The sequence below is a fragment of the Podarcis gaigeae genome (genome assembly GCF_964106915.1).
Source record: "Podarcis gaigeae genome assembly, chromosome: 16".
NCBI classification, from domain to species: Eukaryota; Metazoa; Chordata; class Lepidosauria; order Squamata; family Lacertidae; genus Podarcis; species Podarcis gaigeae.
In genome coordinates, this window is record NC_139693.1 from 6,626,354 (window position 1) to 6,698,442 (window position 72,089).

Genomic DNA, 72,089 nt, shown 5'->3' on the forward strand with positions numbered 1-72,089 from the left:
TTTATTGGGGGAAGGACTAACCGTAGGGTGTGATTTTCTAGGCAGGTTCTGTGATGGATACTGCAGGATGGGGCTTATGGTAGGATCCAGCAGGGACATTTGAGGTTATATATTGCGGTCAAGGCCAATAAGAATCCAAGAGGTTTACTTTGTTTAATTTAGAGGGCAAGGAGCTCTAGATTTTAGCATATTGAATAGTGACTGGCCTTTATAAAGAAAAGTATCACTGTAGTCTTTGGTGGAGTCACTGTAATGGTATCTCATGGGTTGGAACCACAGCTCATATATCCCAAGAGTTATACTTGCAGTATGATGGGCTGAATTTTGTGCTCCTCCCTTTCAGTTGAGACCAGAAGAGCCTTCTTCCCTGTTGAACCTGTGACGCCCACTGAACACAGTCTAAAAATTCCAGCAGGCAAATTTACCGACAAATAAAATTTACAGTTTTTAAATATTTTTTACCTTTGTGGTATTGCAGTTTTCGGACACGGCTTAAAGACCACAGTAGTGAAACAATATATAAATGATTTTAATAAAGAATAATTAAGTATTTCCATGCGACAAACCATTTCTGCAGCCACGTACTTTTTTTAATGAATAAAAAAAGGCACGATGATGGAATATCCACGGAGGTTCCAGCAGTGTAAGGGGAAGGACCACAAAATGTGGCTGCTATGCAGGTTATATTAGGCTTTTGGTTAGTGTTGGTACCCACAGAGAGCCAGGGGATTGCATGAATATTTGTGGTAAGATGCAACCTTAAATGTATAGAGCCGATTAGGCCTTAGTCCTGTCTATTAGTTTGAATGGGTCTGCTCCGCATAGGACTGGCATGAATGACAATCCATGGTAGGCCTGGCTAAAGAAAGAAGGTATTCAGCTGGTGCCAAAAACAATACAGCAAAGGTTAATATCATCAAGGGGCAGGGAGTTCCAGAGTCAATAACCCATGTTTATCTAAGTCTATTCTGTTCCTCTCCCCGATGTTTTGGAGGCAGGGGCGAGTGAAGGTGTCGTGACACCCGGGGCAGCCTCGCTACGTAGGGTGCATATGCAGCGTCACTACATACAATTCATGCCCCATATTTAGTGATGTTGCACATGCGCTGTACATAGCGGTTTGCCAGCGGCGGTGCTCCAGCATTGTACAGACAGTGCCGGGATCGTCTGCTCGCAGCTGCAGCGGTGAACGGAGGATCCTCCATTCGCCGCTGTAGCAGCGATGGAGGGGTCCCAGCACCATCCATATGGCGCTGGAGCAGCAGCGGCAGCAAACCACTAAATACAGTGCATGTGCAGTGTCACTTTGTACAGCACATGCATTTGATGCTGCACAAGCGCAGTACTTAGCGGTTTGCCAGCAGTGGCGCTCCAGTGCCGTACGGACCATGCCAGGATCCTCTGCTAGCGGCTGCATCTGCGAACGGAGGATCTTCCATTCATGGCTGAAGTGGCGACGGAAGGATCCAGACACTGTCCATATGGCACTGGAGTGTGCCGATGGCAAACCGCTAAGTACAGTGCATGTGCGGTGTCTCTACATACAGCGCATGCTTGCCATGCCGCAAATGTGCTGTACATAGTGGTTTGCCACTGGCGCTGGGGTCCTCTGCTCATGGCTGCAGCCATGAACGGAGGATCGTCCACATGTGGCTGCGGTGGTGCGATGGCTGCTCGCACTCCCACAAGCCCCTGTGGGGTGCCTTCTTGTCACCCCTGCAGACATGGCACCCGGGGCGCACCACCACCCCACCCCCCATTGCGATGCCACTGTCTGGAGGAGAGGACTATCAACTTTGACCAGCCGCAATGGATGTGCTCTTTCTCCATGGCTGGAGATGGTGGGTCTTCTGAATACCAGTTGCTGGAAACCACAGGGGAGAATAGAGCTATCGTGCTTGGATCCTGCTTGTGGGCTTCCCATAGGGCAGAGGTTTTTCAACCTTTTTGAGTCCATGGCTCCCTTGACCAACTACATTCTTTCTGCAGCACCCCAGTGGGGCTCAGGAGCCCAGTTATGTCAACCCTTGCCTGCAGAACTGGCAGCCTCTTGCCCTTTTTTGCACACCCTCCCTTGCGGAGGCCTCCTCTCCTCTCCTCTCTCCTTGGGAGTCCTCTGGGCAACCACTGCTGCCGGCCCTGTTCTCTGAGCTGCATTCAGCCACCCCAGAGAGAGGTGCCTCCGAGAGGCACTATTTGCCTATGGAGTTTATAGCCAGGGCTGCTGCAACAAAGAGCTGTGCAAGCCTTTGGGAGGCAGAGGGAAAGAGGGACAGAGGCCAGTGTTGCCCACAGCACCCCTGACCATCTTCCAAGGCACCCCAGGGTGCCATGGCACACTGGTTGAAAACCACTGCCATAGGGGCATCTGACTAGCCACTGGGAGAATGGGATGTGGGACTAGATAGGTCATAAACTGATTCAGGAGGCTAGTCTTATTTTCTTTCTTTAATTTAAATTTTAAATTTATTTAGCATAATTGTTACAAAATATAAGCAAAATATTGCAAATACATACATACATACATATTTCAAATAAGCACATATATATGAAAAAAGAAGAAAAGAAAAGAGAAGAAGAAAAAATAGAGAGAAAAGAAGAAAAGTTGGAAGAATTTCTTCCAAGTTTATTCTACAAATATCTCAATATGAAGAGAATTTTTAAAAATCATTGGTTGACTTCCATCGCTTATACTGCACCTCCTATATACATTTTAAGCAAGATTGTATCTGTTATTCTGTATTTTTCCCATACAATCTCACACAAATATTCTAATCAATAAGTTTTCTAAATCTTTCATAAATCTATTCTAAACAGAACCAATACCTTACATTTAATCCTTTTCTTCTTATGTTCTTTTGATGTGTTTCTTTAGATCCATTCAGCAAAGATGTCCTGTGGAAAGAGCCAGTGCTATAGTAAATGCCCTACTTCCACCGTCACCATTCAGCCGCCACCGTTCATGATATCCATCCCGGGCCCAGCTCTCCACTGCTCCGACCAGCCCTTCTGCATCGATCAATGCAACCCTTGCACTCCCGCTCTGTGCTGCGAGGGAATGACCCGCACGGGATGTGCTTCCATCTCTACTGGTGCAACTCCCGCTTTCACCTCCCCCAGCCTCTGCTCTCCGCTGTCGCTTCCCAGAAGCGACTGCAGTCCTTGCCGCAAGTTCTAAGCACCACCACCCCTAGGCGCCATGACACGTGGAATGAACATTCAAAGAAGAACATGGAAAAAGAAATCGGGAAATGGCTTTCAAAACTGAGATATTTAGAATTGTTCAACTTGTATGCATGATGTTGTATGTTATCCAATCTTAGTCTTGCTCATAGCATCCTAGAATTGTAGCTGGAAGGGCTACTCGTGTCTCATAGTCCAAGCTCCTGCAATGCAAGAATTTTCACCCAACATTGGGCTCGAAACTACAGAATTAAGATTCTAATGCTCTACCAGCTGAGCTATCCAAACCCACAGAACAGGCCAAATGAAATTAATTTACATTATGTACTTATCACTATTAGGTTCAATGGGTCCACTCAGTTTAGAAAGATGATGATGATGATGATGATGATGATGATGATGATGATAATAATAATAATAATAATAATAATAATAATAATGTATTAATTGTCCTTTAAATCAGCAGGAATACATTTTTTAAAAAAGATTATATTCCTACCTAGTGGACACTCTTGGTAAATACCCCACCTCTCTTCAACTGTTTCTTGAAAGTGTGCATAAAACTTTGTTGGGTAAAATCCATAAATTCTAAAACTCCATGCACAATATGTGCAACCCATATGTTGCAAAGCCAAACATCTACCGTCAGGAGAAACTAAGATTCTACCCCCTTGGTATGTTATTTCCAAAACCAAAAAAACCCGTATGTAACCAGTTACTTGAATATGTTTGATCACCATCATCACACACCTCTGAGGATATTGCAGTATGTTGTCCCATCTTTTGGTGGCAGTCTGCCCCCCTCCCCCTTCCATTATTAGTAATGCTTGCATTTTAGTAACCTCCATGTCTGGATTTGCATTTAAATGCTACCTGAAACTTCAGACTGTAGAGGGTTTCTTTCTTCTGCTTCTGAATAATAACAATAAAATCTTCCTATTTCATCAACCTCCGCAGTTTCCTGGTACTGTCTTTTCATCTCTTCTGTTTTCATCCCAGATGGAGTTCCACTGGGAAAATGAGTAAACATACACATGGCTTCTTTTACATACACATCTGCTCCTTTATATTCTCTACACGTACGATTGTGTCGCTGCTCACCCTAGTAATAGGGTTGTCAAATTTGCAGATGACACAACCGTGATTGGGCTCATCCCTGAAAGGGAGGGTGAAACAGATTATAGAGATGAGGTGGAGCGGCTGACAGAGTGGTGCAGAGCTTACAACTTGCTCATAAATACAAAGAAGACAAAGGAGCTTGTGGTGGACTTCAGGAGACAGAAGAGCAATGTCCAGCCACTTTTGATTGATGGGGTCTGTGTGGAGAGGGTAACAACGTTCAGATTCTTGGGCACTCAATTACAAGAGGATCTGTCCTGGAGTGTCAACACAAGGGGGCTTGTGAAGAAGGCGCAGCAGAGACTGCACTTTTTGAGAATCCTAAGGAAAAACCATCTTCCGCAGAAACTGCTGCTTGCCTTCTATCACTGTGCCATTGAGAGCGTGCTCACTTATGGCTTATGTGTGTGGTACAGAAGCTGTACTACCCAGGACAGGATGGGGTTGTGCAGAGTTGTTAAGGCAGCAGAGAGCATTGTTGGCTGCCCACTCTCCACCTTAGAGCAGATTTATGCCACAAGGTGCCATAGGAAGGCACTGGACATAGTAAAAGATCCATCGCATCCTGGTCACTGTCTCTTCGAGCTCCTGCCGTCGGGATGGAGATACAGGACGATGAAGACAAGAACGAGCCATCTTAAGAACAGCTTCTTCTCCAGAGCGATCTCGGCCCTGAATGGGAAGCCTGGACTTTGAAAGTCATCTAATCTTCCTTGCTGTATTATACTGTATTGTTTTAATTAGTGTTTTTATGGAGCAGTCAAGTAATTTCGTTGTCCCCGAGAGGGGGCAATGACAATAAAGATATTATATTATATATATTATATTTTGGATGTGAGCTGTGCTTCCAAGCCATGGGGGACAGCTTCAACAGCCTTGGACAATTATTTACACACACACACACACACACACACACACACACACACACTGCCCATCTATTAATATATTTATTATAATATTTATTATAAGATGGGCAGGGTATAAATATATTTTCTTATAGTAATATTTATACCCTGACATACATTGTGGAGGAAAAAACTGAAACACTAGCAGAGATTCCCCAAAAATAGACCAGAGGCAATTGCATTTCATCCAACAGAGCTTTTACTTGCTGAAGGTGGAATGAGCATAATGATCACATACCCATTACATTCAGGATTAGCACAGTCCGTAAGAAATCCAGTTGCAGCACTTACAATAAAACTGACAAGAACTTTTTTTAAAATTGATTTTAATTGGTTTTGCTACATCAAACATTAAAACAAACAAAAGAAACATACATAACAAAACAAAAGAAACATACGTAACACATACACACAAAAAAGAAATACATAAAAAAGAGAAATAATAATAACAAAAACAAAAGAAAAAACATCTCCTAACATAAGATACCAACAAATTAACTTACATTTACTAAATAACACACGACACTGATTGACTTCCCTTCATCTCGTTTTCAGAATATATTATATGATTTTTTATCTGCAGTTTCTTTTCCTCAAAAAACTCTTTACATCACAAGTGTTACGTCACACCTACTGTGATTTTTAGATTTTTTTACCTCTGTTTCCATGTATGTCATAAATTTATTCCATTCTTTGTTAAACTTTATATCTTTTTGATTTCTTATTTTCTGTGTCATTTTTGCTAATTCTAAATAATCAAATAGTTTGGATTGCCACTCGTTTATAGTTGGGATTTTTGATGTCTTCCAATTCTGCGCTATTGGAGAGGAAATCAAAAGGGAAGATCAAACACTCTTTCAGTACGCAACAGTGGCTGCCAGAATGCCAGGACATGAACTTATAATAAAACTTAAACCTTAAAACTACAGTGGTACCTAGGGTTAAGAACTTAATTTGTTCTGGAGGTCTGTTCTTAACCTGAAGACCACTTTAGTTAATGGGGCCTCTGTGCCGCTGCTGCACGATTTCTGTTCTCATCCTGAAGCAAAGTTCTTAACCCGAGGTAATATTTCTGGGTTAGCAGAGTCTGTAACCTGAAGCGTATATAACCTGAGGTACCACTGGAACAGAACACTAGAACAAAGAAAGAGAAAGTGAGCTAGAAAGTAAGACCTAGGCTCCTCTGGCCTGACTATTACAGTCAGCTTAACCTTGACAGAAAGAGATAACAGAACCAGTCTAAACCAGCTGTACTCAGCTTCCCAACAAAAATAACCAAAACATCATGCCCTCCGGGATTCCTTCTTTCCCAAAGAAAGAAACCTTCTGAATTAATCAGAATAGGAAAAATATCTGCACGTTCAGATCAATACTTTATGCACTAAGAAAACCCTGCCCATCTTATAATATACCATACTGGCCTGAATATAAGCTGCACCCACAAATAAGCCACACCTTTAAAATTCAAGGGGGGGGGGAGAGAGGGAGAGAGAGAGAGAGAAAGAAAACACACGAATATGAACCGCGTCTTTTAGCTACCCATAAAGGATTTGTGGGTGACAGGCTGTAAATCGCTGTTGTTGGTAAAATTTTAAATCTGATCCAATTTAAGTCTTTGATCTTGCAAGCATAGGGTTGGGGGGGGGGAGTTTTTCTGGGGGTTCTGCCTTGGAAGTCCCAATTTACTGGGCTGTACAGCGCAAAGCGTGTTCTCACTAAAAGGAGAGCACGGGTTGCGGATGGGGCTATACAAGGCACCCCATGATTGCTAGGCAAGTTAAAGCCAGGGCTTGTTTAGATGGGAGGATCTGGTTATCTGGGGAAAGTTGATGTTGCAAACTTAGGGGTGGGGTCAGTGGCTATTTAAGCAAGGTCCACAGCTTTCTCTTTCTCTTTTGCTGTGGACATCGGATCTCCCGCCCGCCCTCCCTTGTTGGGCTTCGCTTGACCTTGCTATGCCTGTCATGGGGTCGTTCGCCTTGGTGCGGGGGCCCAGTAGGAATTTACCTCTTGGCTGATTAGTGTGTGCCAATTGGGTTTTGCCTACTGCGTAGCAAATCGTCACAACTTGTAAGGTTGGCGGTTAGGCATTGGTTAAAATTGGTTGGTGGAGGGGTATGGATAGGCTGGGCCTGCCCCTCCAATGCTGCACGGGTATTCCGTTAAAGGAATTCTGGAACTTACCATCCCCTTCGTCCAAACCCTTGGTGCAGGGTGCGGGCCGTGTAAGTTCCAAGGAGCATGCGGGGATTAGCTGAGGGTCTGTTTCGCAGCTCCAGTTGACCCTGATCTTGCTCTTCCGCACTGACTACGGAGTCAGGGCTGTCCCCAAGGCGGGGAGGACAGATAGTCTAACCAATGCCTAAGCAACCACTCACAATTTGTATTGATAATAAAGTTGTGGCCAAAATTATGCCAAAAACCTTAAACAAAAATAATGTGTGAAGTTTGAGTTATTGGGTTTGGGGTGTCTTGGGGACCTCAGCACGCAAAGGGTTGTGGATTACAGCTCCCATCAGTATGGCCACTAGCTTGAGATGATCAGAGTTTTAGGCCAAAGTATCTGAAGAGCATTATGTTGGCTACCGCTGCCTTAAGTCCATTCAGTCAGTCTACTCTGATTATAACTCAGTTGGATACCACCCAATAAAAAGAGAGCAACATAATTAACTGAAACACCTTGTTAAACGTTATGGTTTATTGGGGAAAACCTTGGCAGGTTATTTCTCATTGTTATTTATAAAACAGCACCCACCCACTACTAGCTTCCATCAGTGCTTATATTCCATTCAGTGATGCACAACTGTCCCTAGATTTTGTGTGGCCATCAGGACCATTCTAAGGTACCTCCAACAGCATCTGTGCTGATTGTCAACATTCTGTGGCTTAATCTTCCGCCTGAAGATCTGGGCAATAAATCTGAAACAAAGAAGAGAGCATCTCAACAGGAGGGGGGGAAACAGTTCTTTTAGAGTCTATTTCTTCATTTCTACCTCCAATTCTGCTAACCAGAAAAGATTTAACAATTGGCTCCCACCATTCCTCCTCAGTGCAGCCAAAATTGACAGATCTGCTCATTCCCGCCCTTCAGCCAGCTCTGCTTCAGAACTGCTAGGTGTAGTGAGGTTTAAATGGCAGGCTAAATAATCTCAGTAAAATAATCTTTTCTATCCATATTTGAGATAGACGCTTCTTTTATGATTGTTGTTTCATTAATGTTTGAGAAATTGCAGAAGTTCCTGAAATAACCACTGAAGTCTCCAGAATTAGCCCCGTTAAACAAGGTGGATTGTCAATTCATACCTCTGACTGGTTGTCATCTTGCAGCTGTCTGTCTTGCTGCTGCACAATATAGGAAGAACGTAAAGGGTTCTATGTGAGCTAATTGTTATAAACCGGTTTGGTGAGTTGCTTTGGTGGAAAAATGAACAGTGAAACTGTGTCTGGCTAAAGGAATGAAATAAAAAGATTCTTTTGAGGCAGAGGGGTGCTGCTTTATTGTTTATGCAAGCAAAGAGGAAACAAAAGACATCTCCCAAAAGCATAGAAAACTTTCTACTTGCTATAACATTGCCATCTTGGATTTTGATACTTCCTAAACTGATGTTTTTTGTTTTGTTTCACTGATTTTACCTTACACTCTCTTTGTATCCTCTTTGATATGAGGAGGGGATTGTTCTATACTTTTAAAATTGAGCCAACGTGTTTCTCTGGAGCAGTGATGTTTGTATCTGGTATTAGTAGCAGTATTATTTAGAAATTGCCTTTAAAGAGCTTTCGGTAGCATGGAACATATTTTAAATGAAAAAGCAAATGCCAGTGTCAATTTTAAAAGAGGGGAAAATTGCTCTCTAGGGCTATCAATTGCTTACATTTATCTGGGTTGGAGAAGCATGATCCACAATGAAACTTTAGGAGCCGCGTTGAAACAATGAATATGAGTTTAAGGATCCAGGGCTGTAAATCTTGTAATTTGCATGTGTATCTGAAAGTAAATAAATCTCAATGAACACATTTTGCACTTTCTCCAAGCTGCCAAAATGCTTAAGATTTTTTTTTTTTAAAAGCTGAGATGAATTGAGTCTTTTGTTGCCAAAAAGACACCCAAGTAAGCACCAGGTGATATTTCCTGGAAATAAGTCAGTGGGTTGAACTAGTTACTTACTGTATTTGATCACCATCCTCTGCCCCATTGGAAACTCTAAGACAATGCTGGGGAATCTTTGCCTCTGCAATTGTTGCTAAACTACAACCCCCATCCACTGTAGTAAGCAGGGACAAAGGCTAGGGATGATGGGAGATGTAGTTTGGCAACACCTGCCCTAATATGATCCCTTATTAGACAAAACATGATCCCATTGACTTAATAGAAGTAGCAATCATATCCTGGGCTAATCTAGGAATAGCTCAGCTGTGGTCTTCATTCAGACCTTGACTCAGTATTGTTGGTATTCATCAGAAATCACATGTGACAAAAAACTGGGGTTGCCTTAATTGCTGTCTTGGCCTAGATAGCTCATATCTTGGGAAACAGAGTTCCCAAAGAACGGATTCTACCAATTAATGTGATGTCACATAAAACAACTCTTTTGCACTCATTAGATTGCAATATCATTTATTGGGGTGGGCAGTTGGCAGTATGGAAAGGGTGTGATGAGGGCCTTGCATGTTTGGAAAAGGGATGAATCTGGAATGGCTACAAAGTGGCCAAAATCATTTCAGGAAGGAAGGGATGTGAGTTCCCAGGAACATTGCCACATATTTGGGAATGTGTATGCTGGTAAGGCTTCATAAGAAAGGTGGAAAGGACTCAGTTTTGTTTTGGTGGTTTTCTTTTTTAATCATGAAGTTTAAAATTCTAAATGCAGACCCTTCAAATGTCTCTATTTTCAAGGGACAATCCAGATTTACAGAAGCAATCCTGGTTTCAGATTTGATCCTGGAACGTCCTGCTTTTCCTTAGGACATCCCTATTTTCATCAGAGAAAAGCTGAAGGCAGTACTATTTTTCTAGACAAAGACGTCCTGAAACGTACCATTAGCACCCTTCTTCTTTCCCTTAGAATGAAAGTGTCAGAACTGAGTTCCAGTGAGTTCCAGCTGGGGAAAAAAATCAACTCTGGTTGGAAGGTATGTAGTTTAGTGACCACCAAGCCAAGGAGACAAGTAACTATGCAAACTTTACAAGACATCTTAAATCAGCCCTGTCTAGGGAAGTTTTTTTTTTTTTAAGGTTTAATGTTTTATTATGTTTTTATTAATGTTGAAAGCCACCCAGAATGGCTGGGGTATTATTATTATTATTATTATTATTATTATTATTATTATTATTATTGACGTTCCTATTTTCACCAGAAAAAAACAGCTTTCCCTTCCCATGATATCACTTAAATCATCCTTAAATCCAGAACCAAGAGAATTAGAATCTTATTTTACTTTTTAGGAAAGGGTCACAGCTGAACAGTAAAACTGATGCAGAAGGCCCCAGGTTCTATCCTTGAATGGGAATGTCCTCTCCTTGAAAACCTGGAGAACATCTCCCACTCAATGATGACAATACTGAGCTAGATACACCAGTGGTCTGATTCAATATGAGGCAGCTCCCATGTTCCTGGTATTACTGTTCTGCATTGTGGTTTATTCATTTTCCCAGTGGAAAAATATCTGGGATGGAAACCAGAAAGATCAAATGACACTACCAAGAAACTGCAGGTGTTGATACAATAAGAAGTTTTATTATTGTAGTTGAGAAGCAGAAGCAAGGAACCATTCCATAGTTTCAGGTGGCAACCAAAAGCCAATCCAGACATGGAGTTTACTTAAATGCAAACATTACTAATGAGAAAGCAAACGATTGCAGCCAAAATATTGGGAAACATATGAGAAGTCCATCAGAGGTGTATGATTTTCATCAAATATATGCAAGTGACTGAGCTACATAATTTGTTGGGTTTTTTTGTTCCTTAAAAAGAAAAAAGGAAATGGCACACAATAGTGCTTTTCAGATTGGGTGGAATCTTGGGTGAATCAGAAGCTGAAAATAATATCAGCTGCTCTGTTCTGGCTAGGAGTAGGATTGGATTCATGTGAACTTATGCTGACAAACTCAGAAATTCTTAACATCCCAGTTATGAATGCAATTTTCTGATTTTTTTTCCATAGTCGTCTTCGAATGTTCATTCTGTGCCTGAGTTGAGGGTCCTTAGAATCTTCGGCAAGGGTCACTTCTGGGTAGCGACAGCGGAGAACAAAGGGTGGGGGAGATGGCTGCACCAGCGGAGATGGCGGCACATCCCACATGGGCAATTCCCTCGCAGCACAGAGCGGGAGCACAAGGGTTGCATTGCTCGACGCAGACAGGCTGGTCAGAACAGTGGAGAGCTGGGCCCGGAATGGATATAGTGAACGGTGGTGGCTGAATGGTGACGGTGGAGGTAGGGCATTTACTGTAGCACTGGGTCTTTCCGCAAGACATCTTTACAGAATGGATCTAAGGGAAAGCATTAAAATAACATAAGAAGAGTCTGCTGAATCAGGTTAATGGCATATCTCGTCCTGCGTCCTGTTCTTCCAGCGGCCAACCAGATGCCCTTATTTGTATCCCACAAGAAGGCCCCAAGCACAACAATATCTAGAAAATCAACATTCGATCATTTATCCCCAAAAGCTGTTGGAATTCAAAGATTCTGAATATGCTAGAGTGCATCTTGGTTAAACTTACCTGATCTTCAAAGAGCAGGGTTTGACTGGAGTGTCTCTGTGTTGAGGGAGGCTGATAGTGTCTCAGTGCATCACAGGGCTTTTTATACCATTCCTTTCCAGAAGGTCCCAATTAACTGCTAGCGTCATGTCCTATAATATAATATCCATCCTGTTCCAAAGTCTGAGTTCACCATCCATACTCATTTGTCCTGCCTGGTGTTTCATCCCATAGGCAGGATCCTCCCTCCGGAAATTGCGATGGTCCAAATGCTTGCAAACCTGACTTTGGAGAATACTGAGCTAAAACAGCTCAATTTCATAGAATCCCCCATTTGGAAAGGACCCCAAGGCTCATGTAGTCCAAATCCCTGCAATGCAGGAGTATGTAAGTGGCCCAAAATAAAGATATATACCCTTTCACAGAGATGGGATGTCTCCCACCACGGGTTGGCATGAGACAGGTCAGCTGGTACTGCATAGCTCTAACTTCCAACATCATGCTCCACCAATGCATCCCCTGCCTCAACCACCTGAGCCAGACACCTCCCTCTGCTTAGGGATAGGACCGGCTGTTCTCCCTGGTATATCAGTTTATAGTCAGGATCCCCCTCCGAAAATTGCTAGGGTCCCCTGCCTCAACCACCTGAGCAAGACATCTCACTAGGGGTAGGAGCAGCTATGAACATGCAGAAAATCACCTTATTTGGTGGTGGAACTCCCCAATTCACACAAGTAATGGCAAAGATGATGTTCAGAGGCTATTTGCATCCCATCTCAGTTGATTAGAGTGCAGTGTTGATAGCCCCAATGCCATGGGTTTGATCCCCATTAGGGTCACCTGCCTATTCTTGCATTGCAGAATGTTGGAGTACAGGACCCCTGGGGTCCCTTCCAACTTTAAAATCCTATCATTCCTTGATTCTATGAAATTGGGCTGCTTTAGCTCAGTAGCACCCAAAGTCACGTTTGCAAACATTTGGACCCTAGCAATTTCCGGAGGGAGGATCCCGCCTATGGGCTGAAATACCAGGTGGAACAAATGAGTATGCGGAGTGAAATCACACTTTGGGACAACCTGGATATTGTATGATGGGACATGATGCTAGCAGTTAATTAGAACCTTCTGAAAAGGAACGGTATAAAAAGCCCTGAGATGCAAGGAGACACCATCAGTCTTCCTCAACACTGAGACGTACCTGTTGAGTCCTGCTCAGTGAAGAATCAGGTAAGTTTGGTTAAGATACATTACGGAATGTTCAAAATCTTTGAATACCAACAGCTTTTGGGGGGAAAGTAGATTTTAGTATTTATACTGAGCTCAGAGGAGGCAGGACTTCAAGAGCCTTATTTATCCTGTACTCTGGAATGTCTATGAACATCTCAACAATGTTATCATACCAAATTTAAACTTGATGAATCTTGAGAATGTGGTGCTTAAAAGATGTTTAGAGTTACTAGGGGGTCCATTTCCTCCTCAGGTTCCCTGGGAAGAGGAATTGATTGTTGAATAAATGAATGACTCTAAATTAGGCCACATTAAAAATAATGAATCTTGGGAACCGTAGTACTTTGGAGTGTTTAGAATCAGTAGAGCACCTACTTCCCCTTCAGAGTTTTCTAGGAATGGGAGCTGATTTTTAAATCACTCTGAAAATTGAAGCTCTGTGAGGGGAAGTTAGGCTCCTAAGAACTCTCTGCACCCATTAAGAAACTACCATGGGGGAAGCCATGACTGCTTAAAGTAGTAAAGTAGTAGTGAAGTTAAAATGTATAGAATTGATGGGAGCTTAGTCATGTGCATTAGTTTGAACAGGTCGGCTCTGCATAAGACTTGCATGAATGGCAATCAATGACCATCAATGACATTCTAGCAATGCAGAGGCGAAGGAGCACAAAATGTGGCAGCTATGCAGATTATGTTAAGCTTCTGGTTGGTGTAGCTGCCCACAGAGAGGCAGGGCTCAGCAGAGTTTGGGTACTGCTGAGTGGAAGGGTGGGCAGAGAGGCAATACTAATAATTCAGGTGGTTTCACAGGTGAGTGGGGTCTAGGCTGCTATGTAATGAATAGGAATAACTCAGTAAGAACCAGGCTGTGGGGGAAGATATCCCATGTCAATAACTTTTAACATAATATACTGTATTCTTTGTGATGTAATGCAATCTAGTCAACTAAATCCTACTCAGAGGACTCCCATTAAGATTTCTGACCCCTTCTGCATTGTAGAGTTACAGCACTGTCACCCCATATTAAAAACAATGACTTTTGAGAAATGCAGTACTTTGGGACAGGTTAGAATTGTTGGGGCACCCATTTCCCCCTCACCAGGTTCCCTGGGAAAGAGGGACTGCTTGTTAAATCACCCTGAAAACTGAAGCTCAGTGAGGGGGAGAAAGGTCGCCTAAAAACTCTCACCAAATAACCATTTCCCATGTTACTTTGGTGTTAAGTAGAAATCTGCAGGTCGAAATGTGTACAACTGATGGGGCCTTAGCCATGCTCCTTAACTTGAGAAGGTGTGCTTTGAATATGACTGGCATGAGCCATGGTAGTAGGTTTGTCTATATAAATAAAAAAAAGTTTTTCATCATGTGTCAGAAACAATATAATAGATGTTCTGAACAGCAATGGGCAGGGAGGCCAAGCATCATTGACCAATGTTTATTTAACTGGAGGCGGTGGTCCTTCTGAATACCAGTTGCTGAAAAGCACAGGAGAGAAGAGGCATCTGGCTGGCCACTGTGAGAAAAGGATGTAGGACTAGATGGACCATTAACCTAATCCACTATCCTGATCTAATGTTATTTTACTGTGTTTCTTCAGATCCATTCAGCAAAGATGTCCTGTGGAAAGAGCCAGTGCTACAGTAAATGCCCTACCTCCACCGTCACCATTCAGCCTCCACCGTTCACCATATCCATCCCAGGCCCAGCTCTCCACTGCTCCGACCAGCCCTCCTGCATTGAGCAATGCAACCCTTGCGCTCCTGCTCTGTGCTGCGAGGGAATAACCCGCATGGGATGTGCCTCCATCTACACTGGTGCAACTCCTGCTTTCACCTCCCCCAGCCTCTGCTCTCCACTGTCGCTACCCAGAAGTGACTGCAGCCCTTGCCGAAAATTCTGAGTGCCACCACCAGGCACCATGAGAAGCAGGATGTAAATTGGAAGAAATGCATGGAATCAGAAAGCAGGAAATGTCATTGAAAATGGGGATATTTAGAATACTTGAATTTGTGGGAATGGGGTTGTATGTCCTGCTCTGAACAGTCTGGCTGAGATTAATTGACATGATGTACTTGGAAGCATTAAATTCAGTAAATCAATGCAGATTAAAATAATTATGGTCATTCAGTTTATTTCTATATTGCTTTATATTTTGAAGGGGGAGAAATCAAGTAGTTTTACATTGAAATATCATATCAAACCATCTGGAAGAAATGATTGCAGAAGAAAATCGGATATAACATAAACATTCAGAGAAACATAAATAACAGCAAAGTAATGTATTAAATATTTCAAAAGATAGCATTATGAAAGGAAGTTAGATATACAGTGCACAATTAAAATAGCAGAATTGGCCTGGGAATAAAATATTATCTCAAGTATAAAGCACATTTGCGGTTTTTGCTGTCAGTCCTGCCAATGGCTGTCCATGGTGGGTGGTGGCTGTGGTAGTTCAGGTTTGATGTACCAGGTCTTCACTCAGAAATAGCCAAGATGGGCTCTCACCTCTTCAGCAGCCTCAGCTTTTGTAGCTCTGTCAGTCAGGGACATATCCTTACTTAGCAGGGTGAAAAAATTCTTCTTCTTCTCTGGAGATCACTTGTAGCTGAGCAAGATTATCTTCCATGAACATGGTTTTAACAGTGAGTCCATAAGTGACTGTGGAGGCCAATTCTGGATCCACACGTCCTTCCACAGTGGGGACATTGATTACCGGGTGAAAGTTGATCACAGTGTGGATTTGCCAAGCATGCCTTCCTCTTAGCACGTTTCTCCCTTGCATCCTGAGTTCGAGTGTCTTCACAACATCTTTGGTAAAGGCTGTTCTCTAATTGGAGAGCTTGCAGGCCAATGTTTCCCAGTTGTTGGTGCTTATACTTCATTTTTTTAAAAAAAAAAGATTTGCCTTGAGACAGTTTTAAACCTCTTTTGTTGACTACCTTAGCCGGTTAAAAAAACTCTTGCAAGCTAGGGGCCAGGTGTTCTAGATGTCTCTTGATAACAAGAGCTTTGAACTGCCCCCAAAATGCTGTGACAGTAACAAAAGCCCTTAAGCCATCATAGCTTCTCACTCTGTTATGCTGAGTCCCAAATTCCTAATTTTGCTTAACTGCAATTTTGCTCATGGCCCCTTTAAGAGAAGCTTGGCTCCCCATCTTCTCTCCCTGTTGATGGATAAGGTATGAAAAGGAGAGGGGGGTAAAAAACTCCTCAACCACTTGGAAGGGTGCATTATCTCGACTGTTCCACTGTCAAAAAGCTCCTACTGTCAGAAAGTTGTTTTCCCCCCTGTATATTTAGTTGGAATCTCATTTCTTACAACTAGAAGTCATTGGTTTGAGTCCTACCTTCCAGAGGAAGAACCATTTACAGTAGACCGTGATGGAAAAAGAATCGGCAGTAAATTCAGAGAAAAGAGAGTTGTTTGGATAGTGATATTTAGCAGGAGAATTGGGATAGTTAAAAGCAAGACCCTTCATAAAAGCTGCATTATCAGGATTTTGTGTTCCGGCCGCGTCACCTAAGCAGTTAGAAAGTTTATGGATTTACAGTAGCACTTTAGGAAACAGAGCTGCATACTAATTTTTTTCTGAAAATTTGATAATAAGAAAGTTTGCTGTGGGGAAAAAAAATCCTTTCCTACTTCTGATTGGGTCAGGCATCAAAGAGTGCAAAGATTTGGTGCTGAGAAATCCTGGATACACTTACTTAATTAGTGAATGGCAGGCTTGCAAGAACAGGAATCAAGAGCACTTGGGGAAATTGCCAAAAAAAGGCAGCGGATTTGTAGCCAAACTGCACCTTTCTGCAATGACAAGAGATCCAACTAGTGTGTGTCATCATCGAGGCAATCTCACTTGGGCTGCTCTGTGCCTACAGTTGAAAGGATGATGCATTTTCTTGTCACAAGGCTCTAATTAAACACCCAAAGTGTTTTCCAGCATGCAACTGCCAAGGCTTTTCAAGCAGTGTTTTTATTTCTTTAATAGTTCCAGTTACAGATAGGTAGCCGTGTTGGTCTGCCATAGTCAAAACAAAAAATTCCTTCCAGTAGCACCTTAAAGACCAACTAAGTTAGTTCTAGGTATGAGCTTTTGTGTGCATGCACACTTCTTCAGATACCGTATTTTTCGCTCTATAACACGCACCTGACCATAACACGCACATTGTTTTTAGAGGAGGAAAACAAGGGAAAAAACATTCTGAATGAAACAGTGGATGTATCATTTTTGGGCTTCATGCTGTGGCCACAGACATGTGATCTGATGGTGAATTTGGGATGACCCAATGCAAAGATCCTGAGAATCCCTGTGGATCCATGCTCTGTAACCACGTTTTTGCACCATTGCAGCCCCAGGCAACAGTGGGTGCGTGATTTTTTTGGTGCAGGCTGTAGCCATGGACATGCTATGTGATCTGATGGTGAATTTGGGGTGACCCAATGCAAGGATCCTGAGAATCCCTGTGGATCCATGCTTTTTAACCACATTTTTGCACCATTGCAGCCCCAGGCAACAGTGGGTGCCTGATTTTTTGGTGCAGGCTGTAGCCATGGACATGCTATGTGATCTGATGGTGAATTTGGGGTGACCCAATGCAAAGATCCTGAGAATCCCTGTGGATCTATGCTTTTTAACCACATTTTTGCACCATTGCAGCCCCAGGCAACAGTGGGTGCGTGATTTTGGGGGGGCAGGCTGTAGCCATGGACATGCTATGTGATCTGATGGTGAATTTGGGGTGACCCAATGCAAAGATCCTGAGGATCTATGCTTTGTAACCACATTTTAAGTGGGGAGGGAAGGAAAAACACAGAAGGGACAAGGAGCAGGAGAGGGGTGTGCAGAGAAGCAGCTGGCTAAGAATGCAGGAGAGGGGTAGGGAGGAAAGGAAGGCAAAAGTTTTCCCCCACCCAAGCCAGCCAGCCAGCCATCTCTCTCTCTCTCTCTCTCTCTCTCTCTCTCCCTCCCCCTCTCTCTCCCTTCCCCCCTCTCTCTCCCTCTCCCCCAGCAGCACCGGAGCTTTCCTGGAGGGGAGGGGCTTTCCCTGCTCTTTGTTCCGTTTCAGCAAACACAGCAACGAAACAGAGGAGGGTGGGCAGTAAGACCCTGAGGCAGAATGCAGGAAAGCAGCCGCTTTCTCTTTTCAAGTTTCGCTTCTCTGTGCAGCGTGCAGCCCCGCGATTTGATTTTTGCTTGATTTTTCGGCTCCAGGGACCACACATTCGCTCTATAACACGCACAGACATTTCCCCTTCCTTTTTAGGAGAAAAAATCTGCGTGTTATAGAGCGAAATTTACGGTACTTCTTCTTTAGCCATTCACCCCTACAGTATGTCCCTGTTTGTTCTTCCTCATCTTTCACCTCGTACGTGGAGTCCTCCCTTGGCAAGTTGTTTTTTGGCCAAAGCGTTCCCGGAAGTGACTTTGAGCAGGGCTGAATCAATGCAAACTCTGGAATGTCACATCCATGTGAATGTAAGTCGAGCCAAGCTGGAGAGGGCTGTTAAGCTTTCAGGCTTCTCAAGCGGATTTGTGCTGGCCACTGGAGGAACAGTGTTCTGGACTTGATGGGCCTTTGACCTGATGCAGAAGATTTTCCTTACATTCTTAGGAACCAGACCAAAAGCCCCTTTGGTCCACCTTCCTCTTCTCACTTTGGCCAGCCAGATGCCTCTGGGAAGCCTACATACAAGGCAGGAAGTCAACGGCCCCATCCCACTCTTCTTCACCAGCAATTAGTAGGCAGAGAGACCTACTGCCTCTGAAGCTGAAGGTCATATGGCCACGACAGTCAGCAGCTACTGATGGTCTTCTCCTACACACATCAGTCTAATCCAAATGTTAATGGGATGTTACAAATTCCTGGAGGATAAGGCTTCCAATAGCTACACATTACATTGATTATGTTCTACCTCCACCATTGCATGCAATATACCCCTGAATGCCAGTTGCTGGGAATCCCAAGTGAGGAGAGGTGATGTTGTGATGAAGTCCTTCTTCTAGGCTTCCCATAAAGAACATAAGAAGCGCCCTGTAGGATCAGGCTAATGGCTCACCTGGTCCAGCAGCCTGTTCTCACAGAGGCCAAGCAGATGTGCTCTCGTGCTCTAGTTCTGCTTGAGAGTTTCCCACAGGAATCTGGGTGGGCACTGTGAGAGCAGTAGGCTGGACTGAATGGGCAATTCTTTTAAATAAATACACCCACCCACCCACCCCCACAAAAAAAATGTATGGCCACATCCCTATATTTTAAATGTGCTACACTGAAGCTTCACCATACCAGATAAGTGTGACTTTCCCCACATTGCCCAAACACCTAGGTAATGCCTGACCTCACTCAAGGAAGAAGGACAGGTGCCACAGCAAAGAAGAGTAAAATGTTTGGGCAGATGCCGCTTATAAAGTCTATTCCTACAAGACTGGCCTGTTGGCCTCCATGTGCCTACCTCTGCTCTCCTCCTAGGTAAAACCATTCAAGTGGCAAATTCATTTTCTCTTGAGGGGTGGGAAGAAGCTTTCACAGCTGAGACACTAAACAGAGGAACACACACACACACACACACACACTGAAAATGTGTGTATCAATCTATTATGACAAAAATAAATCACCCCTCTTTGGGTATGACTAAGTATACTTCTGGCTATACTTGCCTACCCACTCTGACACACTGGCAAAGTTGGCAAATGCTGTATGACTTGTCATTTATTTTTCCAATCATCCAATTGCTATTTGGGGGGGGAAACCAAACCAAACCGGAAGCACTATGGAATGTTGAATCAATTGTAGTCACTGTATCAGTGCTGTATTTCTCCGCATTTATTCCGGAGGCAGAATTAGCATCCCTGCAACAACAGAAGAAAATACATTTCTATTAGAATTCCCAAGTAGCTCCTTACCTCTCCTCAGGAGGCCTTCATCTCCTTTCTCAGTTTTAACAATGAGCCTTGTTCCTTCCTCAATAGAACAGATCAATATTCAACTAATTTCCCAGTTGAGGAGCACCAGGGACTTAAAGAATATCAGGTATGGAAGGTTCTACCTGCAGAAATAACATTCAAATATTCAGATCCACTGGAATTAACGGACCTAAGTAAGTTATGTTCCTCAGTGGGTCTACTCTGAGTAGGACAAAAAAAATGGATTAAACTGAAAGTTATTATGAATCAGTTAGTTAAGTCCATTGATATCAACTGGTCTAACTCAGAGTAGTCCAGTATGAGAAACAACCCATAATTGTTATGATTAAGTTAGTGATTAGTCCCAGAACTGTGTTCCTGTGAGTTCAACCTGAGAAAAGCCCTGGGTGGGACTGACACTGGATTCAGCCTACAATCAGTTTCTTAGCTGGATGTCCTGGCAAGCTAGTCAGAAGAGGGGAAATAATATAGCTGTCAGGGACTGGGCAGAGGAGGAATGGCGGAGACCACCTTCCCAGCCTGACCCTTCCAGAGAAGAAGAAGACGGTACAGAATTGCAAGAGGGGCACTATTATACCACTTTACAGAGTCATGTCTTCCCTCAAAGGATTCTGGGAGCTGTAGTTTCATGAGGGTGTTAAAGGTTCTTAGGAGAACCCTATTCCCCTCATACAGCTGCAGTTCCCAGTGTCCCCTGTGGAGAGGCATTGCTTGTTAAACCACTCCACAAACTGTAGCGCTTTGCAGGAATCATGGTCTCCTAACATCTCTCAACTCCTTTAACAACTCTCAGCTTCCCAACACTTCAAAATCTTTCAGCTGTTATGCCACTCAGGAAAGGACAAGAGGCTTTGCCAATTCTGCTTTGGGGGAGATCAAACTCAAGAAACACCAAAACTCAAGAAACACCCCAAACCACTTTTGAAACGCTGGACCCATAGCAATTTCCAGGGAAATGACCCAACTATGGCGTGCAACATCAATAACAAGGAAGAAGAGTTATGAATCATAACATCACTCCTTGAAACTACTTGGAAGTGACTCAAGGAAAAATGCTATTAGGAATTAATTGGAATCTTGTGAAAATAAAACTCATCATCGTCTCAGGATACATAGATAAAAGCCCCAAGCGGACACAGCAACATCGCCAGATTCCCACAGCACGGAGACACTCAACTCGAGTACTTTTCACTGCAGAGCTTGGTAAGGTATGCTATAATTCATTTTAACTTAAGGCCTTTTCGTAATCTTGGAGGTGGAAAAGAAAAAGAAAAATATACCATGAAAGTCCATTTCTTTCCTGTTAAGGTGCACTGCTTTTTATTTCAGCTTTTTAAGCCATTCTAAATCTGTTTAGGCAGAAGCTTAAGGCACAGAAAGTTGGTGATCAGTGCAGAAGGGACACCTTAGTGTGTTGGTGATGCCTACTCAGAATCTATGAATAGTTTTTTATCATTTAGCAGAAGGTGAACAAGGAAGTAGAGGGGTTGTAGGTAATAATATTAAATAATAATAGTTTTATTATTTATATCCCATCCATTGGCCAAGAACTTGATGGCAAGTCTCCAATAAGCTATCTATCTATCATCTATCTCTCTACAGTGGTACCTCGGGTTAAGTACTTAATTCGTTCCGGAGGTCTGTTCTTAACCTGAAACTGTTCTTAACCCGGAGCACCACTTTAGCTAATGGGGCCTCCAGCTGCCACCGTATAATTTCTGTTCTCATCCTGAAGTAAAGTTCTTAACTCAAGGTACTATTTCTGGGTTAGCGGAGTCTGTAACCTGAAGCATATGTAACCCAAGGTACCACTGTATTATCGTGTTAGATTTAGTTATCTTGTTTTATTTTTTATGGGGTTTTATCCAGATAAGTTATATTCAAGGTAGGCCAGTTGATATAAGTGAAGCAAAGGCAGGGGTAGCCGATGCAATGTCCTTCAGATGCTTTGACCTAGAACTCTGATTGTCCCTGGCTATATTGATCAAGCTGGCTGGGACTGATGGGACTTGTAGTCCAGAACACCTGGTACAGGCATTGCTGGCTATCCCTGAACTAAATTATTCCTGCCTATTGAATTCAGTGGGCCTATTCTGAAGGAGACTGAAGCTGGACACATGGAGGATAATGTTATCAATGGCTACTAGCCACAATGACTAGATTCACCCTCCACTGTGAAATGCAGTATAACTCTGGTTAGCAGCAGCTAGGAATCACAAGTGGAGAGAGTGGTTACTGTAATCAGATCCTGATTGTGGGCTTTCCATTGGTGCATCTAGCTGGCCACTACGAGAAGCTGGCCTGGATGGGCCTTTGGTTTTAAAATGTCTGTTGGAGAACCAGAACACTGTGAAATTGCATTACTGTTTACTCTTCTCCACTTTGTCAACTCTCCACCTGATGTGTCCTTTCAGATCTATACATCCACTTCAGCCAAGATGTCTTCCAGATGGAACCATTGCTACGCCAGCTGCCCTCCCTCCACCATCCAAATTCAGCCACCTCCCTTTGTCCTCACCATTCCTGGGCCAGCTATCCACTGCCCCGACCAACCTTTCTGCATTGAGCAACACAACCCTTGTGCTCGCATGATCCCCTACCATGGAGGGGCACACCATGGTGGACATGGGTCAATCTACAGCCGTCCAAACTCTGGTTTGAGTTCAACCAGCATCTACTCCAAAAAATATGTGTCAAAAAGTGAGGGTGCATGCAGCTCTTGCCAGTGAGAATAAACCCTGAAGCCACCAACCACAGAATGAATAAGAGGAGGACCATGGAGCAAGAAATCCAGATGTTGGCTCCACTGTAGACATGAGTTCAAAAATTTATGTTCCAATATACCACCTTCTAACTTAAAGGACCCCCTTTCACATCTGCTGAGGCAGTCACCTGTGCCTGTCCTCAACACGAGTTCCGCACTTTGGATTCTGAATCATGTTCTAAGCCAGGAACATTGTATTCTCATTGGGCAGTGATGAAACCTGTGGTGCCTCACTATTGCCCTGTTTTAGCTGAAGAGGTGCCCTATTTTAAATGCAATGTTCCACTGTGATTGCAATTGTAGGAGAAGAAGAGTAATAAAGTCTTCATCGTGGGAGATTTGTCCATCAATACTCATCTAACAATGTTAGGCTATTCTTATTATTATTATTTTAAAAAATGTAGTTGAGTTGGTTAAGTTCTACTCAATGTTTGCACGAACTAGTCCTCCATGTTGTAACATGCTGGTCCATGTTTCCATTTAAAACAAACAAACAAACAAACACACTATCTGTTTTTGATACTGCATGTCTTCATGTGGAGTCTGATTTGGCACTCTGTGTTACCTGAAATTCAACATGTGGAATTGCGTGTCTCTTCCCTTTCAGAATAAATGCATTACTGCATCAAAACTCCAGTTTCCTGCTGTGTTCATGTATTCCTTTTGATATCCAGATTCTCATGTGCTGATACTTTTAAAGGTGAAAAGTAACTACTTCATTCCCCCCTCCGCCCCCCAAAAAATAACAATATGTGAAGTCCTGTGAGGAACAGTGTAACGACCATCTTTCTGTTGGAAGTCTCACGGGAGATGGGAGACAGATGCTGATCTTACTGGTTTCCTGTTTCTTTGTCCAGTTATTCACTGATTCTCACAGAGTGCAGATGCATATTCTTTTCTGTCCTGCGTAGTTAGAAATAAACGTAGCAAAGTAGCTCGTATTTCTAGCTGGTCTTCTGCTGTCAGGGTACTCTGCGTAATGAGGGAACGTGCCTGAAGCCTCATTAAAGGCTTAGGTCCTTAATCACTGTCGGAGGAGAGCTCGATAGATTCCAAAGTACGTCATGGGGGAGAGCCATTTCAGCTCGGTTGTGAGGAACCTCCGACACTTTCCTGGTCCTGGTTGGTGTCATCTGGCCTCCCCCTCGCTGCATAATCCTCCCCCCCCCCATAAGACATGCTGCTCATCACAACACAAGTCTTACCACAAGTCTGCCACTGTGCCAATATATCTTCTGCAATAAAGAGTCATTTTAGAGTTTCCTATGCAGCAGAGTGTGATGGTTTAATAAGGGGGGAGGAGTTCTTCTCCGGGGAATATAATTTGATACTTACTTAGAAGACCTTGCTTATCCTGCAACGGAGGGTAGGACCCGTACCAATGGATTCAAGTTCCAAGGAAGGAGATTACGACTAAACATTAAGAAGAACTTTCTGACTGTAAGAGGTGTTTGGCAGTGGAACGGTCTCCCTCGAGGGGTTGTGTACTCTCCTTCCTTGGAGGTTTCTAAGCAGAGGTTGGGTGGCCATCTGTCAGGGATGATTTACTTGAGATGCCTGTATTGCAGAGAATTGGACCAGATGAGCTTGGGGGGGTCACTTCCAACTCTGCAATTCTATGATTCTAAGATTTCATTACGCCAAGCTTCTAAAATTCTCCAGCACGTTCACCATGTGGAAGAAAGAAGAATTCCTCTTGAGCAGACTTTTTCTGCACGTCTCCTGAGCACAACGAACCAAGTTTGTTTCTCTGTGTGCTGTGTTGTAATTTGTGAATAGTAATGCATTCGCCTGGCCCTGTAATTACTATAATTATTTGAAGTCATTTCCCATGGCCATTACTTAACTCAGCCGAGTTAAGGAGTAATGTTATACCTCAAATTTAGAGTCATTAAATAATGTTATACCTAAAGGCTTCACTACTTGCCTAATCATCCTCCTTCCAGGAAGGGATGTTGCAAGCTCTGTCAATCGCATCCAGTTGCAGCATGCTGGGTCATTTATGGAAAACTGATGGCTAGTGCACATCTATAATTTTCATTATTTCCCTGGCATCTATGAGGAGACTGAAAGAGCCAATTTGGCAGGCCTGATTTGTAACCATCAATTGTAATCACTGGCCAACAACCAGATAGCTGTTTCAGACAAGCCTTTGAGGGTTGGGCAGGCCCAGAAAGATTTCTGTAGGACTATGAAACAATTCAAGAAGGTGTATTTAGTGTATTTTGTGAGTTTCGTGTGTTGAATTAAGACAACAGGTCATATCTAAAAAAGAATAGGAATATATCTAAGATGTATTGTGCTTCTATTGTTGCAGGGATGCCCAATTGTGCTTCCAGAATTAATGCTGAGAAATACAACATTGATACATTGCGTACAGTTGATTCAGAATCCTGTGGTGCTTTACTGTTTTGTGTTTTTTTTTTCATTAGCAAGTGGATAATTGGAAAAAATAAATTACTAGTCGTACAGCATTTGTCAACTTTGTGGGTGTGTCAGAGTGGGTAGGCACGTATAGTCAGAAGTATACTTAGTCATAGCTAGAGAGTGGTGATCTGTTTCTGTCATAATAGATTGATTCACACGGTTTCAGAGTACAAGGGACTATTGAGTTATACCAGCAATACTAGATCAAAGAGAGATTTTAAGGACCCATGGAGTTAGAACACGGTGTCTAGAACAGGGAGGAGTTTTCTTCAAGTCCTTTGTTGCAAGGCTACAGGTTGTGTCTGTAAACATGCCCAGAAAATGTGAGAAAGTATATTACTCTCTCACTAGAGTAATAAATGTAACCTCCGCTCCTTCTTCATCAATCCTAATTATCATAGGGAGTAGATCCATCAGTCTTGGTTTCTTCTAGTTTTTTCATTTTTCAAAACTCCCATTTGCTTCAGTTCTGTATTAATGTGTACTATTACTATAGTTATGATTGAAAACCTTTTTCTTAACAGAACTATCACACTTTTATTATTGTTCATTAGATTTCTTACCTGCCTTTCACCATGAGTTTCCAGGATGAGTTACAGTACAGTGGAACCTTGGGTTGTGAATGTGATCCGTGTGGGAGGCACACTCACAACCTGCACCACCGCGTGTGCGCATGCACGGGTCACAATTCATGTGTAAAGCACAATTTAGCGCTTCTGCGCATGCACGAGTGCCGAAACCCAGAAGTAACCCATTCCGGTACTTCTGGGTTCAGCACGGTGCACAAACCGGAATCACGTAACATGAAGCGTCTGCAACCCGAGGTACCACTGTACTTACTTACTTACTTATTTCATTTATATCATACCTTTTCCACTAAGGAGCTCAAGGTGGGGTACATGGTAATTTCCCTCCTCATTTAATCCCCACAATAACCCTTTCTCCCTGGGTGAGAACAGTCATTACCCAGTTGTTTAGGCAATTTGGGAAGACTCACACTGAATGGTGAAGCTTCCATGTAGCACAAATAGGGACATGGCCCTACATTTCTCGTACGCTGGGATGTATATATGTAAAAAATAAAATAAAATATGAAGAGCCCTGTTGGACCAGGCCCACCTAGTCTAGCATTCTGTTGCCAGAGTGGCCAAGCAGATCTCCCAGAGTGCAACTGTGCTCAGGTTGTGCTTGAGACTTTCCCATTGGTGCCTGAGTGGAGATTTTGAGAACAGGATACTACTCTAGCCATTGGCCTGATCCAACAGGACCCTTCTCATATTTTTAATAGGAAACCCAGAAGCAGCATCTTTTTCCCCACTTGGGATTCCCAGCTCAAGAGCACTTTCCAGTCTAGCTCTTCTTACATTCCCATGGCGTGGGAGATTCCATCATTTGTGTTGATTCAGCCCTGCTCAAATTCACTTCTGGAATGCTTTGGCCAAAAAAGCAAGTTGCCAAGGGAGGACTCCACGTACGAGGTGAAAGATGAGGAAGAACAAACAGCTACGTAGGGATGAAGACCTAAAGAAATGAAAACAATGCTTGAAAAAACTTGGCAGCTACATGCTGGAAAACACTTTGAGCATTTAATTAGAGCCTCATAACGAGAAAATGTATCATTCTTTCAACTGAAGGCACAGAGCAGCCCAAGTGAGATTGCCTCAATGATGACACACAATAGTTGGATTTCTTGCCATTGCAGAACGGTGTTACGGTGTTGTTTGGCTACAAAGCCTTTTTTTCTTACTGTTGTGAAATCTGGGCAATTTCCCCAAGTGATCTTGATTTCTGTTCTTGCAAGCCTGCCATTCGCTAATTTATTAATCCTAATTAGGATTCTTCAGCAACCAATCTTTGCATTCTTTGAGGATTGACCAAATCAGAGGTAGGAAAGGATATCCCCCCCAGCATGCATATATATATATATATATATATATATATGCAGGTTTTGGTGTCCTCGGGTGTCTTCCCGTGTAAAAGTTGGGGTGTCTAGGCGACGTTTCGACGAGGTCTCACTCGTCATCTTCAGGCTGGTGCTTTCGGCTTCTTGTTACTGGAACAGAGCGGGATCTCAATGTTTGAGTTCCTATAAATACTGTAGAGGGGGTGTGGTGTCTAGCCTCCAATGTTCTGGGCAGAGAGGAAGTTCCCAGGCTAGTGTGCCTTTTCTTCTTTTGTTCCTTAATTACTTGAGAGATACCTTGAGTGATTTCTTGAGTGATATCCTGAGTACCACTTAGGTGGGTCATTAGGTGTGGATTAGTTGCTAAAGTCTTTGTGTCTTGACCTCTTGAACTTTGTGAAGAGTTTTCCTGAGAAGATGGCTGTATTGCACTTAGTTGTGCTTTGGCTTGGCTTCGTGTATAGGGGCGAGCTGTGGTTTTGTGGCTTGTGTCAGCCAGATCTGTGTAGGGATTGCAGGGGGGTGCAGCATCCGGAGGTGCCACCATGGACTGGCTACTGGATGGTGTCAGTAATTCATCTGTGGAGAGGGTCTGGGTTTGGGTCTGGTGTGGTTGATTGGTGTTGGCGTTCTGTGTGCCTCTGGATCTGGTGTCAGTTTTTGTGGGGAGGGCTAATTTCCAGATGTCTGGCAAGCGGGATGTGTCGTCACGCTTGTTCATGTTGTGAGGGTGTTTCTCTATCTCGATGGCTTCCATGATTATTCTCTTGTGGTGATGTTCCGTGTTAAAGAGCAATTTGGAATCTGCAAAATTAATTTCGTGTCCTGTTTCTTTCATGTGTTGGAAAAGAGAGGAAGTTTTTTCTTCTTTTTTGACGGCATTCTTGTGTTCTGCGATACGTGCATTTATTCGTCTGTTTGTTTGTCCAATGTACGTGGCTGGGCAGACTCTCTTTTCCAACACATGAAAGAAATAGTGAACGGTGGTGGCTGAATGGTGACGATGGAGTTGGGGCATCTGCTATAGCACTGGGTCTTTCCACAAGACATATTTGCTGAATGGATCTAAAGAAACACATCAGAAGAACATAAGAAGAGCTTGCTGGATTAGTTAATAGCCCATCTAATCCTGTTCTCCCACTGGCCAACCAGATGCCCCCATTGGGAAGCCCACAAGCCGGTCCCAAGCACAACATCCCTCTTCCCTCCTGTGGTTTTCAGCAACTGATATTCAGAAAGACTTCCACCTTCAGCCATGGAGGCTGAGGACAGCCATTGTGGTTCAACACAACTGATAGTGTGGAACAGAATAGATTAAAATAAGCATGGTCAATGACTCTGGAAATCCCTGCACCTTGATGGTAAATACCTTTGCTGTATTGTTGTTGGCACCTGCTGACAACCTTCTTTTTCCTTTAGGGAAGCCTACCATGGATTGTCACTTGTGGCTGTCCTATGTAGAGCGCACCCATTCAAGCTAATGGACATGAGTAAGGCCGCATCAATACTGAGCATTTTAAGCTGCATCTTATTTCTTTAAACAGTCTTGGCTTTCCCCCAAGAATCCTGGGTAATGGTAGTTTTTTAATGGAAAACTCTGAGAGGGAACTGTGTGCTTTACTGATTCTAAACACTCCAAAGTACTACAGTTCCCAAGATTCGTTATTTTTAATGTGGCCTAATTTAGAGTCATTCATTCATTCATTCATTCATTCATTCATTCATTCAACAATCATCCGTTTTCCCAAGGAACAGGATGAGGAAATGCCCCCCTGTAGTAACTCTAAGCGCCCTTTAAACACCACATTCTCAAGAGTCATCATATTTAAATGTGGTATGATATTGCTTAAATTGTTGAGATGTTCATGGAAATTCCAGAGTACAGAATAAATAATCCTCTTGAACCCCTGCCTCCTCTGACCTCAATACATATACTAAAATCTACTCCCCCCCCCCAAAGCTGTTGGAATTCAAAGGTTTTGAACATTCTGTAATGTATATTAACCAAACTTACCTGATTCTTCAATGAGGAGGACTCAACGAGGATGAGAAGTTGTCTCAGTGTTGAGGCAGGATGATGGTGTCTCCTTGCATCCCAGGCCTTTTTATACTGTTCCTTTTCAGAAGGTTCTAATTAACTGCTAGCATCATGTCCCATCCTACAATATCCAGGTTGTCTCAAAGTGTGATTTCACTCCACATTCTCATTTGTTCCACCTGGTGTTTCAGCCCATAGGCGGGATCCTCCCTCCGGAAATTGCTAGGGTCCAAATGCTTGCAAACGTGACTTTGGGTGAAACTGAGCTAAAGTAGCCCAATTTCATGGAATCAAGGAATCATAGAATTTTTAAGTTGGAAGGGAACTCAGGGGTCCTATAGTCCAACATTCTGCACTGCAAAAATATACACGAGGCTTATATGGGGATCAAACCCATGACACTGGTGCTATCAGCACTGCACTCTAATCAACTGAGATGGGATGCAAATAGCCTCTGAACATCATCTTTGCCATTACTTGTGTGAATGGGGGAGTTCCACAAAATAAGGTGAATTTCTGCATGTTCATAACTGGTCCTACCCCTAGTGAGATGTCTTGCTCAGGTGGTTAAGGCAGGGGACCCTAGCAATTTTCAGAGGGAGGATCCTGACTATAAACTGATATACCAGGGAGAACAGCTGGTCCTACCCCTAAGCATAGGGAGGTGTCTGGCTCAGGTGGTTGAGGCAGGGGATGCATTGGTGGATCATGGTGTTGGAGTACCAGCTGGCCTGTCTCATGCCAACCCGTGGTTGTGGTGGTAGACATCCCATCACTGTGAATCGGCATATATCTTTATTTTGAGCCATTTGCATACTCCTGAATTGCAGGTTTGGGACTAGATGAGTCTTGGGGTCATTTCCAATGGGATGATTCCATGAAATTGAGCTGTTGAGCTAGGAAGGCTGTTTTAGCTCAGTATTCTCCAAAGTCAGAGTTTGCAAGCATTTGGACTCTAGCAATTTCCGGAGGGAGGATCCTGCCTATGGGATGAAACACCAGGCAGGACAAATGAGTATGGATGGTGAACTCACACCTTGGAACAGGATGAATATTATATTATAGGACATGACGCTAGCAGTTAATTGGGACCTTCTGGAAAGGAATGGTATAAAAAGCCCTGAGATGCATTGAGACACCATCAACCTCCCTCAACACTGAGACGCTCCAGTTGAGTCCTGCTCTTTGAAGAATCAGGTAAGTTTAGGCAATATGAATTAGTGTATTCAAAATATTTGAATTCTAATAGCTTTAGGGGAAACTTCAGTCATTGAATGCTGATGTACTAGCCAGTTCCTTTGTGGGACACTGCAGGATGGAAAGTGGTTGGCCACTGGAAGAACTGAATGTGGGACTAGATGGGCCATAACCAAATGCAGCAGGCTCTTACATTCTTTTGATCTGTTTCCTTAGATCCATTCAACAAAGATGTCTTGTGGAAAGACCCAGTGCTATAGCAGATGCCCTACCTCCACCGTGACCATTCAGCCACCACCGTTCACTATATCCATTCCGGGCCCAGCTCTCCACTGTTCTGACCAGCCTCTCTGCGTCGATCAATGCAACCCCTGTGCTCCCGCTCTGTGCTGCGAGGGAATTGCTCCCATCTCCGCTGGTGCAGCCATCTCCCCCAGCCTTTGTTCTCCGCTGTCGCTACCCAGAAGTGACTGCAACCCTTGCCGAAAATTCTAAGGACTCGCAACTCAGGCACAGAATGAACATTCGAAGACGACTGTGGAAAAAAAATCAGAAAATGACATTCATAATAGGGACGTTCAGAATTTCTGAGTTTGTCGGCATAGGTTCACGTGTAGCCAATCCTAGTCCTAACCAGAACAGACCACCTGATATTATTTTCAGCTTCTGATTCACCCAATATTCCACCCAATGTGAAAAGCACTATTGTGTGTTATTTCTTTTATAGAACCCCCCTCCCAAATTATGTAGCTCAGTCACTTGCAGATATTTGATGAACATCATACCCCTCTGATAGACTTCTCATATGTCTCCCAATCTTTTGGCTGCAATATTCTGCTTTCTCATTAGTAATGTTTGCATTTAAGTAACCTCCATCTCTGGATTGGCATTTGGGTGCCACCTGAAACTATGGAAATGTTCCTTGCTTCTGCTTCTCAATTACAATAATAAAACTTCCTATTGTATCAACACCTGCAATTTCCTGGTAGTGTCATTTGATCGTTCTGGTTTCCATCCCAAATGGTGTTCCACTGGGGAAATGAATAAACCACAATGCAGAACAGGAATACCAGGAACACGGGAGCTGCCTCATACTGAATCATACCACTGGTCCATCTGTTGCACTCAGGGTCCCACACAACTAGCTCAACATTGTCTACACTGAGTGGAAGATGTTCCATCCAGCATCAGGGAATCCGATCCCCACACAGTAGATTGCCAGGAACAGATAAGACAGTGAAAGTTCTTACTAAAGTATTTTATTCAATCTTGACAGAGAGAGGCTGAGAAATGCAGCCTCTTTGAGTAATGGTGTTGCTCCAAATAAATCTCCATCCCCCTTCTCTCCACTTCCTCAATCTTCAACACCACCAGCCACCTTACGGTGGCCACTTAGGGCCATTTGTCTCCGATACTTTTGCTCTCCTATTTTTAAGGCTCGCTGGGTTCTGGGGGAGGGTGGATCTGGAATGCATTCTAGTGATAATGTGTCGGCCAGCTGCTTTTCCTCCTGCTTCTCCTCTCCCATTATTTCCCAACTTTCCTCCTCACCTTCCGTTGAGCTGTGACCTCCCTCAAACCCTGTTGTAATTCTGAACTGTCTTCCTCTTCTCTGGAAGGTTCAGGCTGGGGAGGCGGACTCCACCATTTCTCCTCTGTCAAATCCCTGACACAAACACAGTGAAGGAAAAGCAAAAACTTCCAAACTCCTCTTCCCAGCCATGAGGGAGATGAGATGAGTGAAGAGCATATGCTGCAACATTCTGGGAGGAGAAAGCAGGGAATCCATCCCACCCGCCTGCTTTCAGTATCCCCCAAGTGCTCCAGCTCTTGCTCCTTTGCCCACCCCCCCCCCCAATCTTGGTGCTTCTTGCACACTGCAGGTTCCTCTCTTTTGCTCACCCACCGACCTGATTAGCAAATGATGGTTGCTAATTATGGTTACAATGACACCTGCCAAATTGGCTCTTTCAGTCTCCTCATAGATGCCAGGGACATAATGAAAATTATAGATGTGCACTAGCCATCAGTTTTCCATAAATGACCCAGCATGCTGCAACTGGATGCGATTGACAGAGCTTGCAACATCCCTTCCTGGATGGAGGATGATCAGGCAAGTAGTGAAGCCTTTAGGTATAACATTATTTAATGACTCTAAATTTGAGGTATAACATTACTCCTTAACTCGGCTGAGTTAAGTAATGGCCATGGGAAATGACTTCAAATAATTATAGTAATTACAGGGCCAGGCAAATGCATTACTATTCACAAATTACAGCACCGCACAGAGAGAGACTAACTTGGTTCATTGCACTCAGGAGACATGCAGAAAAAGTCTGCTCAAGAGGAATTCTTCTTTCTTCCACATGGTGAAAGTGCTGGAGAATTTTAGAAGCTTGGCCTAATGAAATCTTAGAATCATAGAATTGCAGAGTTGGAAGTGACCCCCCCGAAGATCATCTGGTCCAATTCTCTGCAATACAGGCATCTCAAGTAAAGCATCCATGACAGATGGCCACCCAACCTCTGCTTAGAAACCTCCAAGGAAGGGAGAGTACACAACCCCTCGAGGGAGACCGTTCCACTGCCAAACACCTCTTACGGTCAGAAAGTTCATCTTAATGTTTAGATGTAATCTCCTTCCTTGGAACTTGAATCCATTGGTACGGGTCCTACCCTCCGTTGCAGGATAAGCAAGGTCTTCTAAGTAAGTATCAAATTATATTCCCTGGAGAAGAACTCCTCCCCGCTTATTAAACCATCACATTCTGCTGCATAGGAAACTCTAAAATGACTCTTTATTGCAGAAGATATATTGGCACAGTGGCAGACTTGTGGTAAGACTTGTGTTGTGATGAGCAGCATGTCTTATGGGGGGGAAGGATTATGCAGCGAGGGGGAGGCCAGATGACACCAACCAGGACCAGGAAAGTGTCGGAGGTTCCTCACAACCGAGCTGAAATGGCTCTCCCCCATGACGTACTTTGGAATCTATCGAGCTCTCCTCCAACAGTGATTAAGGACCTAAGCCTTTAATGAGACTTCAGGCACGTTCCCTCATTGCGCAGAGTTTCCTGACAGCAGAAGACCAGCTCGAAATATGAGCTACTTTGCTACGTTTATTTCTAACTAGGCAGGGCAGAAAAGAATATGCATCTGCACTCTGTGAGAGTCAGTAAATAACTGGACAAAGAAACAGGAAACCTGTAACATCAACATCTGTCTCCCATCTCCCGTGAGACTTCCAACAGAAAGATGGTCGTTACACTGTTCCTCACAGGACTTCACATATTGTTTGGTTTTTTTTGGGGGGCGGAGGGGGGAATCAAGTAGTTACTTTTCACCTTTAAAGTATCAGCACATGAGAATCTGGATATCAAAAGGAATACATGAACACAGAAGGAAACTGGAGTTTTGATGCAGTAAAGCATTTATTTTGATTGGGAAGAGACACGCAATTCCACATGTTGAATTTCAGGTAACACAGAGTGCCAAATCAGACTCCACATGAAGACATGCAGTATCAAAAACAGATAGGGTGTTTGTCTGTTTGTTTTAAATGGAAACATGGACCAGCATGTTACAACATGGAGGACTAGCTCGTGCAAACATTGAGTAGAACTTAAGCAACACAACTACATTTTTTTAAAAAAGTAATAATAATAGCCTAACATTGTTAGATGAGTATTGATGGACAAATCTCACACGATGAAGACTTTATCACTCTTCTTCTCCTACAATTGCAATCACAGTGGAACATTGCATTTAAAATAGGGCACCTCTTCAGCTAAAACAGGGCAATAGTGAGGCACCACAGGTTTCATCACTGCCCAATGAGAATACAATGTTCCTGGCTTAGAACATGATTCAGAATCCAAAGTGCTGAACTCGCGTTGAGGACATGCGCAGGTGACTGCCTCAGCAGATGTGAAAGGGGGTCCTTTAAGTTAGAAGGTTGTATATTGGAACATAAATTTTTGAACTCATGTCTACAGTGGAGCCAACATCTGGATTTCTTGCTCCATGGTCCTCCTCATATTCATTCTGTGGTTGGTGGCTTCAGGGTTTATTCTAACTGGCAAGAGCTGCATCCACCCTCACTTTTTGACACATATTTTTTGGAGTAGATGCTGGTTGAATTCAAACCAGAGGTTGAATGGCTGTAGATTGAGCCATGTCCACCATGGTGTGCCCCTCCATGGTAGGGAATCATACGAGCACAAGGGTTGTGTTGCTCAATGCAGAAAGGTTGGTCAGGGCAGTGGATAGCTGGCCCGGGAATGGTGAGGACGAAGGGAGGTGGCTGAATTTGGATGGTGGAGGGAGGGCAGCTGGCGTAGCAATGGTTCCATCTGGAAGACATCTTGGCTGAAGTGGATGTATAGATCTGAAAGGACACATCAGGTGGAGAGTGGACAAAGTGTACAAGGGTAAACAGTAATGCAATTTCACAGTGTTCTGGTTCTCCAACAGACATTTTAGAACCAAAGGCCCATCCAGGCCAGCTTCGTGTTCTCGTAGTGGCTGGCTAGAGGCCCCAATGGAAAGCCCACAATCAGGACCTGATTACAATAGCCAGTCTCTCCACTTGTGATTCCTAGCTGCTGCTAAACGGAGTTATACCGCATTTCATAGTGGAGGGTAAACCTAGTAATTGTGGCTAGTAGCCATTGATACTATTACTCTCCATGTGTCCAGCTTCAGTCTCCTTCAGAATAGGCCCACTGAAATCAATGGGCAGGAATAATTTAATTCAGGGATAGCCAGCAATGTCTGCACCAGGTGTTCTGGACTACAAGTCCCATCAGTCCCAGCCAACTTGATCAATATAGCCAGGAACAATCAGAGTTCTAGGTCGAAGCATCTGAAGGACATTGCATTGGCTACCCCTGCCTTTGGTTCACTTATATCAACTGGCCTACCTTGAATATAACTTATCTGGATACAACCACATTAAAAAAATAAAACAAGGTAACTAAATGTAACATGATTGATAGATGATAGCTAGCTAGCTAGCCAGCTAGCTAGCTAGTTAGTTAGTTAGTTAGCTAGCTAGCTAGATTATTGGAGACTTGTCAACAAGATCCTGGCCAGTGGATGGGGTATAAATATTAAAACTATTATTATATAGTAATATAATTATATAGTATATAGCTGGATAAAACCCCATAAAAAACAAAACAAGATACAGTTTGCGAACATGATCTGTATGGAAGGCACATTCGCAACCAGCAGTGCCACATCTGAGCACCTGCGGGTCGTGATTCGTCACTTCTGCACATGTGCAAAGCACAATTTAGTGCTTCTGTGCATGCGTAAGCACTGAAACCCGGAAGTAACCCGTTCTAGTACTTCCGGGTTTGACATGGTGCGCAACCCGAAAATGCATAACCTGAAGCATCTGTAACCCAAGGTACCACTGTAACTAAATGTAGCACAGTAGATAGATGATAGATAGATAGATGATAGATATAGAGATAGATAGAGATAGAGATAGCGATAGATGGATATATAGATATAGATATAGATATAGAGATAGAGATAGAGATAGAGATAGAGATAGAGATAGAGATAGAGATAGAGATAGATGGATATATAGATATAGATATAGATATAGATATAGATATAGATATAGATATAGATATAGATATAGATATAGATAGATATAGATAGATATAGATATAGATATAGATATAGATATAGATAGCTTATTGGAGATTTGCCATCAAGATCTTGGCCAATGGCTGGGGTATAAATAATAAAACTATTATTATTTAATATTATTATCTACAGCCCCTCTTCTACCTTGTTCACCTTCTGTTAAATGATACAAAACTATTCATAGATTCTGAGTAGGCATCACCAACACACTAAGGTGTCCCTTCTGCACTGATCACCAACATTCTGTGCCTTAAGCTTCCTCCTAAACCTTTAGAATGGGTTAAAAAGCTGAAATAAAAAGCAGTGCATCTTAACAACAAAGAAATAGACTTTCAGAGTTTCTTTTTCTTTTTCATTTCCACCTCCAAGATTACCAAGAGGCCTTGAGTTAAAATGAATTATAGCATATCTTACCAAGCTCTGCAGTGAAAAGAACTCGAGTGGAGTGTCTCCGTGCTGAGGGAATCTGGCAATGTTGCTGTGTCCGCTTGGGGCTTTTATCTATGTATCCTGAGACGATGATGAGTTTTATTTTCACAAGATTCCAATTAATTCCTAATAGCAGTTTTCCTTGAGTCACTTCCAAGTAGTTTCAAGGAGTGATGTTATGATTCACATATTTTCTTCCTTGTTATTGATGTTGCACGCCATAGTTGGGTCACTTCCCTGGAAATTGCTATGGGTCCAGCATTTCAAAAGTGGTTTTGCGTGTTGGTGCTTCTTGAGTTTGATCTCCCCCAAAGCAGAATTGGCAAAGCCTCTTGTCCTTTCCTGAGTGGCATAACAGCTGAAAGAGTTTGAAGTGTTGGGAAGCTGAGAGTTGTTAAAGGAGTTGAGAGATGTTAGGAGACCACTATTCCTGCAAAGCGCTACAGTTTGTGGAGTGGTTTAACAAGCAATCCCTCTCCACAGGGACACTGGGAACTGCAGCTGTATGAGGGGAATAGGGTTCTCCTAAGAACCTTCAACACCCTCATGAAACTACAGCTCCCAGAATCCTTTGAGGGAAGACATGACTCTGTAAAGTGGTATAATAGTGCCCATCTTGCAATTCTGTACCGTGTTCTTCTTCTCTGGAAGGGTCAGGCTGGGAAGGTGGTCTCCACCATTCCTCCTCTGCCCAGTCCCTGACAGCTATATTATTTCCCCTCTTCTGACTAGCTTGCCAGGGCATCCAGCTAAGAAACTGATTGTAGGCTGAATCCAGTGTCAGTCCCACCCAGGGCTTTTCTCAGGTTGAACTCACAGGAACTCAGTTCTGGCACTAATCACTAACTTAATCATAACAATTATGGGTTGTTTCTCATACTGAACTACTCTGAGTTAAACCAATTGATATCAATGGACTTAACTAACTGGTTCATAATAACTTTGAGTTTAATCCATTTTTTTGTCCTACTCAGAGTAGACCCATTGAGGAACATGACTCACTTAGGTCCGTTAATTCCAGTGGATCTGAATATTTGAATGTTATTTTTGCAGGTAGAACCTTCCGTACCTGATATTCTTTAAGTCCCTGGTGCTCCTCAACTGGGAAATTAGTTGACTATTGATCTGTTCAACTGACGAAGGGACATGGCTCATTGTTAAAACTTTGAAAGGAGATGAAGGCCTCATGAGGAGAGGTAGGGAGCTACTTGGGAATTCTAATAGAAATATTTTTTCTTCTATTGTTGCAGGGATGCCAATTATGCCTCTGGAATTAATGCTGAGAGATGCAACACTGATACAGTGACTACAATTGATTCAGAATCCCATAGTGCTTCCGGTTTGGTTTGGTCCCCCCCCCCCCCAAATAGCAATTGGATGATTGGAAAAATAAATGACAAGTCGTACAGCATTTGCCAACTTTGCCAGTGTGTCACAGTGGGTAGGCAAGTATAGCCAGAAGTATACTTAGTCATACCCAAAGATTTATTTCTGTCATAATAGATTGATACACACATTTTCAGTGTGTGTGTGTGTGTGTTCCTCTGTTTAGTGTCTCAGCTGTGAAAGCTTCTCCCCACCCCTCAAGAGAAAATGAATTTGCCACTTGAATGGTTTTACCTAGGGGGAGAGCAGGGGTAGCCACATGGAGGCTAACAGAACAGGACCAGACTTTATAAGCGGCATCTGCCCAAACATTTTACTCTTCTTTGTTGTGGCACCTGTCCTTCTTTCCTGAGTGAGATCAGGCATTGCCTAGGTGTTTGGGCAATGTGGGGAAAGTCACACTTATCTGGTATGGTGAAGTTCTATGTAGCACGTTTAAAAAATAGGTATATGGCCATACATTTCATTTGTGTTGGGGGATGTAATTCATTATGTAAATGAATGGCCCATCCAGTCCAACTTCCTGCTCTCTCAGTGCCCACCCAGATTCCTGTGGGAAGCTCTCAAACAGAAGTGGAGCACGAGCGTACATTGGGCCATCTGCTTGGCCACTGTGAGAACAGACTGCTGGATGAGCCATTAGCCTGATCGTAGAGGGTGCTTCTTATGTTCTTTATGGGAAGCCTAGAAGCAGGACTTCATCACAACATCATCTCTCCTCACTTGGGATTCCCAGGAACTGGCATTCAAAGGTATATTGCATGCAATGGTGGAGGTAGAACATAATCATTGTAATGTGTAGCTATTGGAAGCCTTATCCTCCAGGAATTTGTAACATCCCATTAACATTTGGATTAGACTGATGTGTGTAGGAGAAGACCATCAGTAGCTGCTGACTGTCGTGGCCATATGACCTTCAGCTTCAGAGGCAGTAGGTCTCTCTGCCTACTAATTGCTGGTGAAGAAGAGTGGGATGGGGCTGTTGACTTCCTGCCTTGTATGTAGGCTTCCCAGAGGCATCTGGGTGGCCAAAGTGAGAAGAGGAAGGTGGACCAAAGGGACTTTTGGACTGGTTCCTAAGAATGTAAGGAAAATCTTCTGGATCAGGTCAAAGGCCCATCAAGTCCAGAACGCTGTTCCTCCAGTGGCCAACACAATTCCCCTTGGGAAGCCTGAAAGCAGAAGCTCAACAGCCCTCTCCAGCTTGGCTCGACTTGTGTTCACATGGCACATGACATTCCAGAGTTTGCGTTGATTCAGCCCTGCTCAAAGTCACTTCTGGGAATCCTTTGGCCAAAAAGCAACTTGCCAAGGGAGGACTCCACGTATGAGGTGAAAGATGAGGAAGAACAACCAGGGACATAATGTAAGGGTGAATGGCTAAAGAAATGAAAACACTGCTTGAAAAGCCTTGGCAGTTGCATGCTGGAAAACACTTTGGGTGTTTAATTAGAGCCTTGTGACAAGAAAATGCATCATCCTTTCAACTGAAGGCACAGAGCAGCCCAAGTGAGATTGCCTCACTGATGACACACACTAGTTGGATATCTTGCCATTGCAGAAAGGTGCAGTTTGGCTACAAATCCCCTGCCTTTTTTTTGGCAATTTCTCCAAGTGATCTTGATTCCTGTTCTTGCAAGCCTGCCATTCACTAATTAAGTAAATGTATCCAGGATTTCTCAGCACCAAATCTTTGCACTCTTTGATGCCTGACCCAATCAGAAGTAGGAAAGGATATTTTCCCCCACAGCAGATATATATATATATATATATATATATATATATATATATATATATGAGAAATACCGGTGGTGTTCATTTCAAATTTTCAGAGAAATTTAGTATGCAGCTCCTTTTTCCAAGGTGCTACTGTAAATTCATAAACCTCCTAACTGCTTAGGTTAGGGCTGGAACACAAACTCCTGATGATGCAGCTGTTATGAAGGGCCTTGTCTTTAACTATCCCAATTCTCCTGCTAAATATCACTATCCAAACACCTGAATTTACTGCAGATTCTTTTTCCATCATGGTCTACTGTAAATGGTTCCTGCTCTGGAAGGTAGGACTCAAACCAATTGCAAACTCAGTTGCAAGAAATGAGATTCTGAAAAAACATACGGGGGGGGGGGGAATTCTGACAGTAAGAGCTTTTTGACAGTGGAACAGTCTCCCTTTGGAGGTTCTGGACTCTCCTTCCTAAGCAGAGGTTGGATGGACATCTGTCATGGAGGCTCTACCTGAGATTCTTGCATTGCAGGGGGTTGGACTAGATGACCCTTGGGGCCCTTTCAAATTCTGTTATTCTATGACACCTCCAAAGGTCCTGCTGTGCTGTTTTAAAAACCAAGAGAACCGGCATAATTTAAATAAAAGCAGTGATAGAAAACACCCATAATTGTCCCATGCATTGTTGTTAACAGTTTGAGATAAGCCTTGTTGGTTTGCAAAATGGCAGGCTGGGGACCTTACAATACAATCCTATACATATCTACTCAGAAGTAGGGCCCGCTGTGTTCAAACCCTCTGAATATTACAGGGACAGAAGAAAAGACTGTCTGGGTTAGGCTGGGGCGCCATCACTCTCTTCCTCCCCAGATTCAATTCAATTCCAAATGGTTTGATATGATATTTCAATGTAAAACTATTTGATTTCTCCCCCTTCAAAATATAAAGTGATATAGAAATGAACTGAATGACCATAATTATTTTAATATGCATTGATCTATTGAATTTAATGCTTCCAAGTACATCATGTCAATTAATCTCAGCCAGACTGTTCTGAGCAGCACATGCAACCCCATTCCCACAAATTCAAACTATTCTAAATATCCCCGTTTTCAATGACATTTCCTGATTTCTGATTCCATGAATTTCGTCCAATTTATGTTCTGCTTCTCATGGTGCCTGGTGGTGGCACTTAGAATCTTCGGCAAGGGCTGCAGTCACTTCTGGGTAGCGACAGCGGAGAGCAGAGGCTGGGGGAGATGAAAGCGGGAGTTGCACCAGTAGAGATGGAAGCACATCCCATGCGGGTTATTCCCTCGCAGCACAGAGCAGGAGCGCAAGGGTTGCATTGCTCGATGCAGGAGGGCTGGTCAGAGCAGTGGAGAGCTGGGCCTGGGATGGATATGGTGAACGGTGGAGGCTGAATGGTGACGGTGGAGGTAGGGCATTTACTGTAGCACTGGCTCTTTCCACAGGACATCTTTGCTGAATGGATCTGAAGAAACACAGTAAAATAACATTAGATCAGGTTAGTGGATTAGGTTAATGGTCCATCTAGTCCTACTTTTTTTATTTATAAAGACAAACCTACTACCATGGATAGTTGCTCATGCCAGTCATATGCAGAGCACACCTATTCAAGTTAAGGAGCATGGCCAAGGCCCCATCAGTTGTATACATTCAACCTGCAGATTTCTACTTAACACCAAAGTAACCTGGGAAATGGTTATTTAGTGAGAATTTTTAGGCGACCATTCTCCCCCTCACTGAGCATCAGTTTTCAGGGTAATTTAACAAGCAGTCCCTCTTTCCCAGGGAACCTGGTGAGGGGGAAATGGCTGCCCCAACAGTTCTAACCACTCCCAAAATACGACAGTTCCCAAGAGTCATTATTTTTAATATGGTGTGACAGTGGTGTAACTGTACATTGCAGAACATTCAACAATCAATTCCTCTTCCCAGGGAAATGTGAGAGGAGGAAATGAACCCCCTAGTGACTCTAAGCACCTTGTAAACACCACATTCTCAAGATTCATCAAATTTAAATTTGGTATGATAGGATTGTTGGGATGTTCATAGACATTCCAGAGTACAGAATAAATAATCCTCTTGAACCCATGCCTCCTTTGTGCTCAGTATATATACTAATATCTACTTCGACCCAAAAGCTGTTGGAATTCAAAGGTTTTGAACATTCTGTAATTTATCTTAACCAAACTTACCTGATTCTTCAAATGAGCAGGGCTCAACTGGTGTGTCTCAGAGTTGAGGAAGGCTGATGGTGTCTCCTTGCATGCCAGGGCTTTTTATACTGTTCCTTTTCAGAAGGTTCTAATTAACTGCTAGCATCATGTCCCATCCTACAATATCCAGGTTGTCCCAAAGTGTGATTTCACTCCGCATACTCATTTGTTCCACTCATTTGTTTTAGCCCATAGGTGGGATCCTCCCTCCGGAAATTGCTAGGATCCAAATGTTTGCAAACGTGACTCTGGGTGCTACTGAGCTAAAGCAGCCCAATTTCATAGAATCAAGGAATCATAGGATTTTAAAGTTGGAGGGGACCCCAGGGGTCATGTAGTCCGACATTCTGCAATGCAGAAATATGTACGTGGCCTGTATGGGGGTCAAACCCATGGCATTGGGGCTATCAGCACTGCACTCTAATCAACCGAGATGGGATGCAAATAGCCTCTGAACATCATCTTTGCCATTACTTGTGTCAATGGGGGAGTTCCACCAAATAAGGCGAATTTCTGCATGTTCATAGCTGGTCCTATGCCTAGGCAAAGTGAGATGTCTTGCTCAGGTGGTTGAGGCAGTGGACCCTAGCAATTTTCAGCAGGAGGATCCTGACTATAAGCTGATATACCAGGGAGAACAGCTGGTCCTATCCCTAAGCAGAGGGAGGTGTCTGGCTCAGGTGGTTGAGGCAGGGGATGCATCGGTGGAGCATGATGTTGGAGGTTAGAGCTATGCAGTGCCAGCTGGCCTGTCTCATGCCAACCCGTGGTGGGAGACATCCCACCACCGTGAATGGGCATGTATCTTTATTCTGGGCCACATGCATACTAGATGCGGACTAGATGAGTCTTGGGGTCCTTTCCAACTGGATGATTCCATGAAATTGAGCTGTTGAGCTAGGAAGGCTGTTTTAGCTCAGTATTCTCCAAAGTCAGGTTTGCAAGCATTTGGACCCTCACAATTTCAATTCAATTTCAATTCAATTCAATTCAAAATCCTTTATTAGGCATAACACACCACACATTAACTAACAAGCATCATATACAGACTGTATAAAATACGGGCTCAGCAAACCCAGTTTATCCCAGTCTTATTCTTAACTCCGAGAAATAAATCGATGAACATAGATAATATAATCCAACTGGATGATTCTATGAAATTGGGCTGTTGAGCTAGGAAGGCTGTTTTAACTCAGTATTCTCCAAAGTCAGGTTTGCAAACATTTGGACTCTAGCAATTTCCGGAGGGAGGATCCTGCCTATGGGATGAAACACCAGGCAGAACAAATGAGTACAGATGGTGAACTCACACCTTGGGACAGGATGGATATTATATTATAGGACATGACGCTAGCAGTTAATTGGGACCTTTTGGAAAGGAATGGTATAAAAAGCCCTGAAATGTCAGGAGACAACATCAGCCTCCCCCAACACTGAGACACTCCAGTCGAATCCTGCTCTTTGAAGAATCAGGTAAGTTTAACCAAGATGCATTCTAGCATATTCAGAATCTTTGAATTTCAACAGCTTTTGGGGATAAATTTAGTCACTGAATGCTAATTTTCTTGGTGGTTCTTTTGTGGGATACTGCAAGATGGAAATTTGTGGTAGGACCTAGGAGGGACATGTGAAGATGTATGCTGAGGTCAAAGCAGGCAGGGATTCAACAGGATTACTTTGTTTTAGAGGGCAAGGTGATCTAGATTTTGATGTACTGATTTTAATGTATCCATGCTCAATCCCTGAAGTTTTCTGAGGAGTCCCTGTAAAGAATCCCCTATGACTTGGATTGTTGTTGTTTAGTCGTTTAGTCGTGTCCAACTCGTCATGACCCCATGGACCAGAGCATGCCGGGCACTCCTGTCTTCCACTGCTTCCTGCAGTTTGGTCAAACTCATGTCAGTAGTTTCGAGAACACTGTCCAACCATCTCATCCTCTGGTTGGTATTGGTGCCCACAGAGAGCCAGGGGACACCTGAGATTGGGTACTGTTGAGTGGAAGGGAGGGCAGAAATTCAAGAATATTGGTTCAGGTAGTTTAGCAAATGGGTGGGGTTTACACTGTCATGTAATGAGTAGCAATAACTCGGTAATAACCAGGTCATTGGGGGATGGTATCCCATGAAGACGCAGGTGGCGCTGTGGGTTAAAGCCTCAGCGCCTAGGACTTGCCGATCGAAAGGTCGGCAGTTCGAATCCCTGCAGCGGGGTGCGCTCCCGCTGCTCGGTCCCAGCGCCTGCCAACCTAGCAGTTCGAAAGCACCTCCGGGTGCAAGTAGATAAATAGGGACCAGAGGGAAGGTAAACGGCGTTTCTGTGTGCGGCTCTGGCTCGCCAGAGCAGCGATGTCACGCTGGCCACGTGACCCGGAAGTGTCTTCGGACAGCGCTGGCCCCTGGCCTCTTGAGTGAGATGGGCGCACAACCCCAGAGTCTGTCAAGACTGGCCCGTACGGGCAGGGGTACCTTTACCTTTACCTATCCCATGAAAATAACTTTCAACACATTGCAAACTGTTCATTGCAAAGTACTAGAATTCAGTCAACTAAACCCGATTCATATTAGTTCCAATGAAATTATCTGACCCTAAATTATCAGCACTATACAGTTATAGCACTATAATATCTCGAGAAAAATAAGGAAACTTGTGAACTGTACTTTTTAAGGTTCTTAGAGTTAATAGGGGGCTCATTTTCCCCTGATAGTGTTTCTTGGGAAGAGGAGTTGATAGTTAAATCACTTTTAATATTATAGTACTGTATGGGGAAGAGAGGTCGCCTAACAACTCTCAGAACCTGATAACAAACCACCATTTCCCAGGATCCTTTGAAGGAAGTCATGACTATTTGAAGTAAAAAGATATTGTTGTGCTTGGGCCCTGCTTGTGGGATACAGATAGGGGCATCTGGTTGGCCGCTGGAAGAACAGGACGCAGGACGAGATATGCCATTAACCTGATTCAGCAGACTCTTCTTATGTTATTTTAATGCTTTCCCTTAGATCCATTCTGTAAAGATGTCTTGCGGAAAGACCCAGTGCTACAGTAAATGCCCTACCTCCACCGTCACCATTCAGCCACCACCGTTCACTATATGCATTCCGGGCCCAGCTCTCCACTGCTCTGACCAACCTTCCTGCATAGAGCAATGCAACCCCTGTGCTCCCGCTCTGTGCTGCGAGGGAATTGCCCCCATCTCCGCGGGTGCAGCCATCTCCCCCAGCCTTTGTTCTCCGCTGTCACTACCCAGAAATGACTGCGGCCCTTGCAGAAGGTTCTAAGGACCCTCAACTCAGGCACAGAATGAACATTCGAAGACGACTATGGAAAAAAAATCAGAAAATTGCATTCATAACTGGGATGTTCAGAATTTCTGAGTTTATCGGCATAAGTTCACATGTATCCAATCCTACTCCTATCCAGAACAGACCAGCTGATAATATTTGCAGCTTCTGATTCACCCAAGGTTCCACCCCATCTGAAAAGCACTATTGCGTGCCATTTCCTTTATAAAAAAGGAACAAAAAACCCCAACAAATTATGTAGCTCGGTCACTTGCAGATATCTGATGGACTTCTCATATGTCTCCCAATCTTTTGGCTGCAATCTTTTGCTTTCTCATTAGTAATGTTTGCATTTAAGTAACCTCCTTGTCTGGACTGGCATTTGGGTGCCACCTGAAACTATGGAATGGTTCCTTGCTTCTGCTTCTCAACTACAATAATAAAACTTCTTATTGTATCAACACCCGCAGTTTCTTGGTAGTGTCATTTGATCTTTCTGGTTTCCATCCCAGATATTGTTCCACTGGGAAAATGAATAAACCACAATGCAGAACAGTAATACCAGGAACATGGGATCTGCCTCATATTGAATCAGACCACTGGTGTATCTAGCTCAGTATTGTCATCATTGAGTGGGAGATGTTCTCCAGGGTTTCAAGGAGAGGACATTCCCAGTCAAGGATAGAACCTGGGACCTTCGGCACTGGATCTACCACTGAGCTGTGCCCCTTTTTAAAAAAGTAAAACAAGATTCTAATTCTCTTGGTTTCGGATTTAAGTCTGATTTAAGTGACATCATGGGAAGGGGAAACCGTCCCCCCCCCCCCCGATGAAAATAGGGATGTCCTATTTAATAATAATAATAATAATACCCCCACCATCTGACTGGGTTGCCAAAGCCACTCTGGGTGGCTTTCAACATTAATAACAACATAATAAAACATTAAACCTTTAAAAAAAAAAACTTCCCTAGACAGGGCTACCTTAAGATGTCTTGTAAAGATTGCATAGTTACTTGTCTCCTTGGCTTGGTGGTCATTTAACTCCATACCCTCCAACCAGAGTGGTTGTTTTTTCCAGCTGAAACTCACTGGAGCTCGGTTCCGGCACCTCTCAGGGGGGAGCCATTTTCATTCTAAGGGGAAAAGGAAGGGTCATGATGATGAGTTCCAGCACCTCTTTGTCTAGAAAAATAGCACTGCCTTCAGCTTTTCTCTGATGAAAATAGGGATGTCCTAATGAAAAGCAGGACATTCCGGGATTAAATCTGAAAAAATCTAGAAAAAATAGCACTACATCATCTTTGCTCTGATGAATATAGAAGAAGAAGAAGAAGAAGAAGAAGAAGAAGAAGAAGAAGAAGAAGAAGAAGAAGAAGAAGAAGAGTAGTAGTAGTAGTAGTAGTAGTAGTAGTTTGGATTTGATATCCCGCTTTATCACTACCCAAAGGAGTCTCAAAGCGGCTAACATTCTCCTTTCCCTTCCTCCCCCACAACAAACACTCTGTGAATTGAGTGGGGCTGAGAGACTTCAGAGAAGCGTGACTGGCCCAAGGTCACCCAGCAGCTGCATGAGGAGGAGCGGAGACGCAAACCCGGTTCACCAGATTAGGAGTCTACTGCTCTTAACCACTACACCACACTGGCTCTCGCACTAGCACTGCCTCCAGCTTTTCTCTGATGAAAATAGGGATGTCCTAAGGAAAAGTGGGACATTCAGGGATCAAATCTGAAACCAGGACAGCTTCTGTAAATCTGGGGTTGTCCCTGGAAAATAGGGACACTTGGAGGGTCTGCATTTAGTATTTTCTAATGGGTGCAAAAGAGTTGTTTTATGTGACATCACATTAATTGGTAGAATCCGTTCTTTGGAAACTCTGTTTCCCAAGATATGAGCTATCTAGGACAAAACAGCAATTAAGGCAACCCTAGTTTTTTTGTCACAAGTGATTTCTGATGAATACCAACAATACTGAGGAAAGGTCTGAATGAAGACCACAGCTGAGCTATTCCTAGATTAGCCCAGGATATGACTGCTATTTCTATTAAGTCAATATATTTTGTCTAATAAGGGATCATATTAGGGCAGGTGTTGCCAAACTACATCTCCCATCATCCCTAGCCTTTGTCCCTGCTTACTACAGTGGATGGGGGTTGTAGTTTAGCAACAATTGCAGAGGCAAAGATTCCCCAGCATTGTCTTAGAGTTTCCAATGGGGCAGAGGATGGTGATCAAATACAGTAAGTAACTAGTTCAACCCATTGACTTATTTCCAGGAAATATCACCTGGTGCTTACTTGGGTGTCTTTTTGGCATCAAAAGACTCTATTCATCTCAGCTTTTTCTTCTTCTTCTTTTTTTAAATCTTAAGCATTTTGGCTGTTTGGGGAAAGTGTCAAATGTGTTCATTAAGATTTATTTACTCTCAGATACACGTTCAAATTACAAGATTTACAGCCCTGGATCCTTAAACTCTTATTCATTGTTTCAACATGGCTCCTAAAGTTTCATTGTGGATCATGTTTCTCCAACCCAGATAAATTTAAGCAATTGATAGCCCTAGAGAGCAATTTTTCCCCTCTTTTAAAATTGACACTGGCATTTGCTACTAATAGCAGATACAAACATCACTGCTCCAGAGAAACATGTTGACTCAATTTTAAAAGCATATAACTATCCCCTCCTCATATCAGAGAGGATACAAAATGAATGAAACAAAACAAAAAACATCAGTTTAGGAAGTATCAAAATCCAAAATGGCAATGTTATAGCATGCAGAAAGGTTTCTATGCTTCTGGGAGATGTCTTTTGTTTCATCTTTGCTTGCATAAACAATAAAGCAGCACCCTCTGCCTCAAAATAATCTTTTTATTTCATTCCTTTAGCCAGATGCAGTTTCACTGCTCATTTTTCCACTAGAGCAACTCACCAAACCGGTTTATAACAATTAGCTTACATGGAGCCCTTTACGTTCTTCCGATATTGTGCAACAGCAAGCCAGGCAGCTGCAAGATGACAACCAGTCAGAGGTTTGAAATGACAATCCACCTTATTTAATGGGGCTAATTCTGGAGACTTCAGTGGTTATTTCAGGAATTTCTGCAATTTCTCAAACATTAATGAAACAACAATCATAAAAGAAGCGTCGATCTCAAGGCTGGATAGAAAAGATTATTTTACTCTGATAATTTAGCCTGCCATTTAAACCACACTACTACCACTCAGGCTTTACTGATTGGTGGAGTAAGTGTCGCTCTGCCATCCAAATGCACTGAGGTTGAGAAGGGGGCAGTAACTCCGCCATCCTTGAGCTGGCACAGCAATCAGACCTGGCACTGTGATACCAGTGAGACTGGCTCAAGACCCACTGGGCTTCAGCCCAGCATTGCCTCTCCCCACTGGCAAAAGATTTCTGGACTGCAAGGAGCTGGACTAGGTGACCCTCGTGGGGCGTGCAACATGACAATTCTACGATTCTATGAATCTATGGAAAACCTCCAGAATGCCCTGTTTTGGAGCCTTCTGCTCCCTGCAGCCAGCAAGTACCCTGCCAGCTGCACGCCCACCTGCAGGTTTAGCCAGCAAAGATGGCTGGAGGGCAGGAATGAGCGGATCTGTTTCTTTCGGGGACCATGCTGCGGAGGGCTGGACTGAGGAGGAATGGTGGGAGCCTCTCCCTGCTCCTGCTCCAGATCCTGAATCTTCCCAGGAGCAGGAGGACAGTATGGATTTGGAACAGTTTTTTGCAGAGGGACATAGTTCAGAAGGCAGAAGCTGGGATATACTGGATGGTGAACAGGTAGGAGAAGAAACACTGGAAGGGAAAGCGTTCACAGGTTCACAGTCTCTAGACAGCATTCCTCCATGGCCCTCCCCAAGGTCTAGAAGGGCTCATAAAGTGGCAGAACAGAAAGCACATAGGGGACAAGCTCAGATTTCAAGACATAGAAGTGACATAGGTTCATTGGGACCGAAGGGAGTGGGAATTAAGAGCACCGCCATTACTAGGAAATGTGTGGTTTTTTCCTCTCGCTGTGATTATTAAAGTTTTTAACTGGTAAGAAGACTCCTTTTCCTTTGTTCTGCTTATCTACAGCCATGGGGTAGGAAGCCAGTTCCTGGAAGCCTGACAGGTTCTCATCCTTCCAAACACGTCTCCACATTAGTTTGCAATTTTGTTTTTAAAGACATTCAGATGAGATGAACGCTAACTTACTTCCAAATTGTTGTTGTTTATTCGTTTAGTCATGTCCGACTCCATGGACCAGAGCAGGAGTGCCCGGCATGCTCTGGTCCATGGGGTCACAAAGAGTCGGACACAACTAAATGACTAAACAACAACAAAGTTTTGAAGTGTGAGAAAGGGGACAGTTTATTTCCTCATTACCTCTGTCCCCGCATCTCTAGCACACATGTGTGAGAGAAATAAAGTTTGCAGAATCCTCAATTACTCCATGCTACTTTACTCAAAATTCTGCTATTGTTTAATTCTGTAAAGTTCTGCAATGGTCATCCATCCCTGCTTTATTCAGATCTCTGCTATTGTTTAAAGCCATGGTTTTCCTCTGTGTTCCTTCATCACTGCTTTATTCAAACTTCTGATGGTGTTTTAAACCACCACTTTCCCCCTGAGGCAATTGCTTTGCTGTCTAACGAAAGGGCCAGCTCTACAATCTGCTATCAGCTCTTAGGGGCTTCCAAGAAACTGTGTATTTTAGCATTTAGTTCCCTACAAATAGATTATTTCTGTTTCACTTTTAAACAGAAGCTTGATGCAGTGGTACCTTGGATTAAGTACTTAATTCATTCCAGAGGTACGTTCTTAACCTGAAACCGTTCTTAACCTGAAGCACCACTTTAGCTAATGGGGCCTCCCGCTGCTGCCGTGCCACCAAAGCACAATTTCTGTTCTCATCCTGAAGCAAAGTCCTTAACCTGAGGTACTATTTCTGGGTTAGCGGAGTATGTAACCTGAAGCATATGTAACCCGAGGTACCACTGTATATATGTGAAATATATGACAACAGCAGGAAACTGGAAGTTTTGATGCAGTGAATACTTTATTCTGAAAGAGTCGAGAGACACATTTCAACAACTTGAATTTTCATTGGATCTAACATTTTGATTTCTTATTCCATGGTCTTCACAATATTCGTTCTGTGCTCTGTGTTTTGGAGTTTAGAATCGCTGGCATGGACTGCATCCGCTCAGGCCTCCAGACTGCATTTTCTGAGAATAGATGCCTGTGGCGCTCAGACGGGAGGTTGCACCATATCCACCAAAGGCTGCTCCTTCATTGGAGGTAATCATACGAGCACAGGGGTTGTATTGCTCAATGCAGAGTGGTTGGTCGGGGCAGTAGAGAGCTGGCCCAGGGATGGTCAGGACAAAGGGAGGTGGCTGAATCGTGACGGTGGAGGCAGGGCAGCTGGCGAAGCATTGGTTATATTCGGCAGACATCGTTGCTGAAGTGGTTGTGTGGATCTGAGGAGAAACATCAGGTGCGGGGTTGACAAAGTGTACAATGGTCAATGATAATATAATTTCACAGTGTTCAGGTCCCTCAACAGACCTTTAAAAACATATGAAACTTCAGAGGTGGGCAGAAAAATATAGTGATGAATGGGAGCCAGGTTGTATAATACCCCACTTGCAATTCCCAGCAACTGGCAATTAGAGGTAAAGTGCCTTTGACAGTGGAGGTTCAACACAGTCATTGTGGCTTCTGGCCATTAATAAAGTTATCTTCCAGGTTTCCAATGTTAGTTGTACTCAGAGTAAACCCATGGAAATCAATGGACATGAATAATTTTGTTTGGGGAATGCCAATATGGTATCCTTCAGGTGTTGTAGAGTTCAACTCTCATCATCCCCACCCAACATGACCAATAGCCAGGGACAATCAGAGGTGTAGTACAAACCATTTTGAGTGCAATATGTTTGCTACCCTTGCCTTAGGTCCATTCATAATAGTTGGTCTACTCTCCCTTAGTTGAATACAACCCATAAAAAAATTAAAATATCAGTAACATCATTATTTTTAATACAGCTTATTGGAAACCTTCCACCAAGAGCAAGGACATTTAATTCTAATCATTATTGGTAAATCTACACCCCATCCACTACCTTGAATCAGTGTTCAGTTTCTGCCCAATAATACAAAACTGTCCCTAGACCACCATCCTAAGACATTCCAAACATTATATGGGCTTATTAACAACATTCTACGGCTTAATCCTCCCTTTGTACAAATTGAAAATGGGTAAGAAAGCTGAAACAAAGAACAGAGCATGTCAACTGAGAAAAATGGCTCTGCTATGGTCTATTTCTCTTCTTAATTTCCACTTCCAGTTCTGCTAGCCAGAAAAAAATTGCAAATATATAATGCTGAATAATTGAATTTATTATTTCGGTCACAGACCAGTTCCAGCCCACATACAATATCAAGGAAGTGATAAAACATGATAGGGATACATTTGAATTTGCAATTAGGTATAACAGGGACAATACAGATATATATATTTAAAAATATATAAATTAAAACTTAGTCACTAAGATATAACCTAAAATTATCATTTAAGGCCTTAATCATTGTGATAGCACAGCTTGTTCCCTAAGTTTTATGTCGATCACACAGAATTTGACTACCCTTAATGTGATCTCAGGATCCTTGTCCTCTACCAGGGATTTTAGACATTGAAGTTCAGATTCATTTGGAGATTTTTGCATAGCAGGGGTAATAAATACTGAACGTATATCCCCGTAGAAAAGGCAGCGTAACAAAGCATGAGAATGCTGAATAATTAACAAATGGCAAGTTCTAAGAAAGTAAATATAAGATTGTCAGGAGATATTGCAAGTATCAATAGATATTTTTCAAGAATTCATGCAAAATAATTGCGTGAATTATTGTAGCATGACTTACCAGGCTCTGCAGTAAAATGAACTCGAGTGGAGTGTCTCCGTGCTGAAGGAATCTGGTGATGCTGCTGTGTCTTTTTTGGGTTTTTATACATGGTTACCAAGAGGGTGGTGCCTTTTATTTTCATAAGGTTCTAATTCATTGCTAAAAAAATGTTTGGGCTACAAGTAACACCCAAGTAGTTTCAAGGAGTGTTTTCACCATTCATAACTCTTCTTGCTCATTGTTGATGTTTCACCCTATAGGTGGGGTCCTACGTGTGGAAATTGCCCTGGGTCAATTGTTCCAAAAGCGCTTTTGGGTGTTGGTGCTTTTTGAGTTCAATCTTATGCTAAACAGAACTGACCGAGTCTTTTGTGACTCTTCTTTGGTGCATATAACAGATGAGAAATTTCAAGCATAGGAGAAGAATATATGGAAACTAAGAAAAAAACAAATCTCCCATATATCTAAAACCCAAGGTGGCTTCATCAAGAGGATTACAGCAGGCATAGGCAAACTCAGCCGTCCAGATGTTTTGGGACTATAACCTCCATCATCCCTAGCTAACAGGACCAGTGGTCAGGAATGATGGGAATTGTAATCCCAAAACATCTGGAGGGCTCAGTTTGCCTATGCTTGGATTGTAGAATTGGATTGTGTTCAACCCCGGTCCAAATCTGGAGATTTTGCTTGACCAGCTGTCAACCATTATACAATATTGAAGGACAACATATATACATATTCCTTGGCTAATAGAACTTGTTCCCCCATGGAACATGGGATTTTGCTGAGTTATGGTGCGTCCAGCTTCTTATTTGATTTATGTAAGAATATGAGCTTGGAAAGTATTTACACTAGAAAGATTTCATTTTTTCCAAATTTCAGGGCAGTTTTTCAATAATTCCATTCTCTAATAGATTGTGTCCATGTAATGTAGGAGGCACTGAGACTCTGACACGTGTATTGTAACTAATATTGTGGTATGGCATGCCATATAATTTACTCTCTTCTAACTAGTTTGCTAAGGTATTCAGGTGAAAATTTGTTAATGCATCATTTATTTAATATCAGCTCATATATCACTAAGCATATCAGGCACGTAAGAAATGAAATGACCAATTTTATTGCTTTATCTGGGGAAACTGCATTTCCTGTATAATGTCAGTTGGGCTCTATATTTTACCCTGACTGTGATAAACTACTAATTGATTGATATATTATATGCCAAGATGACAGAATCTGTGATTTCAACTGTGGATTTTGTAATCATGACATTTCTTTTCATATGCATATTATTTTGTGAATTCATTTCTTGAAGCTTCCGGGTCTTGCATATCCTTTAATGTATTTATTATTCCTGATTTTTAATGTTTTACGATACTTGTAAACTGCTTAGATTTTTCTTCTAAAAATAAGTGGCATATACCACAACAATTCACCACCCCCACCCAGCCAAGTAATGGGCACAAATATTGCTTTCAAATGTTTTTATTAGTGAAAAGAGCATAGAAAAAAAGCAAAAAAATGGAGAAAATTGTTCCACAAAACTGTGTATATTAGACAAAACTCCATATAGACATTTGTATGCAGTGGTACCTCTGGTTACATACTTAATTCGTTCCGGAGGTCCGATCTTAACCTGAAACTATTCTTAACCTGAAGCACCACTTTAGCTAATGGGGCCTCCCACTGCCGCCTCACGATTTCTGTTCTCATCCTGAAGCAAAGTTCTTAACCTGAGGTACTATTTCTGGGTTAGTAGAGTCTGTAACCTGAAGCCTATGTAACCTGAAGCATATGTAACCCGAGGTACCACTGTATTATGAAAAAAAATCACTTAAAAATAATGATCCCCCCCCCCCCAGGACATTTAAAAACAATGCAAACTGGTGTTAAAATGTGGAGAACTGAAGACTGGAATAACATGAAGCTGAGAGAAAGCAAAATTGACTGATTAGCCCTTTCCTGCCCTCCTGGCTAAGCTGGCAGATAGGAGTGTTGCTGTCAGGATGTTACAAAAACTATTTCTCAGGATGGAAATCCTTTGCAGCTTTTAAGCATCAACCTCAAGCACGTGCAAAGGGCTGTTCAGGCTCTAGACAAACCACAGGATCATTCTTCAGGGATGATAAAAGGACAAGTGCTATACAACAATGAAAAGGTTTAAAGCTTTATTGCCCTGTAATCTTTGGAAGAATGCAAAACTGAAACCAAAATCGAGAGATCTGCCCATCTCTGCCCTCCACCCTGCTGTCCTGGCTAAGCTGGTGGATGGGAGTGTTGCTGGCAGGATGCCTGCTGCCAGCAGGGAGGGGAAGGCTCCAAAATGGGCATTCTGGAGGTGGGGTAGAACTGGCCTGGGTTCCATTGGATCTTGAGTTGTCATGTATAGGCACCAGGCCCCTTTTTTGCCCCAACTCAAGAATGGCAATATTATTGGGACTATTGATGTGGCAATCACTCAATAAAGCCCCAGTGGTGGTACTGGTGGTGAGTTTGGATGGTAGCCTAAATTAAATAAATAAATTGATGATGATGATATTTCTTTTTTATATTGCTGTTTATTTAATGTAGTACTAGTGGTAGTAATAGAAGCAGTAGCAGTAGTACTTCTTACTTGCAGAAGTTGCCTTGAAAGAACTTTGCTCTTTCTTCTTGTGGTGCTGGAGGAGACTCTTGAGAATCCCATGGACTGCAAAAAGATCGAACCTATCCATTCTGAAGGAAATCAGCTTTGAGTGCTCCAATAGGTTGGCCACCTCATGAGAAGAGAAGACTGTCTGGGGGAAAAACCTGTGATGTTGGGTAAGATTGAGGGCACAAGGAGAAGGGGATGACAGAGGACGAGATGGTTGGACAGTGTTCTCAAAGCTACCAACATGAGTTTGACCAAATTGCAGGAGGCAGTGGAAGACAGGAGTGACTGGCGTGCTGTGGTCGAAAAATCAACTAGTTGTTTATTTCCTTGACATCTGATGGAAGGTCATTCCACAGGGAAGGTGCCACTACCAAGAAGGCACTCTGCCTGATTCCCTGTAACTTCAGTTATCACAGTGGGGAACCACCAGAAGGTTCTCAGAGGAGGACCTCAGTGTCCAGACTGAACAATGGGGATGAAGATGCTCCTTCAGGTATGCAGGGCTGAAGCTGTTTAGGGCTTTAAAGGTCAGCACCAACATCTTTAAAAAACCCCAACAAAAAACCTTTCTTATTTGTAATATATAACAACATTATGTAAAAAAATTAATCAGTACATACAAGTCATATTTGGTTGGGTTTGTCTGATATACAAAACTACCTTTTGTGTCAGTTACAGATAGGTGTTGGTCTGCCATAGTCAAAACAAAAAAATTCCTTCCAGTAGCACCTTAAAGACCAACTAAGTCAGTTCTTGGTATGAGCTTTCGTGTGCATGCACACGAAAGCTCATACCAAGAACTGACTTAGTTGGTCTTTAAGGTGCTACTGGAAGGAATTTTTTTGTTTTACCTTTTGTGTCATTATTCTTATTTTAATAATACGGTACTTAGGGGATAGTTTATATACCACTGTTTCCTCTTAGCCTGTCAAGACTTTTTAGGAAAATTATTGTGAAGCTGGTGTTGAGATCCAAGTTTTACTAGCTGTTGACCATGGAACAAATCCATGCCACTGTCCTACAAAATCACGTTCCACATTTGCTTGTTTTTGCCTTATCACTCTTTCCATTAAAGCATAATGCTGTTTTTTGGTGTTTGTTCTCAAACTCTTCCTTCATAGTCAATTTCTTGCTACCACCCATCTAGCTGTAGCTGATAGCATTGTGATCATCTCTTTATATGCTGCATCTGAATTTTGCTCATCAAATATAGCTAGCAATGGCACGGGGGAAAACTAAAACTGCTCTCCAGCCCTGTCAGTCACTTGTACATCTGTAAGGAGGAGGAGGACCTGCTTGTTTATCATTCACACTCAAGTGTGTGGGAGGTGAAACATGATCTGCAATAAAACTTTACAAGCCACATTAAAATGATGAACAGGGGTTTAAGAATCCAGGGATGTAATCCTGTAATTTGCACATGGATATGAAAGTAAAGGGTGGCGCTGTGGGTTAAACCACAAAGCCTAGGGCTTGCCAATTGGAAGATCAGCGGTTCAAATCCCCACGATGGGGTGAGCTCCCATTGCTCCGTCCCAGCTCCTGCACATCAAAGTACAAGATAAATAGGTACCGTTCTGGTGGGAAGGTAAACGCGTTTCCGTGTGCTGCTCTGGTTTCACCAGAAGTGACTTAGTCATGCTGGCCACATGACCCAGAAAAATTGTCTGTGGACAAACATTGGCTCCCTTAGCCAGGAAAGCGAGATGAGCGCTGCAACCCCAGAGTCATTCGCGACTAGACTTAACTGTCAGGGGTCCCTTTACATTTACCTATGAAAGTAAATAAAGGAAATAAAAATCTTTTGGAGCACACTTGTCCTTCCCCCAAGCAGTAAATGTTCTTGAGAATGTCAAATATCAGTCAAATAAAGTTTTCTGGTGCTATAGATACACAAGTTTGCACCATGATACTCTCTGGTTGAAAGTCAATGGAGATGATTATTTCATCTCCATACTCTACCATGTAGGAAGCTCTGAAACTGGTGGGGAACCTTTGGCCCTCCAGATGTTGCCGAACTACAAATCCCATCTGTTCTAGCAAGCATGGCCAATGGCTAGGCATGATGATGCTGTAGTTCAACTTTTGGAGGGCCCAAAATTCCCAGCCCCTGCTCTAAATGACTCCTATGATGAAGGGGGGGATCTGATCCCAGTGACTTAATAGAAATGTTCTAACATGGACATTTCTGATCTGAGGTCTTACTTCAGTTCTTGGGCTAATATTTTCAGGTAATCATTTGAAATAACTCACAACAAAAACTGGGTTTGCCTTAATTGCAGTCTTGGCCCAGATGCCTCATATATTGGGAAACAGATATTCCACAGAACGGAAGCTATCAATTGTGCCATGAAATGTCTCTGTCACTCCCATTAGTTTGGAAGATGGTTTACTGAAGAGGGAGGTGGGTTGGTCATATGAAAAGAATGTGTGGTGCTTAATATGCCTGTTTGGGAAATGGATGAATCTGGAATAGCAACAAATTGGCTGGAATCATTTTGGGAAGGAAGGGAATGTGAGTTCCCGGGAACATTATCACATCTTAGGGAATGCCTATGTTGGACAGACTTAACAAGCAAGGTGCCACGGGCTAAATGTTTATTTGAGGCTCTAAATGTGTCATGTTTCAGACCAATATATACAAGGTGTGACAGCAATGTTAATTGAATGGTCACAGCAAGAGATATTCAAACATATATGCCTTACAGGGCTTCAAAGTAGGCCCCCTCTGATACAATGCACTGTTGACAACATTCGTAGAACTGTTGGAATCTTCTGGAGAAGTCCTCTTTTTGTACTGCTTTCAGTTCCTTCATCACAGCAGCTTGGACGTGTGAAATGTTGGAAAATCTGTGCCCTTTCAGTGAAGATTTCAGTTTTGGAAAAAGAAAGAAATCCGGTGGGGCCAGATTGGGAGAATATGGAGGGTGGGACAACTCAGAAACCTCAGTAACGATTTCACGTGGAATATGCAATTCTTCTGCCATCATTCAGACGGACAAATGCCGATTCTGCATCAATAACTCACAAACTCTGTCTACATTTGCTGCCGTTCTGCTTGCCACCGTTCTGCCAGACTAAGGGTCATCTTTGATGGTTGCTGTCCTTCACAGAAACGCATAAACCACTCACACACTGTCTTTCAAGTTACAGCTTCATCTCTGTACACAATTGTGAGCGTTTTGTGGGTTTCTGATGCTGATTGTATGTTTGAATATTTCTTGCTGTCCGATTTCTGTGACTATGCACTGAACTTTCCGGTCACACCTTGTGTATTGGGTCTGAGTCAGAAGGGTGAGCTTCTCAGGACATCTTTCTTCAGGATTATGAAAACATCCTTTGGTGATTTCTGAAGCAGCATTGGTAAAAAGTGCTGGCTCAGTCTGAGGGAGGGCGAAAAAAGATTTTCCTCTGAATTGGCTTTGCGATCCTATGTTTTTCTTTTGTTCTCTTTTGATGTAGCCCATAGTCTTCATGACAAACACAGAGAGACAGAGACACAGAGAGATGCCATAAACTAAATACAGGTGATGATTAACCAATGAAACATTCTTGTATTGGTTCACAGTCCTACAGAAACCTAACCAGGCCTGTCCAGACCTCGGGCTTGCCTGAAACAGCCCTTTGGAAATAGGCCAATGATTACAAATGATGGTTGCTAAGGATGGTTACAAATAAGGCCTGGCAAAGTGGCGCTTTCCATCTCCCCTTAGATGCCAGAGACTTAATTACAATTATACAGGCGTACCTGCCATCAGTTTTGCATAAATGACCCAGCACACCGCAGCTGAATGCTCTTGACAAAGGTTGCATCAACTCTTCCTGGAAGGATGATTAGGAAGTAAGCGAAGCCTTGAGGCATGACTCTTGACTTGAGGAATAACATTATTTCTTAAATATGCTTAGCTAAATAATGGACATGGGAAATGATTTAGAATAATTATAGTAATTTCAGGGCCCTCCAGATTTGTCGTTCTTTAATTATTGTGTGGAGAGAGAGAGAGAGAGAGAGAGAGAGAGAGAGAGAGAGAGAGAGAATTGGTTCATCACACTTGGGAGACAGGCAGAAAAAGTTAAGAGGTCTTATTTTTTTATTGCGTGTTGAGTCCCACAATGCCACCCACCAAAAATTCACACTTCACACATCAATTTTTGTTTAGGTTTTTGGCATAATTTTGGCCACAACTTTATTCAATTACAAAAAATGTGAGTGGTTGCTTAGGCATTGGTTATGACTATCTGTCCTTGCCCTCAAGGACAGAGCTGGCCCTTCCGGACACCAACGGAAGCCAGCGCGGGAAACAAGTATTGGGTGAGAAATGAAGCTGGGAATCAGTCCCTCACCTCTCACCCTCATGTTCCGGTGGGGCTTGCACGGCCACAGGTCCGACTCCGGGGACAAGGACAAATTGTATGGCAAGCCCCTGGATTCCTTTAACGGAATTCCCTTTCCGCATCATTTGGAGGGGTAGGCACTTACCCCTCCAAGCACCAATTTAACCAATGCCTAACCGCCAACTTTACAAGTTGTGACGATTTGCTACGCAGTAGGCAAAAACCAAATGGCACCAGCCAATCAGCCATATGGCAAAATTCCTACCAGGCCCCCGCACCAAGGCGGACGACCCCATGACAGGCATAGCAAGGTCAAGCGAGCAAAAGAAAAAACCACCCTATAAAAGGGAGGGAGGGCGGGTGATCCGATGCAAAACGGCCAAGAGAACTCCCAGCGTCTGGCCCCTATACTTAAAGCCTCTGACCCCTCCTTCAAAATTGGTAACAATCAAAATTCCCCAGCAACCCAATTTAACCCTTAAAGGCTTGGGTTCCTCGCCAAAATCTGCTTAGTCACGTTAGGGTGGCCTGTTCCCCCAACCGCAACACGTGCTCTCTGTTAGGGAGAACACGCTTTATTTTAAAAAGTCTGATCAAGAGGAATTCTTGCAAATCCTCTTTACTAGACTGGTGAACTTCAAGCTCGGAGGGGGTGGATGCGGCCCTCCATTCCGCTTTATATGACCCCCAAGGTTTAACAATAACTTATAAATTACTGAAACCACCCCTTTGCAATTCCTCTGCTTTCCATAAGCAATTGTTCAAATCTAACTAAGTTTCTATTTCTTTGATCTTTAATAACAATCTTTGACACTAAAGATTGAATCTGGTGTCCTGAGAAGCATGGTATCAGAATATTATTCACTTCCTTTTCAATCTCATGTATTGTTAGGTATTGTTAAAGGTTCTCCTTATGATTTAAAATCTTTTAGGCTACATAGCTTTTTCTCCCTCCAGTGAGCTATACCATAAGAGTCACACACAGTTTTTAAAACCCCTGGATGATATTGTAACAGCAATAAGGGGGAAACTCCTGGGACTAATTCTTAGCTCCTTTTACACATAACTTTTAAAAATGTTTTTAAAAATGCTGATGTAAAACTGCTTTCAATCCAACACAGGTAATGAAATTTATGGGTTGTTGTTTTGTTTTGTTTTTTTAAAAAGGACACATTGTTAGTGGGGTTGAGTTCATGACTTTTTGTTCTAATTCTTATTTTAACTTTTTGAAAGTTTTAAATTGTTGTTAATTTTTCTTATTGATAATTTTATTATTTTATCTCTTGTAAACTGCATAGAGAAGGGGTGTTTTTTTACAGTGAAGAAGTGTATACATTTTATGAACTAGCACACTAAATAAATGTATCTATTGTCGGTTGGGATCTTCATTCATAAATTCAATCAGATGATGCAATCATTTGATTGAAGTACTCATCCCGCATTCTGTGCTAATTTTTAAAACGCATTCTTTTTTTAATCCTAAAACGTTTAGAATTAAAACTAAATAAATTTGACTGCTTTGCCATTTACATAGTTGCTTATTGGGAGCTATAACTGGGGGAAAAGGAAATGAATATAACAACTTGATTTAATTCAATTTCATAATTTTCTACTTATACATCATTTGTAAATTCATAGATCTGGGGTAGGAGAGTCTTTTTACTGAATGGTAGAAATTAATAAACAGTAGAATTTAGATAACATTTGGGATATGAAGGGAAAATACAAGCTATAGAACTATGCCAGACAAGAAATTCCTGGCTTTTGCAAACCAGCCTGGCTAGGCTAGCTAAGTGCAGAGCCATTGAGAAACAAAGAGCCAGGTACTAGGCCATTGGGGTAATGCAAAAAGCTAGGTTCTTATTGTTCTAGGAGTCTCATATACAGTAAAGCATAATGCTGGTGGTCAACAAAAGGCTTAAACACCGTCTCGATGATTTTTTTATTTATTAAAGTAGTATAAACACCAACAATTGGGAAACACTTGCCTGCAAATGCTCCAACTGGAGAACAGGCTTCACCAAAGGTGTCATGGGCTTTGAAGACACTCGAACTCAGGATGCAAGGGAGAAACGTGCTAAGAGGAAGGCACACTTGGCAAATCCACATCATGATTTAAAATTATTATTATTATTATTATTATTATTATTATTATTATTATTATTATCAACTCCCGCCAGGAAACCAATGTCCCCACTGTTGGAAGACGTGTGGATCCAGAATTGTCCTCCACAGTCACTTGCAGACTCATTGTTAAAACTGTGTTTATGGAAGACAATCTTACTCAGCTATGAGGGATTGCCAAAGAAGATACAAATATATATTGTGACATACACATTTTTAGAATAAAAATCACAATGTACTCAGTGGTCAGCTGGTGACAATGGAGAGGTTATCTAAACAGAAAAGATTATCTACCCAGAAAATACACTGGGTGCATTCAGGGGGAGTAGTGCTCCGAGAGGGAGGGGGAATCAGGATTTTAGAGGTGCTTAGATGGGGCATGGCCAAAAAAGGGCTAGGAACCACTGGTCTAGAGTCTCTTGCTGGGGGCTGTGTTACTGGTTTTACTGCCCCAATGGTTTTAAATTGTTTTTCAGCAGCTTTTAATCTGTGGGTTTAAAACTTTTGGTTTGGCTTTGTTCTTGTCTCAAATAAAAGGGCATAGGATATGCCTGGGAAGAGAATAACAGGCTGCTTCTGAAGACAGTTCGGAAACTCCAGCTGGTGCAGAATTCGTCCATCAGGCTGCTCACCGGAGCAAGATGGTTTGAGCATATTCCCCTGATCCTGGCCCAACTGCACTGGCTACCAATTAGTTTCTGGGCCCAATTCAAAGTGTTGGTTTTGACCTATAAAGCCTTGAATGCCTCAGGACCAAAGTACCTCAGGGGCCACCTCTCTCCATATGAACCTATCCAGACTCAGCAATAATTTCATGAGGCTTTATAGGTTTTTCAATCCTCCTTCAGAGGGTGTAAAACACCATCAAGAGTCAGGGGTGGAGGAAGGGGTGTGTGGTGAGGGCGATTCGCCCCGGGTGTCACCACTGAGGGGGGTGACAAAATGTCGGGCGGCACTCACCACGGGGCGAAGATGGCTGCCGAATACTTGAAGCAGGGTTTTGAGCTCAAAGGCCAACTCTAAGGCAAGTTTCTGCTCTATAACCAACCCCTAGCATTTGTTTTTATCCTCTCTTCCTTTTCATTTCTTAATTCCTTTTAGTGCTTCGTTTTGTTGTTTTAATTTATTGTTTTATCTCATTGTTTTATTGTTCTAACTCCCCTAAACTGTGGGCTGGGCTGAGCACTTTGCTAGGCAGTGCCAAACTCAAGGTCGAGCCAAAGTTTACAAGATATGAGTTATAAATTAAGGAAGAGAAACTTCTTGATTATCAGAACTGTTGATGAGCGAGCCCAGGTGGCAGCTGCAGAGAGTCTCCAAAACGCTCCCTCCTGCTCAATGACACTGACTCCGGACTCGTAAACTCAAGGCCGCCACATTTGAAGATAATCGATTTCTGCAAACTGCCGACAAATAATCATAATTATTATTATGGTACTTACTAGAAAGAACTGAAAAGATCTGGGAATCATGCCAGATTTGTTAATCAGCTCCCCGGAACCCTGAAGGAGACAGAGCAAAACCACACATTATTTTCTCCATGGGGCCTGCAGTGTACCCAAGTGACGCGGTGGCTTGGACGCCCGCAGGCTCTGCGGTCTGCCCGCTGCCTCCCCCCCCCCCCAGCTGTAGGGCGGCGCAGTGGGAGGAGGCAGGCAGACTCCCTGGAGGCCCTGTGGAGTGTCCTGCCCCAGCTGGCCCCACCCCTGGGTACAGGGCACATGTGCTGCCCCAGGCGCCCAATCGGCTTGCTCCACTGCTGTCAAGAGCAGCCACCTCCTGTCCATCTGGTCTAGGGAACCGCACACTAGCAGTGCTTCAGTCTTACATGGATTGAGCTTCAGTTTATTGCCTCTCATCCAGTCCTTTATTGAGACAGGGCAATGGTCCAGCACATCCACTGCCCCAGCACCAGACGGAAAGGTGAAGTAGAGTTGAAAGCTCCCAAGGGCCAAACTAATACTTCTACAGTGACCAATTTTCTTCAAGAGACAGCAGTTTTGTTTAACCTCTGAATCACATATTACTCAGTAATTTATTTTTGGCCAAGGTGCAATGCAGCTCCTCCAGTAATACTATTGATGGATCTTCATATGTGACTGCTTCAACCTGACAAATTTTTTGTGTTATTTTCTCATTTTTTGTTAAAGTGGGAGAAGCACTGAACAATGTATCTGGGTGAGGCCGTAATATGGTATCCATCCACTGTGACCCTATAGGCTTTTCTTATCTCATAGAATATAATATATAAAATTGGTACTATTGAACTAAGCAAATTTGCCAAAGTTTTTTTTTTTTTTAAGGTACAGTGGTTACATACGCTTCAGGGTTACATACGCTTCAGGTTACACACTCCGCTAACCCAGAAATAGTGCTTCAGGTTAAGAACTTTGCTTCAGGATGAGAACAGAAATCGTGCTCTGGCGGCATGGCAGCAGCAGGAGGCCCCATTAGCTAAAGTGGTGCTTCAGGTTAAGAACAGTTTCAGGTTAAGTACGGACCTTCGGAACGAATTAAGTACTTAACCTGAGGACCACTGTATTCTGCTTCAGTCCCTTCTTTAATTCAATGCAGACTCCAATCATATTGCCTTAACGTTTATTTTCTACTTCTTCTAACCTAATTTTTAATGCCTGCATTCTCTTTTTAAAATTTCCTTAGAGGTTTTTTTTCATTAATTATAACCTCATTCATAGCTTTTGATTCAATTTTGGTGGTATCATCCAAGCAGGTTCTGAGACCAGCTTTTTTTGTGTGTGTCTCTAAAGGTGCCATTAGTTTCAACTATTGTTTTTTGAAGGGAGACCTGTTGTTCTTTTGATGTTTGTCTGCAGACAGTTTTTCCAGGTCACATGGCCAGCATGGGGAAACCAGAAACTCTGTTTACCTTCCTGCCGGAGCGGTACCTATTTATCTACTTGCACTTTGACGTGCTTTTGAACTGCTAGGTTGGCAGGAGCTGGGACCGAGCAACGGGAGCTCACCCCGTCACAGGGATTCGAACCACCAACCTTCCAATTGGCAAGCCCTAGGCTCTGTGGTTTAGACCACAAGGCCACCCCCATCCCTATGTTCAGCTCTTAGATCAGCTCTTAGATGCTTAAAAAAAGTACATACTTTAACACACCCAGGAATTTATACACACACACGCCACAGACAGATTATATTTGGGCTGCAGTAGTAGCCCTGCTTTACCTCAGAAACATCATATGAAAAAGAACAGCAGAGAACTTGGAATTTTGATGCATTAAAGGCTTTATTTTGAAAGAGAAGAGACACACAATCCCACAGTTTGAATACAGATGTGCAAAGGTTAGCAAGGCAATGAGGACACTGAAATGTGGTGGTGTTGTTTTTTAAGGTAACATGAAGCAACCTGTGACAACACAGAGGACTAACACCTGCAAACATTGAGTAGAGTTTACCATTTGAAAAGCTTGTTAAACAATGTCACTACATTTTAATAGACAGCCTACAATGGTTGTTTTGGAACTGAGAAGGTGAGCAGCAATGGACAAGTCTCTATGGTGAAGCCTTGCTCACACACCTTCCCCTACAACTGTAGCTACAGAGGAGCATTGGATTTCATGTATGCCACATTTCTCAGCTCAAACAGGGCAGGAGTGAGGCCACACAAGTGATATTCTTGCCCTTAGAACATGGCTCAGAGTCCAAAGTGTTGCAGTACGGTGGATGACAGGTGTGGATGAGTTTCCCAGTAGATGCAAAAACAGGTTCTTGAAGATAGAAGTTTTCATCCCTGGCCTGCAACTCAGGGGTTGTACAAGTTGAACATACATTTCTAGAAAGCACATCTATACATTCAGTGGATGTAACATATTCATTTCTTTCTCTGTCTTCTTCGTCATATACATTCTGTGGACAGTGGTTTTGGCATTTAGAATCTCTGGCATGGGCTGCATCCACTCTGGCATCCAGACTGGAATTTCTGCGAATAGATGCTTGCAGAACTCAGGCGGGAGTTGTACCCCCCATGGCTTACACCTTCATTGTAGGAAATCATGCGAGCACAAGGGTTGCATTGCTCAATGCCAAAGGGTTGGTCAGGGCAGTACAGAGCTGGCCCGGGGATGGTCAGGACAAAGGGAGGTGGCTGAATCGTGACGGTGGAGGCAGGGCAGCTGGCAAAGCATTGGTTATATTGTGCAGACATCTTGGCTGAACAGGTTTCGTGGATCTGAAGGGACACATACAAGTAGGGAATGGATGAAGCACACATGATTAAGAAATGAATGAATTTCACAGTGTTCAGGTTCACCAACAGACATTTATGAATGTGCAAATCTTCAGAAGTGAAAAAACAAACAAACTAATAATGGGTTAAGGCCACATTGTATAGTAAAGGACCCCTGGACCGTTAAGTCCAGTCAAAGGCGACTAACTTAATTAGATACAATCTATTTAAAAAAATAAAAATAAAAAAGTTACTGGAGCACATGTTCCATCCCAGTATGTTTCTGAGCACAATTCAAAGTATTGGTGCTGACCTTTAAAGACCTAAATGGCCTTGGTTCTGTATACCTGAAGGAGTGTCTCCACCCACATCTTTCAGCCCGGACACTGAGGTCCAGCTCCGAGGGCCTTCTGGTGGTTCCCTCATTGCGAGAAGTGAGGTTACCGGGAACCAGGCAGAGGGCCTTCTCGGTAGTGGCTCCCGCCCTGTGGACTGCCCTCCCATCAGATGTGAAGGAAATAAGCAGCTATCTTATCTTTAAAAGACATCTGAAAGCAGCCCTGTTTAGGGAAGTTTTTTTAAAAAATATTTAATTCTGTATTGTTTTTAACACTTGATTGGGAGCCGCCCAGAGTGGCTGGGGAAACTTATTATTATTATTATTAGTACCTATTGGAAACCTGCCGTCAAGAACTTGACCAGCTATTTCTAATCATTATTGGTAAATCTACACTCCCTTGCCTGCATTTCATTGATGCTCACCTTCCACTCAATGATAGACAACTAACCCTAGACTCTGTGCGAGCATCACCACCATCCTAAGGTATTACTAGTAGCATCTAATCATCAATACTCTGTGAGTATTGATACCTTCCTCCTCAAAATGGGTAATAAATCTGGAACAAAGAGTAGAGCACCTCAACAGAAAAAGAAGTGGCTCTGATAGAGTTATTTCTTCTTTTTCATTTCCGCTTACTAACCAGCAGAGAGAACAAATATTAGGTGCTGAACTATTCTGATAAGCCAGAATTTATTCATGTTTTAATTAACAAAAAGGCAAGCTGGAGAGAAGGAAACCCAAAATTGCCCATAGGTTTCATAGAACTTAAAACATATTCCATCATGACTTACCAACTCTGCAGTGAAAAGAACTCGAGTGGATTGTCTCTGTGCTGAAGGAATCGGGTGTTCTTGCTACGTTTCTTCAGGGTTTTTATAGACGGTTTCCAGGAAGATGATGTGTTTTGTTTTCACAAAGTTCTAATCCATTGCCAAATACATGTTTTCCACGTGAGTTAACACCCAAGTAGTTTCAAGGAGTGTTTTCACTATTCTCTTCATCACTGCTAATGCTTCACCTTATAGGTGGGGTTCTGTCTGCGGAAATTTCTATGGGTCATATTTTTTTTTCAAATGCGGTTGGGGGGGGGGTTGCTGTTTTCCACGTTCAATCTTTTTCAAAGCAGAGATGACCAGGCCGCTTACTATTCTTATTCTTTGGTGGGGGGTGGGGTGGAGAAAAACAGCTAAGGATTTTTCATGGTAAGAGTAGGAGTTCTGAAAAGAAACAAAACTCACAGATGATGATGATGATGATGATGATGATGATGATGATGATAATTTCATTTATATCCCATCCTCCCAGCCAGAGCCGGGCTCAGAGCAGCTAACAACAGTAAAAATAACACAGTTTACATAAAATCACAATCAATTAATTGAAATACATTCTAAAATCAATTCATTCTAAAATCAATTCAGAGTCAAATTAATGGCAACCATTGGGCTAGAGTTCTATAAGGATTACAGAAGGAGAGAAGGGGTCAGACTGTGCCTTGGGGGTCACTTATGTATCTAATGACTAAGGAGGTTATATTGTGATTATCATAGATCTAGACTCAGACATAATTCTTGCTGGGATTTGGAGAAGCTGCTAGCCAGATTTCCATGATTCAAAGATATCTAAAGGCAAAAGGCTTACTCTTCGGCTAATAGAGCTTCTCCACCCATGGAACATGGGCAATAAATTCATTTTGGCTTTACCTTCTCTTTGTTTTAACTTCTGATTTTTCAAGCAAAGATAACAAGAACAAAGATACTAATTCATAACGTTGTTCTATGCATGCTTTAATAGAGTTGTAATTGAGTTTAAGATGTATTTTAGTTTTTATGTAGGATTTCAATGTATTGATTTTCTTCTTTCTTTTTTTACATAGAAATTTATTAGAGGTTTTTAACATGTTAGGCAATAAAATCCAAAATCTTTTATAGAAAGATATTTAAAAGCAACATATCAAAGGAAAAGAATAATGTAAAAAATATATATAATGCAACATTCATGATCCTCATAAAACTACAGTAGTACCTTGGTTCTCGAACTCAATCCGTTCTGGAAGTCCGTTCTTCTTCCAAAACGTTCAAAAACCAAGGTGCAGCTTCTGATTGGCTGATTGGCCCCAGAAACAATGCCGACAGCCAAATCGGACATTTGGCTTCCGAAAAACGTTCGCAAACCGGAACACTTACTTCTGGGCTTGCGGCATTTGGGAGACAATTTATTTGTCAACTAAGCCATTTGGGAACCAAGGTACCACTGTAATTGTGTTTTATGAGGCTCGTGAATATTGTATTTTATATTTTCTTTTTATTATGTATCTATATATGTCCCTCTGTCATGATTTCACCTCAATCTTCCATCCATATACCAAGAGTTGAATCCCCCCAGTGTGGTGTAGTGGTTAAGAGCAGTAGACTCGTAATCTGGGGAGCCGGGTTCGCTTCTCTGCTCCTCCACCTGCAGCTGCTGGGAGACCTTGGGCTAGTCACACTTCTCTGAAGTCTCTCAGCCCCACTCACCTCACAGAGTGTTTGTTGTGGGGGAGGAAGGGAAAGGAGAATGTTAGCCGCTTTGAGACTCCTTCGGGTAGTGACAAAAGCAGGATATCAAATCCAAACTCCTCCTCCTCCTCCTCTTCTTCTTCTTGAGAGGTTTCCCTCCATTCCTCAGCCTCACACCCTGAGAAAACCCACTATGATCTTTTTCTCTCCCTCTTTTGATGTGCCATATGGTCTTAACTCAACACATGTACCACATGTACCATACACATTCTTGCATTGTTTCATAGTCTTACAGAAATCTAACCGGGCCAGTCTAGCCCTCTCGGGCATGTCTGAAACAGCCCTCTGGAAGCAGGCCAGTGATTACAAATGATGTTTGCTAATGATGGTTACAAATAATGGCTGGCAAGTGGCCCATCGAGTCTCCCCTTTGATGCCAGAGACGTAATGGAAGTTAAACATGTGTACCTGCCATCAGTTTTGCATAAATGACCCGGCATGTCACAGCTGGATGCTCTTGACAAGGCTTGTATCAACCCTCCCTGGAAACAGAAGGATCAGAAAGTAAACAAACCTTGGGGAATAACGTTGTTTCTTGGCTTGAGGTGGAACGTTATTTATTCACTAAGCAATGGCCGCAGAAAATGACTTGGAGTAATTATAGCCATTTCAAGCCCTAGCAATTTGTTGTGGTTCGCTAAATACAGTTCCACACAGAGCACCCTGGAGGCTAGCAGAAAGAGTCTACTGAAAAGGAATTATTGCAATTCCTCTTGGTCAGACTGGTGCACTTCAAGCCTGCTGTTTGTGTGAATGCAGCTCTCTAGGTCTCACTATCTGGCTCTCCCCTGACCACATGTCCTGCTACACACACACACACACACACACACACACACACACACAGACAGACGTTTGGCTGCAATGTGTTCTTGAACTCAGAGAAGGGTATAGAATCATAGTCAAAGACTTGTCAAGCTGGAAGGGACTCTGAGGATCATCTAGTCCAACCCCCCATGTGATGCAGGAATCTCAGCTAAAGCATCCATGACACAAGGACACCCACCCCCAGTTTAAAAACTTCCAATGAATGAGAGCCCACATCCTTCCAAGGGAGCCCGTTCCACTGTCAAACAGTTCTTTGTTTCAGAAAGTTCTTCCTGATGTTTTGTCAGAATCTCCTTTCTTGTAAGTTGTAATAATAATAATAATAATACCTCCAGTATAATAACAATAACAATAACAACAACAACAACAACAACAACAACAACAATAATAATAATAATAATACCTCCAGAGAGCCAGTGTGGTGTAGTGGTTAAGAGCGGTAGTCTCGTAATCTGGGGAACCGGGTTCGCTTCTCCGCTCCTCCACATGCAGCTGCTGGGTGACCTTGGGCCAGTCACACTTCTTTGAAGTCTGTCAGCCCCACTCACCTCACAGAGTGTTTGTTGTGGGGGAGGAAGGGAAAGGAGAATGTTAGCCACTTTGAGACTCCTTAAAGGGAGTGAAAGGCGGGATATCAAATCCAAACTCTTCTTCTTCTTCTTCATCTGTCTTATTTATTTATTTATTTATTTATTTATTCATACCCCGCTCATCTGACTGGGCTTCCCCACCACTCTGGGCTGCTTTCAACAAAATATTAAAATACAGTAATGCATCAAACATTAAATGCTTCCCTAAAGAGGGCTGCCTTCAGATGTCTTCTAAAAGTCTGGTAGTTGTTGTTCTCTTTGAAGTCTGGTGGGAGGGCGTTCCACAGGGCGGGTGTCACTGCCGAGAAGGCCCTCTGCCTGGTTCCCTGTAACTTGGCTTCTCGCAGTGAGGGAACTGCCAGAAGGCCCTCGGCACTGGACCTCAGTGTTTGGGTAGAACGATGGGGGTGGAGACACTCCTTCAGATATACTGGGCCGAGGCCATTTAGGGCTTTAAAGGTCAGCACCAACACTTTGAATAGTGCTCAGAAATGTACTGGGAGCCAATGTATGGAGGTCCTGGCCTGCAAGAAGACAAGACCCCCCTCTAGGCCTCGCTGATGTGGTCCAAAGCAAAGCAGAGCAGTACATTTGCCTGCAGAAGTTCCTGGTGAAGCAGTATTTATCATTCCACTCCACTGGGAATTGTAGCTATGTGAGGGAAATAGAAATAACCTGATGACTCTCATTGACTGTAATAAACTACAGTTCCCAGAATTATTTGGGGCAGCCATGGCTGTTTAAAATGTGCGGTGTTGAGATGACCTTCAACAGTTAGGAGGGTTTGTGTGCTTTTTTAAAAATAGCAACTGATAGGTAATAAATCTGAAAGCTAAAAATTCTGCATAGTATAAATGGTCTTCATTGCTCACCTGAAAAATAACAGTGAAGGGAGGGAACCTCAAAGCTCATATCGCAAGACATGTTGCTTAAGGGAAGGGCCATAGCTCAGTTGTAGAGCATCTGCTTTGCACGCAGAAGTTCACAAGTTCAATCTTCGGCATCTCCAAGGTAGGGCTGGGGAAAGGATCCAGCCTGAAACCTTAGAAAGCCACTCCCAGTCAGTGTAGACAATACTGTTCCTCTGTTCCTACGGAAACTGGCGCCCATTGATGGCAAGTCAAGAGGACAGAGATGTGAGAGAAATAGATATTGGAAAGAAAATCCATGCAACGTGCTGTGGGTGGAGAAAGGGCCTTCAGCCATGTGTCATAGTTTTGAGAGGTGGTGTTTCAGGCTTTTATGGTATGCGCACAGAAGTCTTGCAAATACCAGGGGAGTCCCTCTTTTGATCTATGGAATGTGGGTGTGCACCAGGAACACCCCAGTGATACAGTACTTCAGGGATCTATGGTTTCATTTCGTGTTTCCTGTGCAGTTAGGTACAGGCAAATATGTCCATTTTGGGTTCTCTAAGGTCACATTCATGCCATGAGAAAGCAAGAAGGACCTATGTTCCATACCTTTCAACATTCCTCAGGTGAAAATAGGGACATTTTGTTTCACATTAGAGAGCTTCTCCTGCAGTCAAATACACTTATACACGTGTCACGTTGAGCAAATTAAAACCTCTCAGCCTAACCCACTTCACAGGATTGTTGTAAAGAAAGCAATGTGTGAGGGAAAGGGTCGTGTACAACACCTTCAATAGATAAATGGAATGAAATAAAATTTCAGCTGTGTGCTGCCTTGAGTTCCTGTCAAGGGAAAAGGCAGGAGATAATAAAGATAGTGATCATGATAATGATAATAATGGAAACTATGAGAATGATCAGGAATATACCAGAAAGTAAATCTTATTGAACTCAGTGGGACTTACTTTTGAGTAAAATATGCTTAGGATTGCAGTGTAAGATTGCACCGCCTTTACCCAGTTACCTGGGAGTAAGTTTCAGGCACCTCAACTTCCCAAAAAGCAAAATGTGTGGGTCACCCTCATGGTTTCTGAGCTTTGATGTAGGAAGACCTGGTTGCATTCCAGGGCCTCAACTCATGAGAATATGTGCAATGAGTTACAGCCTCTGCACTCTTTAGGAAATGTGTAAAATTTCCCATTTAGCTCTAGATAGATGGATAGATAGATAGATAGATAGATGATAGATAGATAGATAGATAGATGATAGATGATAGATAGATAGATAGATAGATAGATAGATAGATAGATAGATAGATAGATGATAGATAGATAGATGATAGATAGATGATAGATAGATATAGATAGATGATAGATAGATAGACATAGATAGATGATAGATAGATAGATAGATAGATAGATGATAGATAGATAGATAGATAGATAGATAGATAGATAGATAGATAGATATAGATAGATATAGATAGATATAGATAGATGATAGATAGATATAGATAGATAGATAGATAGATAGATGATAGATAGATAGATAGATAGATAGATAGATAGATAGATAGATGATAGATAGATGATAGATAGATAGATAGATAGATAGATAGAT

General features: G+C 42.8%; 3 long non-coding RNA genes across 4 annotated transcripts; 1 reads left to right on the forward strand and 2 right to left on the reverse strand.

Moving 5' to 3' along the window:
* The first annotated feature begins 21,172 nt into the window (after positions 1-21,172).
* On the forward strand, positions 21,173-23,449 carry LOC310833531. Of its 2 annotated transcripts, none has more exons than XR_014558754.1 (2): positions 21,173-21,262; positions 22,469-23,449. It is a non-coding gene; the product is annotated as an uncharacterized lncRNA (long non-coding RNA). The 2 variants fall into 2 exon arrangements; XR_014558755.1 differs by having other exon boundaries at positions 21,183-21,257.
* A 10,346-nt stretch (positions 23,450-33,795) lies between these two features.
* LOC310833519 lies at positions 33,796-36,551 on the reverse strand. Its single transcript, XR_014558740.1, has 2 exons — positions 36,459-36,551; positions 33,796-34,770 (listed from the first exon to the last, which is right to left on the reverse strand). It is a non-coding gene; the product is annotated as an uncharacterized lncRNA (long non-coding RNA).
* A 27,796-nt stretch (positions 36,552-64,347) lies between these two features.
* On the reverse strand, positions 64,348-66,544 carry LOC310833521. Its single transcript, XR_014558742.1, has 2 exons — positions 66,437-66,544; positions 64,348-65,308 (listed from the first exon to the last, which is right to left on the reverse strand). It is a non-coding gene; the product is annotated as an uncharacterized lncRNA (long non-coding RNA).
* Positions 66,545-72,089: the final 5,545 nt, after the last annotated feature.